Genomic DNA, 60,948 nt, shown 5'->3' with positions numbered 1-60,948 from the left:
CTTCATGTTTTCATAATATAGTAATTGTGGATTTGATTGGCCAATGTCTTGTCTGGTATTTTTAATAATGTTTCATTTTTTCTTTGGGCAGATTTGTATTTACAATGTGTTAAGTTAGTGTCCCGAATTGTTCCATCGACTGCGAAGTTTTGAAGTATAACTTGATTTCTTCCCTATTGCAAGTGCCATTCAAAGTATGGTTGGGACAAACTGGGGGCAATTTTGGGGCTTAATTTCATGAGTTGCAGTACTTTTATATGTAATTCAATTCAATGTTCTCTACTTATGTTGATAGAAGTACTTAGAAAGCATTCTATGCAACCAAGTATCTTGACATGTTTAATTCTATGCAACCAAGTATCTTGACAATGTAAACACTGATCATCTGGCTCCGACAGTGAAGAGTGGTTTCCTTTCTGAGAAAATTGTGTACAATGGAACTTCGGAAGAACCACTGTCAATCCCTGTTTCATTCCTACAAACTGTGAACAGTGGTGTGAAAGGAAGGTAGCCCACTGCCCACCTATATGAAATTCCACGCTGCAAGATGGACATCTGCCTCCAACTATTCCCTCAAATCAGTTTATCATTCTACTAACCTTGCTTTCACTCATTTAAGCGAACCCATATTCGCAGTTGTAGTAACCCAAAATAGGAGACTCGGGATAAGGGGCAGATTGATTAGCTATCATTGTTACTACCAATATTGTTGTTACTGTTTGTGGTGATGTTGCAGCGAAATTATGTTTTTCAACATCAGCTGTTCGGCGGCTTCAGCCATAGAAGGTAACTTTCCTGTCTTAATTTCAGGGTTCCAATACATTATCTTCACACGCCTTTTGGTTGGATGTTTTTACATTGCAACTTGAACAAGACATTAGAAAGTGGTGTAGGATTTGCACAAGGGATATCTATCTACTTAATTGTCACACAGGACCACTCATGTTTCAGTTGCTGAGCCAACCAACTGCAGTGGGTAAGCCCAAGAACGAGTCTACTTGCTGGGCTATTACCTCAGCCAGCTCGACTGACAATGTGGTTTTTGATTGAAAGTTTATTCACTAAAACCTTTGTCATTAGTCGATGCTATAGGTCATCATATTGGAAAGGCAGTTCGGTTTTTTAGTTTCCTTAGTTTTCTCTCTTTGTTATGAGTTTTGGAAAGAGAGTTCATTGTGTTAGTTTACTTATTTCCCTTTTCTTTATTTAGTAAGTTTTGGACTTGGAAGTCTTCTCCAGAGGGTGGTTGTCTATGTAATGCAAGAGCATTATATTATAGAGTAGCTGCCAATTGAATTAGCAACATCATGGGAGTGTTATGTCACTATTGAACTCTCAATACTCTCTTATGGCTTTTAATCCTCAACTGTCATCTAGTATCGGGGTTAAAGGGCGATGATCCCCCACTACGTCCCAAGGATTCTTTCTGAAAACACTAAGCTAGCTGAGGTGTTATCCAGTAGTGTAATTCTGCATTACTCAAGAGACTTTGCTTCTCCATAGAGGCATATGCTTGGAGTACTTCCATGTGCCATGAGACGTCAACTGACATGTTTGACACACATTGACAATGTACCCCGGCTCTTGTAGTAGCTATCTTTCTGTGAATATATATTGTTGTATGGGTTCTTTTGTAATATTATTTTATGTTAAGGGTAGTTTAGTCATTATAGTTTTAGGGCTTTTTCCTATGTATTTATCTAGGTTCTCTTTTATTGTAAAAACTAAAGCCGTTGTATTTGAAATGTTCAGTTTCAGTTTCATGGTATCAGAGCAGATTTTCTTGGTCCCATCGGCAGCCATCGCCAGTGTTGCACATTAGCATCTCTCCTTCTCTCATACACGATAGCAGCATCTCCCTCTCTCTTTCGCTCGTACATCACAGTAGACAGCCTTCATCTCTCCCCATCTCTGGTTCGATTTGATCAGCACCACCACCAACAGCGCTGACCACCGACGACCAGTCTCCGACCTCCGGCGACTCTTGTTGGCTCCCCGATTGCACTGGGTCAGTACTTTATGCATTTGAAATCAACTGGGCAGTCTTCGATTGTTCTCAAAATCTTCTCTTTGCACTCGAAAATTGACTGTTTGGGTCTCTTAAGGTATGTCGGTCACTACTCTTGCTCCTCTGCACTGTTCATTGCCTGGTATTGTTAGTTTCTGATGTAGTTGAAAACCCTATTCTGGAATCATCTGGCTGTTATTTTCATTTGGTATTAGCAATTTGTGTTTTCATTACTGGTTGTGACTTGCGAGATTTTAGTACTCACTATGTCAGAAGATAAAGTAATTAATGTTCGGCTGAATAGTGGTAATTATTCGTATTGGGCAAGTGTGATGAAAAATTTTCTTGTCGGCAAGGAAGTGTGGGGTCATGTGACGGGCCTTATTGTGAAACCTCCTCCTGTGAATGTGAAAGATGATGATCCTACATATGCGGCGAAACATGCAGAGTATGTCAAAAATTTTGGCAAATGGGAAGTTGCAAATGCACGAATTCTTACATGGTTTCATAATTCTTCCGAACCTAGCATCGGCATGAACTTTTCAAGATATGACACTGCCAAAGAAGTTTGGGATTACCTGAAAAGGATGTATCTTGAGTCCAACTTTGCAAAGCAATATGAACTTGAGGGCTCTATTCGACGGGCTACGCAGGGAGATAAAACCATTCAGGAATTCTACAATGAAATGACTCAATATTGGGATCAATTGATGCTAATGGAACCCGTAGAATTGCAATCTCTTGATTTCTATGTAGCATACCGTGAGAAACAACGTCTTGTACAGTTTCTCATGGCCCTCCGTGATCAATTTGAGCCTCTTCGGGGGGCCATCCTTCATCGTTCTCCCCAACCTACAGTTGATGAGGAAACTAGGTTCAAGGTTGCATCTGTTGCAGCTCCCTCTCAGTCTGTATTTGTTGCGCCATCGGTTCAGTCTACTTCGTATATGACACCTCTCTTGCCTACACCGTCCTCTCACTTGATTCAGGTTACTGGAAAACCTAAACCTCGTGTTGCTTTGGATGAGTGTAGCTTTTGTCGCCAAAAAGGGCATTGGAAGCATGCATGTCCGAAATTGTTACAGATGACAAGTAGCACTCCTCGTTCGAAGCCCACCTCCTCTAGGCCCGCACAGCAACATTCTCGGCCCCCACAGCAGTACGTTCGTCCTCCGGCTGCTTTCGTAGCTCCTGCAACTGATAGTATTCCACATTATCCCTCTTTTGAGCAGTATCAAGAGTATCGTGCATATTTGGCTGCCACCTAAGGAGGTCATTCTCAAGCTTCTGCTATGACCACTACTCCGTCAGGTTTGCATGGTTCCTATACCACAAGTATTCTACCTACCACATGGATTTTTGATTCGGGTTGCTCCCACCATATGACTCCTGCTTTGTCATTATTAAGCCATTGTATCTCTCCTGCTTTTCCCATTAGTATTTCCACTGCAAATGGCTCCCCTATGCATGTCGTCTCTATAGGTTCTATTATCCCATCTCCATCTTCCTCCTTGTCTATACCAAATGTGTTCTATGTTCCTCATTTATCTCTCAGTCTTATTTCTATTAGTCAATTGTCTGATTCCGGCTTTGATGTCTTGTTCTCTTCTTCTGGTTGTATTGTGCAGGATCAGATGTCGAAGAAGCAGATTGGGATCGGGCGTAGAGTTGGCGATCTATATGTTTTGGAGACTTTGCATGTTCCTATTGAGTCTACTACCACTGCTATGTCATCCTTTTGTTTAAATCAGAAGTCTTCTCCCTTTTATCTTTGGCACTCTCGCTTAGGGCATTTATCTAGTGAACGTTTGAAACTTTTACTTAAGTTTGGCTATTTGGGAAACATTTCTGCAAGCGATATCTCTGAATGCAGTGGTTGTAAGTTTGCCAAAATGTCTGCTCTACGTTTTAATAGAAGTACTTCTGTTTCTAATTCTCCGTTTCAGCTTGTTCATATGGATTTGTGGGGTCCCTCACCAATTGTTAGTAAAGGTGGTTCTCGATATTATGTCTCTTTTGTTGATGATTATAGTAGGTTTACGTGGGTATACTTGTTGACACGCAAATCAGATTTTTACCAAGTATATCGCAATTTTCACTCCATGGTTCAAACTCAGTTTTCAATAGAAATCAAAATTCTCCGCTCTGACTTAGGCGGAGAATACTCTCTTGGTGAGTTTACACAACTCTTAGCTTCTCTTGGCACCATTCATCAATCTTCTTGTACCGGCACTCCTGCTCAAAACGGGCGTGCTGAACGCAAGCATCGTCACCTTTTAAATACTGCACGGTCTCTTCTTCTTTCCTCTTCTGTGCCTGCTGCCTTTTGGGGTGAGGCTGTGCTCACTACAGCTTATCTTCTCAATCGGATGCCTACTCCGCTTCTCTCTGGTTCCTCTCCTTATGAACGACTCCTTGGTCAGGTTCCTAACTATTCTCTTCTTCGTGTGTTTGGATCCACTTGTTTTGTCCTTCTCCCTAAAAAGGACCGCACTAAGCTTAGTGCTCGTTGTGTCTTATGTGTCTTCTTGGGGTATGGAATCCAACAAAAGGGTTACCGTTGTTATGATCCCGTGACCCGAAAGTTGTATGTGTCTCGGCATGTTACCTTTCTCGAACGTCTCCCCTTCTTCTCTCTCCCATCCAAACCTGTTAGTGTTGTCAAAGAGGATCTTGTGCATATTGATCCATTTCCCACGGATGTTCCTACAGATGAGTATGTTCGTACCCTCGAAGAGCCTGATGTTCCCATTGCCCCTCCTACTTCTTCTAGTTCCAACCGCATTCCTCCTCTTCCCAAGCATTATGCCCGTCGCGATCGTACAACTCCTCGTCCTCCCTCTGCTTCGGAAAACTCTGATCCACCAAAACACCGTTGGTATCCCTCTCGTGATCGTCGTCCCTCGGTAAAACTTCTTGGCTTTACTAATACTTGTTTTTCCTCTTCTTATCGCAATTTCTTATCTCGCATACATACTCATTTTGAACCTTGTTCTTACAAAGAAGCTTGTAATGACCCTAACTGGGTGACTGCCATGAATGACGAGCTCACTGCTCTTGCTACTACTCAGACTTGGGACTTGGTTCCTCTCTCGGCTGGTAAGAATCTCATTGGATGCAAATGGGTTTACAAAGTAAAAACTCATTCTGATGGTTCTTTGGAGCGGTACAAAGCCCGCTTAGTTGCTAAGGGGTTCTCTCAGGAATATGGTATTGATTACGAGGAGACTTTTGCTCCTGTTGCCAAAATGACATCTATTCGTCTTTTGATTTCTGTGGCTGCTACGCACCAATGGCCTCTCTTTCAGCTGGATGTTAAAAATGCCTTCCTCAATGGTCATCTATCTGAGGAAGTTTATATGCGTCCTCCTCCAGGTCTCCCTCATGCCACCGGCCTTGTTTGTCGCCTCCGTCGTGCTCTGTATGGGCTCAAACAGTCCCCTCGTGCTTGGTATGCACGTTTTCATGATGTGGTTTTACAGATTGGTTTTCAGCCTAGCACCCATGAATCTGCTCTTTTTGTTCGTCGAACTTCTCGTGGTTTGGTTCTTATCTTGCTCTATGTTGATGACATGGTCATCACTGGGTCTGACTCTGCTGCTATTGATGAAGTGAAACATCACTTGTTTCACGAATTTGAGATGAAGGACTTGGGACTTCTTCGGTATTTTCTTGGCATTGAGGTTGCCTCCTCTCCAAAAGGTTATCTCTTGACCCAGACTAAGTATGTGACTGACATTCTTCATCGTGCTCAACTTACTGATGACAAAAACGTTGATACTCCCATTGAGTTACATGTCAAGTTCTCTGATTCTGATGGGGTTCCTCTTGCTGATCCTACCGAGTATCGTGAGCTTGTTGGTTGTCTTGTTTATCTCACCGTCACTCGGCCGGATATTGCCTATGCTGTGCATATTGTTAGTCAGTTTGTTTGTGCCCCTCGGTCTACTCATTGGGTTGCCTTGCTTCGTATCCTTCGTTATGTTCGTGGCACCATGTTTCAGTGTTTATTTCTCTCTTCCTCTTCTTCAGATTTGATTCTTCGGGCCTATGCCGATGCTGATTGGGCAGGAGATATCTCTGATCGAAAGTCTACTTCTGGCTTTTGTGTTTTCTTGGGTGATTCCCTTATTTCATGGAAAAGCAAGAAGCAATCCGTTATTGCTCGTTTCACTGCGGAAGCTGAGTATCGTGCCATGGCTCATGCCACCTCTGAAGTTGTTTGGCTCCGTTGGCTTTTATCGGATATGGGTGTCACTATCTCCTCTCCTACACCTCTCTTTTGTGACAATAAAAGTGCCATTCAGATTGCCCATAATTCAGTTTTTCATGAGCGCACAAAGCATATTGAAATTGATTGTCACTTTGTTCGCCATCATCTCCAATCTGGCACAATTGCTCTACCGTTTATCTCCTCCTCTCTTCAGTTAGCCGATTTCTTCACCAAGACGCACACCTCCGCTCGGTTTCGCTTCCTCCTTGGCAAACTTTCGATGCTCTCCGGGCTCGCATCATGAGTTTGAGGGGGGGGGGGGGGGGGGGGGGGGGGGGGGGGGGGGAATATATATTGTTGTATGGGTTCTTTTGTAATATTATTTTATGTTAAGGGTAGTTTAGTCATTATAGTTTTAGGGCTTTTTCCTATGTATTTATCTGGGTTCTCTTTTATTGTAAAAACTAAAGCCGTTGTATTTGAAATGTTCAGTTTCAGTTTCACTTTCTTCTAAGGCTCTCTCTCTTTTGAGTGTGAGTCAGAAAATCAGAAAACTTGTTAGCTTGGAAAGAAAAGAAAAGGAAGAAAAAGTTAATGAAACAGTATTCGTTTTACTACCAAATGCCTTTTTATTTTCTCCCATTTCTTTGCAAGCATTCTGTAACTGACGAGTTGGCTCGTCATTGTAACTTTACATGAATTACTGCGCGCTTGTATAATCTCTCTGTTTTTTGTTGTGAAAACTGCCTGTATATTTCCAACATAACGAAACAGGATTTCATGATTTTGAACTAGGCAACTCAAGCATCATTGCGAGCCCTATGGTGCTTCAGAGCTGCTTGTTCATATCGAATTGATTCGTTATATTCAAAGCAAAAATAATATAAAAGCTCGGGATTCATGGACATTTCCAAAAATCAGTTTTGTGATTGGAAGGACGTTAGCCTACTCAAGCTAAATGCTCCTCTTAGATTGTAAGCATATATTTGCTTCGCACTCCATGCAGGTTTCGTGCAAACAAAATAGTTGTCATTTCTTTTACTTGAACTTTTGTATACTTGTTTACTTATCAGAAAGTTTGCTAGCTGCAACCCCAAATCTTTAGCCCCTTGTAAAAAAACAACCCATGTTGTGATGCATTTCAGCTCCAAGAAATTGGCAGTTATCATCTGAGGCCGTTGAGATAATTCACCAACAGTGGAAGCAGAAAATTGGTAGAACAAGACCGAGTTGCTGTTCATGAAAAAAGAGAACAAGACCCAAGTTTCCAGATATTACATGTGATGCATTAATAGTGGAGTTTGATGAAGCACACTTCAGAAGACGATGGTGTGGCTATCGTTGGCTGAAAATTGTTTGTTAACTTCATTCTCAAACTACGTTAACTATCGAGTTTGGAAACCACACTTTTATGCAAACATGTTTAGGAATCACGAATTCTACATGATAGTAAGCATAAATCATATGTCGTTAACATTGATTATCTGATTTTCCCTTTTCATTGTTTGCACGCTATGAATCAATAGTTTCCTTGAACGCACATATTTTCCTATACACTTGCCTTACCAGGAATTATTTCTTGGATGAGCGAAGTCATGGTGGTATAATACATGATACTGTGAGCTCATCCCTTAGGAGACATACACAGTACCCGTACTTGACTTCTGTACATAAACAAGAAGTTATGTCAAGTTAAATACTCTTTTGGAAAAGTTCACATCGTGATGTTCAAGAACCCAGCTTCCAAAAAGGACAACTTATCTAACATATATAAATACTACTAGAAAATTAAAAATATCCAAGAATGTAGAAACTTTATATCCAACTCAAGACCAATGGGCAATAAGTGGAGAGGTCCAAGATGTTATTAAGTGATCACCTATTTCACTCCCAAGCAATGTGGGATTCATTTCCTTAACATCCTCCTCACGTGCAGCCACGTTTGAGGTCTGTCACGTGTGGCCACTTTTTGGATCCTATCATCGTGCAGCCTTTTTTGCACATCAAGTTTTTTGAGTACATCCCCTCTGACCTCAAGGTTTTAGAGTACGTTCTCTCGTGGCTGCCATTCCAACCAACTTAATAAAATTCAAGCTGGTGGTGAATTTCCACAAATCCCTCCATCTATGTGAAAGCAGTAAAGCACACTGCTTTTTCCTGCTTCTCTAAGTTTCAGTAGAGATAAAATGCTTCTTCTTTTTCTTTTTTTTTGTAGTTGTTATGGTAACATATGATTATAGGAATATTAGGAAATAATGAGATAGAATGATTTCGGAGAAGAGGGGCATCACTGACTTGGATTGGCATTCCAACTCTTAATATTGTTAGAAATATGCAATATATTGCCGTTCAAGGCATGTTGGTAATACGTAATAGTAGATAATAGAACTGCTTTGAGGGTAAGCCTAATCATATTGCCATTTGCCATTGAACTGGGTAGGGGTTGAGTCACATTGGATATCTTTGAACTTACAATTTTTTTGGGCAGTAGCTTGTAACTTATGCTTGGTTCAGTTGGGCGACTCAACTCATTCCTTCACAAAGGGGGAGAGTTGGTTGAACCAGAATTGTTTTGGTTACCGTGCAAATGGTAAGGAGAGAGAAAGTGGGTAGGAAAGAGGGTAAGGGAGCACAAATCTTACTTTATTTTGTCAATGAACTTTCTCTATTGGTTCTGCGTGATGATATCCTTGAGATCTTTTGTTTTTTTTGTTTGATCAGCATCCTTGAGATCTCATGCTGACAGATAGTTATTTATTTTCACTCTTGTTAGATTCCTTGCAGGGTTCCAACCTAAAACCAATTGGCTATAGGTGGAGTAGCCTCTGGATTTTATTAACCAAACTTGGGTGGCTTAGATGAGCAATGTGGGACAAGTCTAACACTCCCCCTCACGTACAGTTCGGATGCACGTGGAGGTACGAATTGAGGAAATCAAGAGCTTTGACTCGGGCGACCCCTCACATGCAGTCCGGATGCACGTGGAGGTATGAATTGATGAGTTGACTCGGGCGACGGAAACTTGACCACAAGATGTGAGGGTCACCCAAGACCTAGCTCTGATACCATGTTAAAATTAAAGAGGCAGATTTTGGTGTTCTCCTCATTGGAGAAAACGGAAGAACGTTTTTCATATATATAGAGATGTTACATAATTGATTGCCTAAACTAAAGGACAAGAATCATGGAAAAAATACAAGGAAAGCTAAAGACTAGGTAGCATTATCCCAGGATATTTTCTCCATTAACACTCCCCCTCAAGGTGGAGCGTGTATGTGAATAACGCCCAGCTTGCGAATTAGGACATGAAAATGATCCTTGCCAAGAGGTTTAGTGAAAATATCAGCCAGTTGAGCGGAAGAAGGTATGTAGCAAGGTGCGATGAGATTGGATTGCATTTTTTCGCGAACAAAATGGCAATCAATCTCAATGTGCTTGGTACACTCGTGGAACACTGGATTGTTGGCAATATGCAACGCAGCTTGATTGTCATAATACAGAGTAATAGGAGCAGGGTGTGGAACTTCAAGATCCAAAAATAAGCTTTTCAACCATTGTCATTCAGAAGTTAAATTCGCGATGGCTCTATATTCGGCTTCAGCGGAAGAGCGAGAAATAGTAGCTTGCTTCTTAGTTTTCCATGAGAGGATATTAGAGCCAAGAAAAGTGCAATAACCAGTGGTGGAGCGACGAGTTTCGGGACAACCAGCCCAGTCAGAATCATAGTAGCCCCATAAGTCAAGAGAACTAGAAGAGGAGAGAAAAATCCCTTTACCAATAGAACCTTTTAAATAACGGACTAATCGATAAGCAGCATCCATATGAGCACTACACGGAGAGTGCATGAATTGACTGAGGATATTTACCACATAGTTGATGTTGGGCCACGTTACAGTGAGGTAAATGAGGCGACCCATGAGACGGCGGTAAGACGTAGGATCTGGCAATAAAGTACCATCAGTAGCGGATAAGCGCAAATGTTGCTCCATGGGAAAAGGGGAAACTCGACCTCCAATTAAGCCAGTGTTTGAAAGAATATCAAGTATATATTTGCGCTGGGAAAGAAAAATCCCTTTGTGGAATCGAGCCACCTCAATACCAAGAAAATATTTCAATTTGCCTAGATCCTTGATGGAAAAACGGCGTTGGAGGAAATGCTTTATACGCTGAATGCCCAACTCATCATTGCCTGAAATAATTATATACCAAAACAAATAACTGAGAATCACCTCGTTTGAGAGTGAACAAAGAATAGTCGGCCTTAGATTGAGTGAAACCACTATCCAATAATTCGGATGAAAATTTAGCAAACCATTGTCTGGAGGCCTGTTTTAAATCATAAATGGATTCGTTTAAACGGCAAACCCTCGTCTCCCCCTTTCGAGCAAAACCAGGTGGTAGAGTCATATAAACTTCCTCGTCTAAATCACCCAACAGGAAGGCATTATTAACATCCATTTGATAGAGGGGCCACCCTTTAATGGCGGCAAGGGAAAGAAGAGCACGAACTGTGACGTGCTTAGCTACAAGAGCAAATGTATCATGGTAATCCAATCCTTCAAATTGAGTGACACCTTTTGCCACCAAACAGGCTTTGTAGCGTTCAGTGGTACCATTAGAACGATACTTGATCTTATAAACCATTTGCAGCCAATGGGTTTTTTGTGAAAAGGGAGAGAAACAAGATCCCATGTGTTGTTGGTCTCAAGAGCAATTATTTCTTTTTCCATAGTGTCTCTCCATTGAGGTAATTGAATAGCTTGAGAAATAGTACGGGGCTCATCGAGAGATGAAACGGTAGATAGAAAACTTCTATGCCCAACAGAAAAAATGAGAGGAAGAAAGAAAATGATGAAGAGGATAAGGAGTACCTGTGAACGAGAAGTCAGGCGGGAGAGGGGAGGAACCATGAGCGGCACTAGAGCAATGATTGGCCAAGTGGGAAGGTCGCCGACGGCTGCAAGATGGTCTAGCGGTGGCGGGCAGCGCTGGAATAATGGGTTCTGGAACTTCTGCTGGTGTTATTAGGTCAAATGCTATTGGTTCAATTGGAGTGGCGCTAGAAGTGGGAATGTCCTCTGGAGGGGTATGGGTAATGGGAATTGTGGTAGTAGGAGGAAAATCTAAGGGATCATGAACATAGATTGGCAAGGAAATACCTAGGTTGGAGGATACGGGACTTGGAGGGACGTCACGGAATGGAAATATACTTTCATGAAAAACGACGTCACGGGATGTATAAATGGAGTGTGACTGTATGTCATAAATTCAATAACCCTTTTGACCATAAGGGTAGCCAATGAATATGCCAGGTTTGGCACGTTGATCGAATGTATGCTTAACATTCGCATTGTGAGCATAACACAAACAGCCAAAGACTCGCAAATGAGAATAGTTGGGCTTAGATTGAAACAAAACCTCATGAGGTGACTTTCCAGACAACAAAGGAGAAGGCATTTTGTTAATAAGGTAAACAACCGTGAGAGCACATTCACCCCAAAATTTAAGAGATAAATTTGCCTGAAAACAAAGGGCACGCGCCACTTCAAGAATATGGCGATGTTTGCGATCAACTACCCCATTTTGTTGGGGCGTTCCAACACAACTTCGTTGGTGAATGATGCCGCGGGTTTGGAATTTTTTTTGCATATCCTTAGAAAGGAATTCTGTTCCATTATCAGATTAGATAGTTTGTATTGTGGAAAACAAAATGGTACCATGACCAGAGGAAATAATATCAACATGTGAATGGAATTGGGTGTGGACTAAAGCAAAAAAAGATTTCAAGAACGTTTTAGTTTTAGATTTCATGCCCATAAGGTATATCCAAGTGCATCTAGAAAAATCATCAACAATTGTCAAAAAATAACGACTTTTATGCAATGAAGGTTGCACAAAGGGCCCCCATATGTCACAATGTAGCATCTGAAAAACTCTAGTGGTTGCAATAGAACTAGAATAAAAAGGCAATCTACTCTGTTTGGCTTGAGGACAAACATCGCAGAAATGATTGTGAGAAGTTGACATAAAAGTAAAATCTTTAATTAAAGTGCTTAAGGAGCTAGAGGAAAGATGGCTTAGCCTCCAATGCCAAAGGTCGCAATGCCAAAGGTCGAAAGAGGAGGGCGTGACCACCGCCAAAGCCGTTTGTGATGCCTGATAGTAATAGAGCCCCTCATGGATATTCCCCCGTCCAATCGTCCTCCTCGTTGATAGGTCCTGAAAGGAACAAGAAAGGGAAGAAAAAATAGCAGTACAATTATTACTTCGTGCAAGTTGACTCACAGATAGCAAATTATATTTGAATGATGGGATGTGAAAAACATTCTCAAGTGTTAATGTGGGTGAAAGCTTAATGGTTCCAATATGAGTAATCTGAGTAGAAGAACCATCAGGTAATTGGACAAAAGACTGAGTAGGGCATGATTTATAGATAGTGAACAAGGTTAAAGATAAGCACATATGATTTGTAGCTCCTGTGTCTATGATCCAAACAGAGGTGGGTGGAATAGAAAGAGCAATACCTGCTAAGTTGGAATTGTGGTGGATATTACCTGAGGAGAGCATCGCTAATAACTTGTCATATTGCTCTTGAGTTACAACAGCAGGACTCGTTTTGTTCACAGATTTAGTGGAAAGATTAGAGAACTCTGAACGCTTTGGAGGATACCCAATGATTTTATAGCAACGCTCCGTGGAGTGACCATCCTTGTCACAATGGTCGCAATGATATTTAACCTTGCGGTTAGAATTATTTCCACCACTGGAATATGAGTTATATCCGCCGCCGGATGAATTGCTTCCACCACCAGTATATGTGCGATTTCCACCATCGGGATTTGAGCGATTTCCACCACCAGAATAGAAGTTATTTCCGTCACCAGAATATGGTCGATTTCCACTACTTAGATGTGGACGATTTCCTCCACCTGTATTATGGCTATTTCGACCATCCATCAGTCGATTAGAATTGTAGTTATTTGACCTGCTGTGATGTTAAGTGCTGCAACATCTGGAATAGGAGTCGATAAAGATTGAATCTCTTGTTGTTTCTCTTCTTGTCGAGCAAGAGAATATATCTTCGCTGCATTCGGTAAAGGCTCCATCAATAAGATTTGACTTCGAAGTGGACCAAAACGCTCATGAAGACCCTGTAAAAATTCCATTGCCCTATCTTGTTGGAGCCATTCAGAGAAAAACTTTCCACTTCCACACGTACATGGTTGGAAAGCTTGGAGTGAATTCAACTCATCCCAAAGCGATTTGAGTTTCGTAAAATAAGCCGAAACTAATAGTTCTTGTTTGAGTGCTGATATGGATTGCTTTAGTTGATAAATTTGAGGAGCATTGGACTGCAAAAATCGGTCAGACAAGTCAATCCATATGGCTCTTGCAGTGTGGGCATTGAGAATGCTACTCCGAATTTCATCAGAGACAGAATTGAGAATCCATGATGCAACTAGATCATTGCATCTTTCCCACCTGGATACTTCCTTTTCTTTGTCCTCCCTAGGTTTTTCTATGGTTCCATCCACAAACCCAACTTTGTTTTTGGCTCTTAAAGCCATGGTAATTGCGCGGAGCCATGACCCATAATTGTCTCCATTCAGAGGAGGCGATACCAATACAGCCGTTGGACTATCAAAAGGAGAGATGTAGAAGGGATCATCTACTCTTAATTCCTCCGATGTATTGGACTTGTTGCTGCTTTTCCTAGCTTCTGTCATGATGAATGATGGGAATCACTAGTAAGAAAGTGGTCGGGAAAAAAAAAATCAAGCAGGGATCAAAACCCGCTTTGATCATAGACGGACGAAGAAGTTTAAGTAGGGAGTGATAAATGTACATATGGCCTAGATAGTTGCCAACATAGATTGTCATGGGGTAATACCAGTTTTTTATAAAGGGTATTTCTATTGTTTGGGTTGTTGCTCATAGCTCCCGCCCCTTGGGATTGTTCCTGATTTTGAGTATTGATTTATTAATCTTGATATGCACAAGCACATGGAAGCTTGAAATGTGCAGATAGATGAGTGATGCGCATGTACAGATCTACGGTAATAAATGTTGGGCTCTTACTTGGTTTTCCTTTTTGAGAAACAATCTCGGAGCTATGGATGAAGAAACAACCAGATGTTATGAGGTTTTTGCTGAGTGTGAGGCTCAGGTGCTGCTGGGATATCGCTAGCTTCCTTCTATTGTGCATGTCAAGTACCCTACTCATCCTGCTCGTGCCTATGGACAGGTACAGTCCTCAGGTTTAGAATTCCTCATAAAACCCCGTCCAGAATACAAGGAGGTGGACAAATGACTGCACAAGACAACGTAACATTGTCGACTGGGGGACAATGGTTACCTGTTCCCGAAGCCGTGGAAGGTTTGCAGTGTGAACTCCCTTTTGAGTTTCAAGTTCTTCAGATTGCATTGGAGGTTGTTTGTACATATTTGGACTCAAGCGTGGCAGACCTTGAGAGAGATGCTAACCTTGTGTTGGATGATGTCACACCCCGCCTCGGAATAGCACCTCAACAGCCTATCCCAACACGACACACGACAACCAAACCAACAACGACTACTAACAGTATCAAAGTAACCCCCAAATGAGGTTAAACAACCACTTTTATTTATATCTCAAAACAACTGTCATTACAATCATCTACAATGGAAGTAATGCAGAAGTGATTGCACTTGATTATATGGACCGGTTTGAGTGTAACGGTCCAAGGAAGTACTGATGGAGGAGCGACCCATGATTGAGGCCCACATGACACGATTTGGTAGATTATTCTAGAACCTCAATATTCTAGGAGTCCTCCTAATCTTCACAATATGGGAAAAGATTTGATTTTATCATATTTTTATTTTTGGTAATTAGATCTTTTTCTTGATTGGCAAGTATTTCCTTTCGGTTATTTGTTTTCTAATTAGCTTGATCTTAGTAGCCTATAAATAGGCATGTGACTATTCTTTTTTTTTTTGCTTGGCGTTCTTGACATGTGACTATTCTTTTTTTTTTGCCTCAAACCCTACGGTGGCGAATGAGTCTTGTCACTCATTTTAAATTCTCCGAACATGGCATAGGGAAATGGATGCTGCAAATACAATTTACATGTGAAAGTCTTCTGCTGCATGAGTGCAGTTGCGTTTCCAGCTGATACAATATCATCACAAATACAGTCCCAGAGACGAGTTAATGACATGCCATTTACACTGAGAGACAAAATGTTGGAAAACACAAGTTGAGAGAGAGATGCAAACAGATTGCACAACAACCCATTACTCGCAATTTGCTTGGATTATAAGAAGACGAAAAAAGCACCTTGACAACTTTTCTCTTACAACAATTCATGTTCCGACCAATTTTGTAAGGTTTCTGTTAGACAACAAGTTTTGTCGATGCAAGGATATTGAATTTTCAAGACCGAGCACAGTTACTCACTTGCGTCTGCGTCGCTTGAAATAGTCCTCATTGTATTACTCCCATTCCTTATGATCAATGGAGCTGAGGTCAGCAATCGCAAGCAAGTATTGAGTGAGTTTCATAAATAAGCTCCTTATCACTGTCCTGATTTGCATGGTCTCCTCAATGGCTTTATGGTTAACCCATTCTGGGGATTCATCACGAAATTTCTTCTGAGATCATCAAACATGCATGATGGTGTTCTTGGAGCCTGGAAGCCTTCAGTACTGCACGCAAATGAATCTAGACACGCATAAATCAGAACACAAGACATAATTGGAAGCCTTCAGAAACTGCAATTCACGGCACAGCAATTTTGCTCCAAAAATAAAATAGAAATTAGAAAAGTTAGGATTTCAAAAAGCTGTGATAATTCGATTCACGGTACAACAATTTTGCAGTGAAAAAAAAAAAGCGTTTGAACTTCAAAGCCACTCACAAGAGTCAAGAGTCTTCACTCTTCAGACTAACATAACTCTTTGGCTTTTTTCTCTAGTTTTTTTCGGTCCTTAGTGAAGTTTTTCAGCTTCTGAACAATATTTGGGAGACTATTATTTCATATGGAACAAATTTGAAGTTTAGAAGAGGAAAAGAAGCCAAAACAAGAAGCTTAAAAAAAATTCAAGAGACGCAAAATAGTGAATATTTGTCAACTTTCGGCCAAAACTTCTATTTTTGGCACTCCTCTCACCAAGACAAATCTTTAATCCGAAACATCTCACTCGAACTCGAACGGAAGAAGAAAACATCAGGATAGACAGAAAAAAAAAGAAAGAAGGCACAACAAAAGTGAAGCGCAAATAGTTGTAGCTCCATTATAATGACCTAACTGCCTTTTTGGTGTTACTGCTCCTATTCGAGCTCCAAAGGTCTGATTGTTCTATTTAAACAAAAGAAATAAGCAAACATATCAAGACAAATAGCGAATAGTTAAAACCTCCGGATATTGAGCCCAAATTACAACCAGTGGCTTGCAATCAAAGGTTCCACGAGCATCTGAATGAACTGTGATCATTGCTGAATGATCCAGAAGAGCTGTAATTTTGTGGTTAGGATTGTCGAGGACCCCAAGCTGTCCCATTTTTAATTCAACCCACTTCATGCTGCAATAACAACACCAGGAAAATAACCAAAAGTTTCACACGTTAAGAAATACGACATTTGTGCAATTAAATTTTCAAAGTGAGAAAAGACTAAACCACACCCGGTAGCAGACCAGATAATGATATCATACTCAGCAGTCAGCATAAACAGCCGTAAGAAACTCATGCAAATCTACACAAAATATTATTTGATTTAGGGTGCAAGCAGAAACACTGGGACAAATACAAAACTGTATAGTATCCCATGGAGTAATACTTACAAGGCCACATGAGTTCTAGCGGGTTCTCTGCTGTGGAACGATGATCAAACAGGGTGTAATCAATATCCAAAACCAGCAAACTTTTTCCCATATGGCATGGATTCCACAGTTGAATCTACCATTAGAACCCCCAAAAAATCAAATACCAATGCGTATAGAAGAAATCTGACAATCAAAGTGACCAGCAACAGGAGAACAGTAATTTCGTTTCATTGCAGGTTTTGGTTGTTAGGAATAAGTTGTACGGTAAATGGATTCAGGGCCGAGAATAGAATAGGAAAGAAACGAATCACCTCCCCTGCTAGGGTTAGGCATCTACACAACAGAATCTACCTCCTACGGCAGCAAAAGTTTACATGGGTTCACAAAAAACTTGTGTATAATCCTACTCCAACCAAGATTAGTACTTCAAAATCTGGAGCCTTGACTTGAAACTAGTAGATTTAAATACGAAGCAATGAGGATGTCTGACCTTGCAAGAACAGAAAAGAGTACTAGAAAAAAGAGTATTTACTCATAGTTGAACCCACCACAAACAGATCATAAGTCTTATTCATGTGGGAAGTATTCTGAAACAACAGAACCATGGGCTAACGCCTAACACAGAATATATAGGCCTCAACTTTTGTATAATCAACAAATTATTAAGTTCTCCAAATCTCCGAACATAAAAAACTAAAGCCGCAAAATTTTAATTGATTCAAATGTTTCCAGAATGAGGTCCAAATACAGACCTTGTATTGAGCACTTTGTCTTCTCAATTTCTGCCTATTGGCATTATCTTTGATTTCAACTTCATCTTGTCCCAACTCAAAATCATCAATGACTCTACTTCATCCACAAGTATATCGTCTTCAACAGTGCTGCCCGTTTCTTTTTTATTTAGTTCGGTATAAAGTCAAACACACACACACACACACACACAGAGACAACACACTCTAATAGACACTGCGAATAAGTCAGACAATTGTATCACATGTCATCAGCAACTGCTTTTTTATGCAAAAGTAAAAAACTGGCTTGCTGGAAGCACATCTAATAGGCAATTCTAATAGACATTCTTAAACACAATCTCTAAACAAACATATCATCCATGTTTACACCACCAACGGCAACAACCACCAAGTATGTCCATTCAAAAGTTCTTAAAAGCTTGGAACTTACCTTTGGTCCTTTGGATATAAAAGAAAGTTGGACTTTATGTATGCATCCATTAGCTTTGTAACTATTAACCAAGTGAACCATACTGTTGCAAACTGTGGTTGAATAAGCTCAGACATGCAAGATACTAGAGCATAAAATGGTGCTTTTATGTAACAGATCATTATACACGGGTGACTGAATTTCAACTAACACGCAACGGGAGTAGAATAAACCAAAGCGTACAATTGTAGAGTAAATTAGACACGTCAAACACACACCATTATCTAAACATGAAGGCAAAATTTAACGAAACACTTTTTGGGCAAAATGTTGTCAGCCTAAAATCATCAAACTCTGTCCTAGTTTTCCCAACTTTCTGCAATTCAAAAATTTATAGCAAAGCAGCGAAGTGGCGAACCCACATTCCACCTTAGCAGACAAATACCTTCCCAAGCATGCCTTAAAAACGATTATCATATCTGTGAAACAAAGGACCAAGAGGATGCCAGTTATGCCACCACAGAAAACCATCACGCCCATTCCCAACCACATATTTAATCCAAGGTTGCACTCTTGGTCTTGGTCAAAAAATCCTTCTAACAGTCCAGGAGGCAGAGCTAGGGATTTTGGAACTAGTACACTTCAGTGTAGTGGTTAGAGAACGAATCTAACAAACATACATATGTGCATTACGTAAACTGAAACTACCACGTCTTGTTCGAACTCATCTGCTATTGTGCGGCTGAATGTGTTAAATCCGATAGATTATTCAGTGCCCCAAAGATTCCCACGCTGCCCACTTCCCATTAAATCCGGTGAGTTTTATGCAAACCATAAAACTCTGTCTCCTCACACGGTGCTAGTCTAGGTAGGCTAAGAACAAGCATTGGGTGTTGGATTCATCAAATTTGCATCTCAAGACTACAAGACATAGCAATATATTAGCTCTCGCTAGCACTCATTTACGGGGCACTGGACAATTTTCTTCTGACCTTAAACAAATTTTATTCATAGGTTTATACTGACACAACACTAACTAAAGTTACAAAATAATCAGATTTTCCCTTTTCATTATTTGCATGCTATGCATCAATAGTTTCCTTGAACGCAGATAGTTTCCTGTATACTTGCCTTACCAGCAATTATTTTTGGGATGAGCGAAGTCATGGAAGTTGTGAAAAGTTAAACACTCTTTTGGAAAAGTTCACATCGTGATGTTCAAGAACCCAGCTTCCAAAAAGAACAACTTATCTAACATATAAAAATACTACTAGAAAATTAAAAATATCCAAGAAGGAAGCGTCGCCATTACAATTGCCAATACAAAAGGAACCAAGAAGATTCTTGGTTCCAACCGATACGGGGAACCAAACTTCAAAATGAAGTTCTGGCATCTTAACAAACAAAGGTTTGCCAGATATCGAAATGATCTAGAATACCAGGTCAGCGTACAAGACAGAAACAACAGTAAAACCAATACGCTATAATCCAATTTTAGTAATTTGCCGTGCATTAAAGGAACTCGGCATATGAAGCATTTGAAACAGCTACACTACGAGCCGCTTTGCCAGCAGTCTCCTCCAACCAAATTTCGAACTTTTCCTGTGCTTTTTTTGCTTCCTCCGAAGCAATCGACTCCTTGAGCACCTTCAATTTCTCATCAGCTTCGGTCGCTTTACAGGCCAGACTATGAAGTTGCATACCAACTTTGGCATACTCATCCTTTGTAAACACCGAACCAACTACCTTGAAGGGTCCCCGGAACTGTGATAAAGCCATTTTTGCAGCGGAGCTTTTTTTCTCGGCGCCCGTGAGCTCCAACCTCAGGTTTTTGAGAGTAAGTTCCCTCGTGGCTAGCATTCCAACCAACTTGATAAAATTCAAACTAGTGGAGAATTTCCACAAATCTCTCCATCTATGTGAAAGCACACTGCTTCTTCCTGCTTCTCTAAGTTCCAGGAGAGAAAAAATGTGGGCAAGAATTCCATCCGGCAGCTGGCTTATTCAATCCTACAAATGCTCACCATCCCTCTACCGACAATCAACCACAAAAATAGGGTGAATTAGTTCCAACGAAATACATGAAATAATTCAACGTCCCGTATTTTCAGCAGGACCCCACCAAACAGACCTCAATGCATATCAAGCATTGTGTTATTCTCGTTAATATCTTATACCAGCGTGCCTGGGGATTGTTAAATGTGAAATGAAAGTCCACTAAACAGAGTTCACCTGGTGGTTAGGATAGGAAGAGGATTGCCTCACTCGTTTCCCCATGTGAGAGGGATGTGGCGCTGCAGCAAAGAGTGATAACCAACATACTTATTAAGAACCAGTTGATATGCAAAAAAGAGAGGGGTGCTTGCTACAAACAAGTGGAATCTCTCAAGCTTAAAGATAACATTTTTTATTTTACAGTAACTGAGAAGAGATTGTCTTAACCTCCGTGAACAAGCTCTTCACGAGAAATGTGCGATCCAATTCGGCAATCAGATATGTTTTTAATTTTTGACCGCTAATAAACATTTCTGACCATTAATCGTTGTCTTTAATCTGCAACGTTGTCTTTAATTTGCAACGTCCAAAACACTTTTGGACAGCCGAGATTGGCCTCCGTAAACTTTATTTACGGAACCTCCTTATATAAAGATTTTCCCAGCTGAGAATGCAACAACACATTCTGTTGCACTAACAAAATTTAGTCTCTGACATTTACTCTCTCAAGAAAAGAAAATAAAAAACTAAAATCCTTTTCCAGGTATATAAGTAACTAGGAATCATGAATGGGTTAATTCCCATCAAAAGGAGTATGTATGTCTTTTACTGTAAACATCAACAGAAGGAAAACATTTGGAAGAATTTTCAAGCTGCAGTCTTTCGTCAAAAATCCCAATCACAAAGAAGGAAGCCGAGGTTGTTCAGGGCCACACCGTTTTTAGGCCCCAAACCCAAAAAAAAAATGGTAAATGTGTGCAACGAACAGAGAGAGAGAGAGATCGAGCGATCGAGCGATCTCTAGAGAGAGAGAGAGATCGAGAGAGGAACCTGTTGGTTGTCTCGTCGCTCACAAGCTGCGATGAGGTTTGCTCGATTTGGGAAATTAGGGCTAAATTATAGTAGGAGTAATTAGGCTGAAACGCGGATCCGGACCAATTTTTTGCTACGGAAAGTCTATGAGTACATATGTTTATGTACATACATCATGTACATACGTTTTTTGGGCCTGTTTCGGATCTCAAATAAATGATCGGAGTCACTTATTTTATTTAAAATACTTTGCCAATGGTTCTTTCAAAAAACAAGCTCAATCCAGTATCGATAAGAATGTTTACTAAACTTCCAACTTTGCTTTAGAATTCAAGCTTGAATTCCTAGACAAAGTTGGACGTTTCGTACACATCCTAATTGATACCGGATTGAACTTATTTTTAATAGGATCCATAAATAAAATATTTTAAACAAAATGAACGGCTCCGATCATTTTTTGAAAATCCAAAACGGACTTAAAAGGGATATGCACTCACCGGTACAGATATGAAATCTGTACCGGTAGCACCTCTGGGTACCCACGGAGAGAACTCAACCGATTAATCTGACCAAGGAGATGGGGGACCCACTCTCTCTCACTCCCTCTTCTCGTTTCCCATTAGATGCATGGAGAAAAAATAATCACATTGGATGAGCAAACCCTAGTTGATAGGGGTAAAAATCCATTGGCGTTTTTGCGCTCATTCGAAACCCAAGTCCAAATGAAACATCAATGTGCGAAATATAGTTCGAAAGAAAATATCAATATTTAGCGTTGTTTGCATTCTAATGCACGCAAAGGTCTGTGTCTATTTATATGAATATTAAATTTAAAATGTAAATAAAATCGATTTACGATAGTGAAAAATATAAGGTAAACAAATGAAACAAAATATAAAACTAAAAAGTGTAATGTTAATTTGTTTCAACATAACCGGAGCAAGTTGAGGAAGTCAAACTTTTGTGCATTTTTCCAATTTCTCGAAAGATATAAATAAAATAGCATAAAAAGACAAACGGTTTCTCATATGCACAATGTTTGCCTGCAGCCCAATTTGAAGTGTGGCCCAAGTAATCGCAACGGTCGGATAAAGTTTGTATCGGTCCGAATTTGTTTTGCTTTCTTAAACAAGAAACTGAACCGAGCAAACTTGGAGTGAAATCTCAAGTTTTCTGGGCTTGCCATGGAGGTGGGGCACCTAAAAAACCAGAGGCAGACGGAAACCCCCCTTCCAAAACAGAAAAGTCCGGTGCTGAACCTATAAATAACTATACGGTATACCAATAGTTCTTTAGATGGTTGAATTTGACCAGGTGAGACCACATTTCTTTTCTCTTCTATTGCTTTTGGTTGTATCAAATGCAGCTGAGAATTGTTTTGGTTACCGTGCAAATGGTGGGGAGAGAGAAAGTGGGTAGGAAAGAGGGGAAGGAAGGGAGCACAAATCTTACTTCCGTCTCTTATTTAGAGTTTAATATTTCATTTGATGCTATCCTTTAATAAGTGTGCATTTTGTAAAGTTAGTAGGTAAAAGTCAGTGCATTATCTATTTTGTCCCTAAAAGTAGATTTTATTTTAAAAAGTTAGTGAGTAAAAGTGTAATGATGATGAATAAGTAAGGAAAATGAAGGAAAAAATCAATGTAAAAAATATAATAATGATGTCTTTTTAATAAGTTGGAGTTACGACGTAACACACTTAAAAAGGGACGGAGGGAGTATTATTTTGTCAATAACTTTCTCTATTGGTTCCTCGTGATGATCGATATCCTTGAGATCTCATGCTGACAGATAGCATCGTAGCGACTCCTTTCTTTCCTTATTACGTAAATTTATCTTCACTTTCATCAAGTCGGTTGTCTTTTTGTTTCTCATTTTTCCCCTGTTGGAACAAGAATTCGTTTATCTCTGGAAATAACAAATTCTAACACATCAAAAATAGATAAGATTAGAAATTTACTGAACTAATTTCAGGCAAGTCCGAAAATTGGCAATCGAGGCTAGTATTTTTATGAATAAATATTATATCCTTAATGCAAATACGTCCCCCACACTGGTGCTTACAGATCTCTTGAACATTTGCCTCCTAGGATTTACCCGATTTTCAAAGAAACAGAAGTAGCACTACAACCTGTTCAACAAGCGAACCAAGAAATTGTGCAGAACTCTCTTAGAATACGTATACTATGAATGCAAGAATTTTCGTAACTGAAATGAGAGGAGATGAGTCCTATTTATAGAGAAGCAGGGCCGGCTAATGGTATAGGCGGGAGAAGCACGGGCTTCGGGCCACCAAAAAATGTTAAAAATGAGGGCCCCAAAATTCTAGGATCCCTATATATATATGTGTATGTATGGCCCTTTTTTTTTTTTTTTGCATTAAACCTCTTTTACACAAATAGGCTCAATTAAAATTTAGGAGCAACAAAATAGGCCATTAGAAACACTAGGGCAATCAAAAAATAAGAAAAAAGAAACGCCAGTTTAAGGGACAGAAGAATACATGAGCCGATCCAAAAAGAAAGAAAGAAACGTTGCTTCTCTTGAACTTAATTTAAACTTAACTTAAATTTGAGAGTTTTGTGAGTAATTGATTCGTCTCGACAAGAGGAATAGAAAAACTAATTTTTTTTTTACTTTTACCTAAGTATTTTGATAAATAACCACTTTTTAGCGCAAAAATGTCATTTTTTGACTAAAAAGATTTTTGATTAAAAAGTGAGTATTTCTCAAAATACTTGGGTAAAAGTAAAAAAAAATCACTTTTTTGATTCCTCTCGTCGAAACAAATCAATAACCCACAAAAATTTTATGCAAAACTAACAAATATGAAAAAAATTCGAATAAGGACAAAACTCCTAGATTTAAGTTAAATTCAAGAGAATGGGGTAACGTTTGTAGCAAAAAATGCGAGAAGACTTTTCAAATGATGGATTTTGAGGTATTATTGTAATAGTTGCATTTTTTTTTGGGATAATTGTAGGAATATGTTTCTATTTTTAATGGTAAATCGTTTGTAATGATTTTTTTTATGAGATTTTTTGTAGACTACTTTTGTATGAAAAGGAAGCCTCATTCAAGAGTTTCGCTTCCGGCCTCCAACATTTATGAGCCGCCCCGTAGAGAAGTAGGCACCCCAACACAAAGAGGAATGGTGACTGTTCGAAATAGTGTTAGGAAAAAGACGCAATTATTCGAAGTGGTCTTGGCCTGAGAGACACCACTGTCCGGAATTATCAATGCCGAACTAACACACCACTTCATTTTCCAAGAGACACATTCATAAAGAAAGTTGCCACGGAAAATGAAGCATTGGCACTTCTAGGTAGTTTGCTACATGTTAGTTTATGAACCAACATTAAAATCAATTCAAAAAGCTTTTTGAAAAGTAATTAATTAATTTAATTACTGTAAGTTTCCTCCAAACTTTAAGCCTTAGAATTCTAGGAACCTGTTGTCACGCTCGGTCCGGTTCAGCGGCAAACTAAATAGTTTCAATCACTCCAAATATATTTATTTATCCTTACAACCAAATTTAATGACTTATTCTGGAGTCAATTTTCAATTCACTTATTTCCAACATCCCCTCCTCCCATGCTGTCAAAACCCTCTCCCTCCAAAGTCCTCCCGGCTATCCCTCCATGGTGGTGGATGGCGTAGAATTGAAGGAGAGGAGAAGAGGAAGGGATGGAAGGATGGAAAGCAATCAAAGCATATTGTAGCGGGTGTAGTGAGAAGGTGGTGACTAACTGCCATTGTAAAATTCAATATACGGGGCAACGTTTGACGAGTTAAAATTCTTTTCACCATGCATTTGTGGGTTTCACCATGCAATTTTTTTAGTAATCTGAATCATTCATCTTATAAGGTCCGCAAAGTAATACATTGACACAAAAAATCATATTTATCAGATATCGATAGGTATATCAAAAATAATATTTTAGTTTATAAAATAGACGGTTATGGATAGTTTAACTTTAAACTTATCTACCATCGATTTTTTAAACCAAACTTTGATTTTTTATACACCTATCCATGCCTGATAAAACTTATTTTTTGTGAACATATACTACTCTACGAGCCCTACAAAATGAACAGTTCATATTACTACAATATGGGGCCGATCGGATGCAACTTTGGGTGGGTGTATTGTGGAATACACCCGGTTTAGGGGTGATGGGACAGTTTTAGTTGGGTTTGGCAACCCAATTTTCACCTATTGTTCAGTCCCCCTTCTTCGAGAATACACCTCAATCCGGCGGGAGAGGTGTTAAATTATTGCCACCCCTTGAGCTCTCCATAATTTATCCGGCCTAATTCACCTACTTTTTGACCAAAACAACCCTCCTCATCCCCTCCCCAACGGCTCTCTCTCTCTCTGCTAACAAAGAGGAAGAAGAAGACGAGGAGATCACCACCACCAACTACACAGAAACACACACACAAACCATCAGAACCACCACAAACCGCCACCGCCACTGCAAGACTGAAACCACCAATTTCGAATTTGAAACCCCAAATTTCAAAAACCCCAAATTCAATAAGAGAGAGAAAGAGTTGGACACAGAGAAGAGAGACAGAGAGATGATCGGAGAGAGGGAGAGAACGAACCAGACCCATGGGAGATACGAGAGAGAGAGAGACTCTCTATAGACTGTATAGAGAAGGTCGGTGGGTGGTCCAATATATAGGTATATATACGTGTTGTCTTTTAAAAGGCCCAACATATGAAAAACAGCAAACACAAGCCCAATTAAAAACACATTATTTAGCCCAGATACAAAATTGAAACAAGTCATTAATTTTTTTAAAAAAAATGATATTTATATTTTAAATGTTTAAAATGTTTAATTCATGAGTGAAATAAATTATTATAGCTTGAAATTGTCAAAATGTATTTAAATACATTAGGTTTTGCAATTATATAAGTAAACAAAACATAAAATGAATTAGAAACAATTAAAAATGATATTTTTTATTTTTTATAAGTATTAAATTAATTATTTTATTTTTGAACTAAATTATTAATCCTTAAATTGTGAAAAAGTAATTAATTTTATTGAGATTTGTTATTATATAATCAATAATCTAATTTCATACTGCATAAGGGCAAATAAGTCATTTGATAACTTTTTACATCATACAACCTTCCTTATGCTCCGAATTTATCCTCCAGCCAAACCAAGTAATATTTTATCCCCCTTCTCTAATACATCATCCAAACCATCTACTTTTTAATACACCCTCTATAAATGTCACATCAATGTGAGCCCTCTTTTTTTAACTAATACTTTTTACTATCTTATCCCCTTCATAAATAATATACCCAAAACATATACAACATCCAATCGGGCCCTATATGTACTGTGAGGCACACAATTGGTGGTGGTGGAAAACTTGGGATTTTCCACCTAATATGGCCCGATATATTTTCCCTTTTGTATTTAGTCCAATCTTAGCACTCCTATTTAGAGCAAGTTTACCAGCTGAGGAAAACAATCGAAAAAGCTATTCTAGCTAACCAAAGAGAGAAATTTTCACCTGCAGTAGCATAGGTAAACCACACGGTAGAATTCCTTCGGCTACAGTTGTTCGCTTCTTCTACCGTACGACTGTTCACCCGGTTCCCATTTTTTTAATTCTCCCCCCCCCCCCCCCCCCCCGCTCTCTCTCCACCGAAGAAAGAAATGGTACTGGAACGAACGAAGAAAGGCTTCGATTTGGAACGATCAATTGACTTCAATTTTGTCGACCAAGACATCCTCCTTTAATCTCGCCCACCAAGAATTGCCCAATTTCGGCAAGACACCAGTCAACATGGGTAGCAAAAAAATGGCTGAGAAAATGAAAATAGGTTTGTTCATGTATATACGTATATAGACATGTATATATAGACATATATAAGCCTGTGGGCTTCAAGCCCAAAGGGGGAGGAAGAAGAACAATAAAAGAAAAAAGAAAAAGAAAAAGAATGATATTTTAATAAAGAATAGATAAAACAGATAGTATTAATGTGGTGTTAAAAGAGATGTGAGTAAGTAAAATGAAAAAATTGCACTATTCACTAGCATTTCTATATGATAACTGGTAAACTTACTCTTAAGACTGGACAAGGAGGGATTAAGGGTGGGACAGACCCCTGTCCGCTCGGACTGGGGATCTGGACTCGACAAACTAGGGGCAATTTTGGGGCTTTCAGGAGTTGCTGTACTTTTGTACATGTATAATTCAATTCAATGTTCTCTACTTAGGTTGAAGGTAATTTAAAATTTAAATATAATAAAAATAAAAAATAAATTTTTAATTTTTGTTGCACCGTTTATAAGATCTTAATAAAATTTATCAAATAAGATCCATATTAATAAAAAAATTATTTACGTAAACACATAATTTTTAAACTTAACATTACTTACATTTTTTAAAGTTCATTTTTTAGGTGCGGTGTTCTTTGCATAGAAAGGATTCTATGTAAAGTATCTTGACAATGTAAATACTGATCGGCAATTCTTGATCCCGTTCGGCTAAATAAGTCAATTGACTTTTTTTTTTGTCAATTTTTTGGGGATTATTGTATCATCATGACAAAAGGTATCTAAGAAGTAAAAATTTTGATCGAAACCTAATTTTTTTAAATAAAGACAAAAAAAAGCCAATAAATCAATTCTTTCGTCTTTATTTAAAAAAAATTAAGATTTCTATCATAATTTTTTATTTTTTAGATTCCTCTCGTCATGAAGATGCAATAATTCTCAAATAAATTAATGAAAAGTTAATAAATACAAAAAAAAATTGAATAAGGACAAAAAAATAAGACACTTGGCTTATTTAGCCGAACAAGTCAGATTAGTTACGTGGCAGAATATTATTGGTTATAAACCTTTCACGCGGATTGCTAAACTTAACATCTATACCGTCCATTTAGTTAATCCAACGGAGGAGGATCGGCTATAGAGTACTATATATACTCCACCTAAAGCCCTCGAAACGTGTGCACATCTTCTCCCTTCCCTCTCAGATCTCTCCTCCCTCAGAAAATGTCGACCGTCCCCATTCCCACTCCTCAGAAGTTGAAACAGTTGGTCGGAAGTGAAGCCACGAGGGAACTTAACCTCAAAACCCTGAGGACGGCGCTCAAGAACGCGAAGAAAAAAACCTCCGCTGCAAAAACGGATGTATCTCGGCTCCATGAACGCTTCAAGGTCGTTGGTGCGGTGTTTACACGAGATGAGTACGTCGATATTGGTGAGGAATTCGAAACCCTGATCGTTAAGCAGATGAAAGCCGATGAGGAATTGAAGGCGGCCAACGAGCGGGTTTTTGTCGAGGAAGGATTGAAAAAACAGGATCAGTTGGCCATATTGGAGGAGGTGGCTGCTCTCCGACGGGCTCCTGCTGTAGCTGTTGCAAATGTCTCAGATGCTGCCTTCCTGTGGATAAAGCATGTTGTTGTTGCAAGGCTGGTGATGGCGCCCGGGAGTGACCCCGACGAAGTTGAAGCCGTGAGGGATTTCTGCAGGATTAAAAATTGGAATGCCATGGGAGATGTTCAGTGATTGTAGGTAAAGTTGTGTGGCCAACATGTCAGACTCCTTTGTGAATCATGTATTTTGTGCATAAGTCTAATAAAAATGCTATTTTGATTCTGGTCAAGCGGCTGTACATTGGCCTTGAGATATTTTGCCTGGTGTCTGTTAGTCGTCGTGGTTTCATTGATCGTGGTCTAGGTGAATAAGTTATATTGCATCAATCCTGCTACTCGAGGTTTATTTCAATACAATATGCATCAAGTATTTGAAAATAGTTATGAAAAAGAGGGGAAAAAAGTGTTCGTTATCACAATAAAACCCATCATCACTCAACTAGCTCAACATCCATCACCTTCCCAATATTCCAAGCCCACTAACTTCCCCTTTTTAGACTTTAGATCTCCGGTACTAAATTCTTGTCGGTTGTCACATTGTTGCTTTCTTAAACAAGAAATGACTGAACCGAGCAACTTGGTGGGAATGAATTCTCACGTTTTCTGGGCTTGCCATGTAGGTGGAGCACCTAAAAAACTAGAGGCAGACGGAAATCCCCCTTCTAAAACTGAAAAGTCTGGTGCTGAACCTATAACTATTATTATACCAATAGTTCTTTAGATGGCTGAATTTGACCATAAGATGAGACCATATTTCATTTTTCTCTGTTATTGTTTTTGGTTGTATCAAATGCAACTGAGAAGGTGACCTCTGTTGCTTTCATTTGCATTTTGTTAGTGTGATCATCCTTCGTTTTTAGGTCACCCTGTAATTTTTTTCGTAGTTGTTATGGTAGCATACCAGCATATGATAATAGGAATAGTAGGAAAGAATTAGACGGAATGATTTCAGAGAAGAGGGGCATCACTGACTTGGATTGGCATTCCAACTCTTAATATGGTTAGAAATATGCAATAATATCATTTTCTATTGCCGTTCAGGGCATGTTGGTAATACGTAATAGATAATAGAACTGCTTTGAAGGTGAGCCTAATCATATTGGCATTTGCCAATGAACTGGGTAGGGGTTGAGTCACATTGGATATCTTTGTACTTACAATTTTTTTGGGCAGTAGCTTGTAACTTATGCTTGATTCGGTTGGGTGACTCACCTCTTATTCCTTCACAAAGGGGGAGAAATGGTTGAACCAGAATTGTTTTGGTTGCTGTGCAAATGGTAGGGAGTGAGAAAGTGGGTAGGAAAGAGGGAAGTGAGCACAAATCTTACTTATTTTGTCAATGAACTTTCTCTATTGTTTCCGCGTGATGATATCCTTGAGATCTCATGTTTGCAAATGCGACTCCATTATTTCCTTATTATTTATCTTCACTCTCATCAAATATATCCCATCAAAAAAATTGTCATATTGGCTCTGATCATAGTCGCACGAAGAAGTTTAAGTAGGGGGTGATAAATGTACATATGGCCTATATAGTTGCCAACATAGATTGTCACGGGGCATGTAGGTGAACCTAAATGATATGAACATTATCATGGGTAATACCAGTTTTTTATAAAGGGTATTTCTATTGTTTGGGTTGTTGCTCATAACCGCCGCTCCTTGGGATTGTCCCTGATTTCGAGTATTGAATTGTTCATCTTGATATGCACAAGCACATGGAAGCTTGAAATATGCAGATAGATGAGTGATGCGCATATACAGATATACAGTAATAGATGTTGGGCTCTTACTTGGTCTTCCTTTTTGTGAAACAATCTCAGGGCTCTACACTTGCGTGTCGGAGCTATAGAGTAAGAAACAACCAGATGTGACGAGGCTTTTGCTGAGTGTGAGGTGCTGGGATATTGCTAGCTTCCTTCTACTGTGTGTGTCAAGTACCCTACTCGTCCTGCTAACGCTAGCTTCCTTCGTTGGTTTTTTAGTTTGTGATTTTGTTGTTCATTGCTGGTGCCTATGGACAGGTACAGTCCTGTTTAGAATTGGTGTTTGATTATGACCAACAGATGTGAAAAGGGGTAAATTTTCGTTGGTGTCTTATACACTATATAGTTTTCTGATGGATTCTTGATTTCTTCACCTTTAGTGATTGTGGACCTGATTGACCAATGTCTTGATTTATTTACCTTCAGAAATATTGAAGTCTAATTTGTTTGCTCATTTTCCTCCGCAAAAAGTTTTGTGTGGCCAACATGGCAACATCTATGACTTCTTTGCGAATCATGTATTTTGTGCATAAGTCTAATACCGACATTCTATTTTGATTCATTACATTTGGTCAAGCGGATGTACATTGGCCTAGAGATATTTTGCCTGGTGTCTGTTCGTCGTCGTGGTTTCATTGATTGTGGTCTAGGTGAATCAAGTTATATTGCATCAATCCTGCTACTCGAGGTTTATTTGGATTCAATATGCATCAAGTATTTGTAAATAGTTATGAAATAGAGGGGAAAAAGTGTCTGTAAATGCTCTCTATTATCACAATAGACGACGGCCCGAGGTAGATTTTCCTAGTACCGATTAAAAGGATTGTATGTGTCATTTGTCAATAATGTTTCATTTTTTCTAAGCTGGTATTTTTAATAATGTTTCATTTTTTCTTTGGGCAGACTTGTCTTTATTTTTGTTTGTTTGTTGTTGACCTTTTTTGTACCAGTAAAATGTGGTAAGTAAGTGTTTCAAATTGTTCCATTGACTGCGAAGTTTTGAAGTATAACTTGATTTCTTCCCTATTGCAAGTACCATTCAAGTATGCTTGGGACAACCTGGGGGCATTTTTGGGGCTTTCATGAGTTGCAGTACTTTCATATGTAATTCAATTCAATGTTCTCTACTTATGTTGATAGAAGTACTTAGTACTTAGAAAAGATTCTATGCAACTAAGAATCTTGATACATGTCTCTGCAATGCAAACACTGATCATTTGGCTCCAACAGTGAAGAGTGGTTTCCTTTCCTTTCTGAGAAAATTGTGTAGAATGGAAGAACCCACCACTGCCCCCCTATATGAAATTCCACGCTACAACATGGACATCTGCCTCCAACTCTTCCCTCAAATCAGTTTCACATTCTACTAGCTTTCAGCTTTCACTCATTTATGCTAACCCATATTCACAGTATAAGTAACCACAAAATAGGAGACTCGGGATAAGGGGCAGATTGAAGAGCTATCATTGTTGCTACCAATACTATTGTTATTGTTTGTGGTGATGTTGCAGCGAAATTATGTTATTTTTTGGTTGGATGTTTTTACATTGTAACTTGAACAAGACATTAGGAAGTGTTGTAGGATTTGCACAAGGAATATCTATCTAATTAATTGACACACAGGGCCACTCATGTTTCAGTTCTGAGCCAAACAGCTGCAGTGGTTAAGCCCAAGACGAGTTTACTTGCTGAGCTATTACCTCAGCCAGTTCGACCGACAATGGGGTTTTTGGTTGAAAGGTTATTCAGTATTCACTAAAACCTTTCTCATCAGTCGATGCTATATGTCATCATATTGGGAAGGCAGTTCGTTGTTTTAGTTTCCTTAATTTTCTCTCTTTGTTATGAGTTTTGGAAAGAGAGTTCATTATGTTAGTTTACTGAATTACCTTTCGGATCATCTGTACGGGCCTGGGATGGGCCTCGTGTGCCGTCGGTCTCCCTCCCCGTCAGTTTCTTTAGTTTTTCTGATCGAGAATCTTTAGTTTTTCCGATCGAGAAAACACCAAGGCGTTAGAGAGGGGAGAGAGGGAGGATATGGGGAAGGGGCCTTTCTCCTTCCGCTGGACGAATAGCCACTGCCGTCCAAAGAAGTCGGCAGAGCCACTGACGATCGAGGTCATGGCCCTTGCTGCGATGGTGTCTGTGAACAACCCGATTGCGGTGGCGATGGTGTCGGCTGTGGGGGGTGGGGGGGGGGGGGTGTTGGAACCGTAGAAGAAGGCCGGCGGGCCGAGGCTGTGGATGCGGTTCGACCGGTTGGGGAAGTCAGAACTGATCAAGTGCAACAAGAGTATGATCATCAAGAGCGTGTCGATTCCCGCTAGGGATTTGAGGATTCTTGGCCCCGTCTTCTCTCACTACTCCAATATCCCTACTGCGTATTGCAAAGTGCAAAGTGCGTACCTGTCCAGTTCTACCCTAATTATCGTAGGAAACTCGTATAATGCAAAGTGCTGTGTATTGCGTACTTTTTACCTCTAGGTTTATCTCGTATTTATAGATTCATAGATGTTTACTGCCCAAGCATCTCTGCTGTCCTAGGATTCCTATCTCGTATAGAAAACTCATGATATCTTGGATTCTCGTTTCCTTATCAGTTTAGCTCTTTTAGGACTCTTTTTCATAACTGGCGGAACATCCTATTCTCGTTGGGTATATTTCCTAGACCCTATATTCTCGAGATCTCATTCCTTTACGGAACACCACTGTCCTGGAACCTCCTAGAGTATTCTCACTGCTCCAACACTCAATTGGAGTTCTCTCCTTATTCGGCTATTTTATTGCCGAACTGACTGCCTGGACCAGTGACATCACATGTCACTGTTCCTTTATCAACTACTTGGACTAATGTCTTCTTAGGAGCTCTTCTCCTGTTCGGCTCTTTTGCCGAACAAACTACATGGACTTGTGACTTCACATTTCACTGGTTCATCCTTTTGGACCATAAACTTCGCAGGTTTACTGGTCCAACATCTTCTCATGTTTACTGGGCCTAGAGCCCACACAGTCTCCCTAGACCAGTGAACCCCATGTCTCTAGTCCATACCACCGACCATCATCTTGCACAGCGACTGTCATTATCATATCTATACCATGGTCCCTCGTACCATGGGTTCTTTTCCCTGTTCGGCACCCTTATTGCCGAGCAGTCCATTTGGTCCAATGACTTTACATGTCACTGGTCCTTTCCAATCATTTGGACCAATGACTTCACATGTCACTGGTCCTATATCGCTTATCGCTGCCTTCTACGGTGGTTTATCTTATCTCCCTTGTGGTCATTCAAGGATTCATGAAACAACTGTGCTATAGCATCCCCCCTCAATTCCTCGCATTGTGAGGGATCCAACATACCTTTGAAGATGAGCTTTTGCGTCGGTCGTGCCATCAAACTTTGCGAAGTCGATACCTTTGAATTTTTCGGGTAGCTTGGCATTTGGGAATAAGCACAGCCTGCTCATGTCTATTTCCCCTTTTCCTAGTTTTTCAATTTTCTGAATGGACTCCTCCAATTTACCAATCTTAGCCATGAAGGCAACCAAGTTAGGATCTGCAGCTGGTACTTCTTCTTTGAGTTGTTCAGGTTGTGGGGGAGTCTTGGCCTGTATCTTATCGTTGATCTCTTGCATACTCTCCATCATCATAAGCATGTCTTTCGACATGGCAGTGGCGGAAGCTTTGAGTTGGGCATCCACATTGGTGATAGATTGCTTGAGTTGAGCGTTTAAGGCAGTCATATTGTGCCTAAGTTCCTCCACCCTATTTCCTTGGTCAGCCATTGGTAAAGGATTTTCAAGTAGTATCTCTGCTAGCGGTTCTTGTAGTGGTTCGGTTGACAGTTGTCCTTTTGGTACTTTCTGGACTTTGAACAATTGAGCTCCTTCCAGGGTGTCAGTGCGAACCAATCTCCAGAGCGGACAAAACCAATTGGGTACAACCGCTTCTCGTAGACGTCCAATGTTTCGGCACTGGCAATAAAGCAAAAAGGAGCAATTCACAACTAATCACGGGTACTCGCCCTACCTTCTACATGCCTCCTAGAAACTAAGCCTAAGATCTACCATGACCCGCCTAAGATCTACCATGACCCGGATCTCACTTAAGGCGTCTGTATAGTAGATTTCCGATTATCCGGGTAGGTACTGTCAGGCAGATTAAATTCCGCTAATTGGCGGAACTAGAGCCAATCTCCTTACCTTGACCATTCGAGATAGAGCAACATGATTACCGGAATCCAGATACATACGTGTTCAAGGTTAGATTCAGGTCAAGGGAGTCGTTCGGGTACGGCAAACACCGGAGGTATCTTATACTTCGTGGATTTACAATCTCCTGGACCGACTGGTGGAAGACGAAGAGTCCTAAGGGAATCCTATCCTCTAGCCTGCTGGATGCAATGATGTATGGATGATATATACAGAAAAGAAATGCACATAAACATGATATATCACATAAGTCCTAACCATGAGTTCCTGTCTTATTTAGGAAGGTTCTATGGCTATATACAAGTGCAAAGTCCGGTTTTGGGTCTCAACAGAGTTCCTTGGACTAGAGCCATGATGTACCTCCCATTGTCAATTGTATTGCGAGACAATGGTCGAATGGTACGATAACTCATCATGGTCGGAGGTTGCTAGGCATCCCGGGAGAGCTTGTCACCGGCGAACTGGGCAAGGTTGCCAGAACACACTAGCGAGGCTTGTGTGGTGCAGAGTGTACAGGATAAAAGAGTTTTATTTCCCAAACGATATTCGAAATCCCCCTTTAAAAATGCCTTTCAAGCTTGGCTCTCGCAATTATTCGATTCTTTGAAAAATAAAAGTAAATTCCTAAGTTTCGAATAATAGTTCGTCCCCAGCGGAGTCGCCACTGTGGGCTCCCCGACCGGCGCGCCCTCGACAGTTGCCACCTGAATTTTGGAGATAGATGATCCGAGAAACTGAGAACTCGTTGAAAAAGGCTTTTGGTCGAGCAAAAACGTTGAGATTTTGGGTTCGCGAGCCACGTTACAAACATGAAGGTTTTTTCGAAAAGCACCCCATTTAACCAGTGAAATCGGTCTCTATTAAGCATTTTCAAAAGTGGGAAATTTTGAATATCTTTTGGAAAATGAAACCTTTTAAGAAACAAGTAAAGGGGATAAGGACATGGGAAAATATATCACATTGGCGTGCACGTGGTGTTGTTTGTACAGAAATGATAACAGTATGATGCTGTGAAATAACATGACTAATCAACAAACTGTCCATATCAAATCAATCACTGCATGGCTTACCATAATGCCGTGCATGGCCTTATGGTATGTCGTGCGATTTACTTGCCCAGCTATCAGACTGTCATCAATGCCCAGAATAACCCCCCGTGTATTGTATATCCCGTGCGACGTTCTTTAAAGATATCAGAAGATACACATCTGCTGGTCCATCTCAGAACAGTACCATTTCTTCAGGCCATGAATGAAAGAACGAATTTTGGGGTATTTGATCACTTGAAAGGATCAAGAAAATCTTGTTTAGGAAATAAGACATGGCTTGTAAATATGGTCTTATTCTGAAAGAACTGATGACAGTATCTCAGCAACGTAAATGAGCCTGACGAAGAATAGCCATGATCCAGACGGCTTAAACAAATAAATAGTAACTAATGAAAGACCGTGTGCCTGAACATACTATGTCGTGCGACGCATTATAACGCCGCGCGGTGTGGTATGTCCAGTGCAGTAGTTGTTTTATTTTATAAAAATGGTTTTTAAGTCAGTTTTTGACCCAAAATGGATTAAGTCTAACTAAAGTAAATGTACTCTCAGGGCCAGGACAGGGCCTAGCCTAAAAAAACTTGGTTTTTACCTTTGATCTTAAGCTTTGAATGAGGACGGATGATAATGGATGAGTGTGGACAAGATCGGGTGAGAAAGGATGAGTTTATGTGTGAATGGTTGTTGGGTGGTTTGGTAGGTGAGATCTCAAAGTGAGTAAAATACCAACTTTGATGGTGAGGAGAAATATGGAGTGTTTTGAGAAAAGAAATGCCTAGAGAATATTTTTAGAGCAACTTTCCTGAGACTTGGGAGTGAGGAATGAGTGTAAAAGCATGATGATGGAGAAAGAAAATTAGGAACCCCTTCCACTTGAGTGGAGGAGTGTATTTATAGGTAAGAGTCAATGATTTTGAATTCAAATGAAGGAGGTATTTTCTGGGTGGGTTAGAAGTCCCTTTTCAATTGAGCCATTTTGTAGCTGTGGCTCAAGTGAGCGTGGTCGACAGCTTTTTGAACCAGTCAGAACTTTACCTAAAATGTCGTGCAGTTGACTTCATGACGGCGTACAGTGTAACAAATTTTATTACATCGCACGGTGTGGAAGTATTCTGTGCGGCCCTCCAGGTTCAGTGTAAGGTTTTTGGGCTTTTGGTTTGTCTGGGCTTTTGAGTTAAGGAAGTCTTTTATTCAAGCTCTCAAAGATACGGTTTCTTTTATTTCATCATCGAGGTGTTTAAAGAATCTCCGAGGTCTGGATTGAGGTGTCTGCAATGATTATATGTACAAATAAAATTAACATATATTTATACACGAAAACTAATAAATTATTAAATTTACGTTATTGCATTGATCGCGCAGCTGCTTATAGACCTGAATATATAACTATATATATTAACAGAACAAAATGACAACCGAATAAAATGATAAAATACCATACATCTTCACAGAACAAAATGACTTATATAAACAACCAACATGATAATATATAACGTTACGCAATAACATATAATATTACAATACAATGTTACATGTTTACATTAGGGGGTGTAGGGGCGGAGCACTCCGAACTGTAGCGAAAACAATATTTTCAAGAACTTGGGGTGTAAAGGCCATAGAACCTGACCTAATTATATTGTAGTCGGTATGTAATTAAGGTTATATGTTAAACAGTCAGATGTAAACATATAGCATCATATGTTCTTCCACTGTAATGAAAATGATTTCAAAAGCTCATATATAATATTATATGATCCCATAAGTTTATCCAAAACTCTAACCAAACCAGATGTGCACAAATAGTAACAAATAACCATATATGTTCAACCCTATACGAAACTCGACTTACCTATTTGTGTTAAAAACGAAGCCGAAGGTGGGAAAGAACGGCGATCTCGTGGAGATTTGTGCAGATCTTGTTTGGTGACACGTTGGCGACCTATGCCACTTGTCGAACACGACAGTGACGCGGAGGTGAGATGCAATGGCGAGGCTAGGACAGGGAGGCAAGACGGGTTGCGATGGCGACAGAAGGTGGGTGACGATGGTGATGGCGACGGGAGGCTGGGACGGGATGTGACGGCGATGGGAGGTGGGTCACGATGGTGACGACGATAGGAGGCTAGGAGGAGATGCTTGCCCCGGCCCCCCCCCCCCCCCCCCCCCTCCTCTGACGAAAATGGAAAAGAAACTACATATAGTGGGGTTTATATAGGACTGCATTTAGTGATTAGGGCTACATATCGTGGGTTATATTGATATTTTTTAGGCTAGTGGACTTAGTGAGTTATGAAGTTTAAAAGTGGATCAGATGAGTTTTGAACTGCTATAGTGGACCTATTAAAAATTCTCTCCGTAAAATAGCATAAAAAGACAAACGGTTTCTCAATATAACGGCAAATGCAATAATTAAGCCATTAAACTTCATACACTTTTTGACAGAAGACAATGCAATAATCAAGCCATGAAAAAGGGGGAAATAAAATCTATTACCTCTCACGCAGCCTTAGAGCATCCCATTGTAATAAACAATTGAGTGTGAATAAACAAATTTAACAACAATGTTCAAAAAATCTCACATTGTAATAAGCAAAATTACAAGTCTTTTAGTAAATAACTAAATTTCACTCATTCTATAACCAAATTTAACAACTTTTATTAACAACCAAATTCAATAACTTAAAAACATTCCACATTGGAATCGATTTAGTGTGGTCGGATGCGTGATTAGAACTCTTTTGCGATTGGACATATATGTATTGTGTATTGTGGGTTTTTTTTTTTGTTAGAGATGCAAAAATAACCAATGTGGAGGTAGATGCTATTAAGCTTGATTATAAATTAAATAAATAATTAAATGCTGACGTGACATTTTAATTATTCCCATTGCGGATCCTGTTACCATTTTCACGATTCATAACAGTTGAAAATCGCATTGTCCGATTCTTCAGAAACCTTGACGGATTCCTCTGGCAACAAACTACTCTCCTTGAAAATCATACGCACGGGGCACAAATCCACACGAGTAAATATGATATCTTCGGCAATTGTCATAAAATGTTGACGGATTCCTTTGGCAACAAACTACAGTACTCTCCTTGACAATCATACACACACGGCACAAATCCACACTAATAAATATGATCTATTCAGCAATTGTTGTAAATGTTAATTTTCTCAAATAAATGAAACATCACTCTATGGCTCATCGAAAACCATAATCGATTCATTTGACAACAGACTACTCTCGTTGAAAATTGTGCAAGCGGCGCAAGAATCTGAACGAAAATGGGAGTTTTGGTTTTAGGGTGTTTTGGGTTCTATTTGGTCTTGGACCAAATACACTTTTCCATAAAATTTTTCTCAAACTGAACTTCTTCTTTTTTCTTTCTTCCTTTTCTTTTTTCCCGATAGGTATTAAAACACGGCATAAGGTAGTGTTTGGTAAATTGGTACTCGAGTCTTGAGATTGAAAGTGAAAAATATTTTGATAAAAAAAAAACGAGAAATATATTACTTGTAGAATGTAAATACTCCATTTTACCCCACTTTATTTGTCCATTTTGCGAATTTCAATTAATTAAAGGGATGTTATCATCACAAATTTCACACTTCATTTTTCATAATTTACCCCTACCATTTTGTGTTTCCAAAAGGATTTTAAACACTTCAATAGAAAATGAGAGGGCCTGAGAGGAAAATAAAAAAATTATTACTTTGACTTTTGAAATGAACTAAACATTGTGAGAAAACAAAAAGGGGAATATTAGAAGAACAAAGTGGAATAGAAGGGGTAAATTCTTATCTTGTTTCTTAATAGTAAGAAACAAATCAAATATGCAAAAAAAATCAAGATAAGCACGAGAGAAAAGTGAAAAAATAAAGAAAAATAAAAAACATCAATTTTTTTTTGATTTTTAGGTTAAAAAGCTGTTGGGAAATACATTTTCGTATATAACATTCTATATATGCATAATGATGATAAGAATATTGATTTTAGCACTCCACATTTAGCCATTGACACTTTATTTATTTTTTTGTCTTTTCTCAATTTGAAATTACAATACTCTTTAAGGTAAATGAACACTAATAAGATAAAGGTAAATGAACACTAATAAGATAAAAAAGTAATTCTGTAATTTCACATAAGATGAATACAAAAAGTGAAGTGACAAAGACTAAATTTGGAGTGCTAAAATCACTTCTCAAATGATAAATGCCTGTTAGTATATTGAATAACTGATTGGACCTTAACAATTACTATATGCATGACGATAGATGCATCATAGGAATTCCTTAGCTTATGGTAATTAATTAAGCCCAATAGTCCACTCGAATTAATCTAGTTCTACAAGATTAGTGACGAGTCAGATTACTGACGTGGCAGAATCTTATTGGTTATAAACTTTTCACGCGGATTGCTGAAGTTAACATCTATACCGTCCATCGAGGCACTCAATCCAACGGAGGAGGATCTGGCAATTCTAAGTGAGTCAGATTACTCACGTGGCAGAATATTATTGGGTATAAACTTTTCACCCAGATTGCTAAAGTCGACATCTAACGTCCATTTAGGCACACTCAATCCAACGGAGGGGGATCGGCTATAGAATACGCTATATAACTCACCAAAACAACTCGAAACGCGCGCTCATTTCCTCTCTCTCTGGAAAAATCCCTCCAAACGCGCCTCTCTCAGATCTCTCTTCTCTCAGAGAAAATGGCGACCATCATTCCCACTCCACAGAAGTTAAAACAACTGATCGGAAATGAAGCCATGAGGTCACAAATCCTCAAAGAACTGAAGTCGGTCCTCAAGCTCGCCAAGAAGAAGAGCTCCGCTGCAAAAGCGGCCTTATCCCGGCATAAAGAACTCTTCAGGGATGCTACTAGGGTGTTTACCCGTGAGGAGTTTGCTGACATTGGTGAGGAATACCGAACCCTGACCCTTAAGGAGATGAAAGCCGATGAGGAATTGGATGCGGCCACCGAGCGGGTTATGGTCGAGGAAGCATTGAAAGACCAAGATAAGTTGGCCGTTGTGGAGGAGATGGCTGTTCTCCGACGGGCTGGTGCTGTAGCTGTTGCTACTGTCTCGGATGCTGTCTTCCTGTGGTCAAAGAATGTTCAAGTTCCACAGCTGGTGATGGCCCCTGGAAGTGATCCTGAAGAAGCTGAAGCTGTGAGGAATTACTGCAGGAGCAACAATTGGAATGCGATGGGAAATGTTCTGTGAATGTTAGGTTGTTAATGAAGTGAATGTTAGGTTGTTAATGAAGTACAATGATAGGTTGTTAATGAAGTACAATGATAGATAATGAAGTACAATGATAGGTTAATGAAGTGCAATGTCTAGTTTCTGCATTTCTACATTTAATAGGTAAATGACGCTAATGTTTAGCAATTTTAAAATTTTGCTCTGTTGTCTTATATATAATATAGTTTTCTGGTGGATTCTGGATTCCTGATGTTTTCATAATATAGTAATTGTGGTTTGATTGGCCAATGTCTTGTCTGGTATTTTTAATAATGTTTCATTTTTTCTTTGGACAGATTTGTATTTGTTTGCCATTGACCTTTTTATACCAGTACAATGTGTTAAGTTAGTGTCCTGAATTGTTCCATCGACTGCGAAGTTTTGAAGCATAACTTGATTTCTTCCCTATTGCAAGTACCATTCAAAGTATGGTTGGGACAAACTGGGGGCAATTTTGGGGCTTAATTTCATGAGTTGCAGTACTTTTATATGTAATTCAATTCATTGTTCTCTACTTATGTTGATAGAAGTACTTAGAAAGCATTCTATGCAACCAAGTATCTTGACAATGTAAACACTGATCATCTGGCTCTGACAGTGAAGAGTGGTTTCCTTTCTGAGAAAATTGTGTACAATGGAGCTTCGGAAGAACCATTGTCAATCCCTGTTTCATTCCTACAAACTGTGAACAGTGGTGTGAAAGAAAGGTAGCCCACTGCCCACCTATATGAAATTCCACGCTGCAAGATGGACATCTACCTCCAACTATTCCCTCAAATCAGTTTATCATTCTACTAACCTTCCTTTCACTCATTTAAGCGAACCCATATTCGCAGTTGTAGTAACCACAAAATAGGAGACTCGGGATAAGGGGCAGATTGATTAGCTATCATTGTTACTACCAATATTGTTGTTATTGTGTGTGGTGATGTTGCAGCGAAATTATGTTTTTCAACATCAGCTGTTCGGCAGCTTCGGCCATAGAAGGTAACTTTCCTATGTCTTAATTTCAGGGTTCCAATACATTATCTTCACACGCCTTTTGGTTGGATGTTTTTACATTGCAACTTGAACAAGACATTAGAAAGTGGTGTAGGATTTGCACAAGGGATATCTATCTACTTAATTGTCACACAGGACCACTCATGTTTCAGTTGCTGAGCCAACCAACTGCAGTGGGTAAGCCCAAGAACGAGTCTACTTGCTGGGCTATTACCTCAGCCAGCTCGACTGACAACGTGGTTTTTGATTGAAAGGTTATTCACTAAAACCTTTGTCATTAGTCAATGCTATAGGTCATCATATTGGAAAGGCAGTTCGGTTTTTTAGTTTCCTTAGTTTTCTCTCTTTGTAATGAGTTTTGGAAAGAGAGTTCATTGTGTTAGTTTACTTATTTCCCTTTTCTTTGTTTAGTAAGTTTTGGACTTGGAAGTCTTCTCCAGAGGGTGGTTGTCTATGTAATGCAAGAGCATTATATTATAGAGTAGCTGCCAACTGAATTAGCAACATCATGGGAGTGTTATGTCACTATTGAACTCTCAATACTCTCTTATGGCTTTTAATCCTCAACTGTCATCTAGTATCGGGGTTAAAGGGCAATGATCCCCCACTACGTCCTAAGGATTCTTTCTGAAAACACTAAGCTAGCTGAGGTGTTATCCAGTTGTGTATGCTGTCACACCATGCTGCGGTATTTGAGCAATTCTGCATTTCTCAAGAGACTTTGCTTCTCCATAGAGGCATATGCTTGGAGTACTTCCATGTGCCATGAGATGTCAACTGACATGTATGACACACACATTGACAATTTTCCCCGGCTCTTGTAGTAGCCATCTTTCTTCTAAGGCTCTATCTCTTTTGAGTGTGAGTCAGAAAATCAGAAAATTTGTTAGCTTGGAAAGAAAAGAAAAGGAAGAAAAAGTTAAAGAAACGGTATTCGTTTTACTACCAAATGCCTTTTTATTTTCTCCCATTTCTTTGCAAGCATTTTGTAACTGACGTGTTGGCTCGTCATTGTAGCTTTACGTGAATTACTGCCTGTATAATCTTTCTGTTTTTTGTTGTGAAAACTGCCTGTATATTTCCAACCAAACGAAACAGGGTTTCATGATTTTGAACTAGGCAACTCAAGCATCCTTGCAAGCCCGATGGTGCTTCAGAGCTGCTTGTTCATATCGAATTGATTCGTTATATTCAAAGTAAAAATAATATAAAAGCTCGGGAATCATGGGCATTTCCAAAAATCAGTTTTGTGATTGGAAGGACGTTAGCCTACTCAAGCTCAATGCTCCTCTTAGATTGTAAGCATATATTTGCTTCGCACTCCATGCAGGTTTCGTGCAAACAAATAGTTTTCATTTCTTTTACTTGAACTTTTGTATACTTGTTTACTTATCAGAAAGTTTGCTAGCAGCTGCAACCCCTAATCTTTAGCCCCTTGTAAAAAAAACAACCCATGTTGTGATGCATTTCAGCTCAAAGAAATTGGCAGTTATCATCTGAGGCCTTTGAGATAATTCACAAATAGTGGAAGCAGAAAATTGGTAGAACAAGACCCAGTTGATGTTCATGAAAAAAGAGAACAAGACCCACCCAAGTTTCCAGATATTACATGTGATGCATTAATAGTGGAGTTTGATGAAGCACACTTCAGAAGACGATGGTGTGGCTATCGTTGGCTGAAAATTGTTTGTTAACTTCATTCTCAAACTACGTTAACTATCGAGTTTGGAAACCACACTTTTATGCAAACGTGTTTAGGAATCACGAATTCTACATGATATTAAGCATAAATCATATGTCGTTAACATTGATTATCTGATTTTCCCTTTTCATTGTTTGCACGCTATGAATCAATAGTTTCCTTGAACGCAGATATTTTCCTATACACTTGCCTTACCAGGAATTATTTCTTGGATGAGCGAAGTCATGGTGGTATGATACATGATACTGTGAGCTCATCCCTTAGGAGACATACACTGTACCCGTACTTGACTTCTGTACGTAAACAAGAAGTTATGCCAAGTTAAACACTCTTTTGGAAAAGTTCACATCGTGATGTTCAAGAACTTAGCTTCCAAAAAGGACAACTTATCTCAAGAACTCAGCTTCCAAAAAGGACAACTTAAAATGTGAATTGTGAATTTTTAAAATGTGGGGTAGGACTGGTCCCACTCTGATTTCATGTAGAAACTTTATATCCAACTCAAGACCAATTGACAATGAGTAAAGAGGTCCTAGATGTTATTAAGTGATCACTCATTTCACTCTCAAGCAATGTGGGATTCATTTCCTTAACATCCTCTCACGTGCAGCCGTGTTTGAGATCTGCCACGTGTGGCCACTTTTTGGGTCCTATCATCGTTCAGCCTTTTTTGTTGGTCTGTCATCTAGGGTGTGGATTGTGAATTTTTTAAAATGTGGGGTGGAACGGGTCCTGTTTTGATACCATGTAGAAATTTTATATCCATCTCAAAGACAATTAATTGGTTTGAGTTGGATGTATTATATTGCCAATACAAAAGGAACCAAGAAGATTCTTGGTCCAACCAATAATGGGAACCAAACTTCAAAATGAAGTCCTGGCATCTTAACAAACAAAGGTTTGCCAGATATCGAAATAAGCTAGAATACCAGGACAATGTACAAGACAAAAACTACAATAAAACCAATACGTTATAATCCAATACACTATGAGGCAAGAGAGCCGTAACTGTTTCAGATTTAGGCCAATCAAAAAAAAAAATCTGTTCCAAATTTGGACAAATGGACAGAAACATTAACCAAACGGAAAATTAACTACTAACAACCGACGACTCTAGCCTTGCCTTGAAAATCCACTCAACTCAAATCAAAGATCTGCTCCTGTGAGAGACCATCCGTGTCCACCACAAAAATCCCTTACAGTAGCAATTTCAAGTGGATCTCTCAGCCACCAACTCAAGCCTTGCACAAGTAATTTGTCGTGCATTAAAGGAACTCGGCATCCAAATCATTTGAAACAGCTACACTACGAGCCGCTTCGCCAGCAGTCTCCTGTGAAATTTTCAACTCATGCAGAACTTTTTCTACTTCCTCCGACTCAATCTGATCCTGGAGAGCCTTCAATTTGTCATTGGCTTCGGTCTCCTTACGGACCAGACTATGAATTCGCTTACAAGCTGCGGCATACTCCTCATCTGTAAACTTCACATTGCTTCCGAAGATGTGATCCATGAACTGTGAAAGAGGAGGCACTTTCGCAGCAGAGCATTTTTTCTGAGCGTCCTTGAGCTCTGACCTCAAGTTTTTTAGAGTACGTTCTCTCATGGCTGCCATTCCAACCAACTTGATAAAATTCAAGCTGGTGGTGAATTTCCACAAATCCCTCCAACTTGCTTTTTCCTGCTTCTCTAAGTTTTAGGAGAGATAGAATGCTTTTTTTTTTTTTTGTAGTTGTTATGGTAACATATGATTATAGGAATATTAGGAAAGAATGAGATAGAATGATTTCAGAGAAGAGGGGCATCACTGACTTGGATTGGCATTCCAACTCTTAATATCGTTAGAAATATGCAATATATTGCCGTTCAAGGCATGTTGGTAATACGTAATAGATAATAGAACTGCTTTGAGGGTAAGCCTAATCATATTGCCATTTGCCAATGAACTGGGAAGGGGTTGAGTCACATTGCATATCTTTGAACTTACAATTTTTTTGGGCAGTAGCTTGTAACTTATGCTTGATTCAGTTGGGTGACTCACCTCTTATTCCTTCACAAAGGGGGAGAGTTGGTTGAACCAGAATTGTTTTGCTTACCGTGCAAATGGTAGGGAGAGAGAAAGTGGGTAGGAAAGAGGGGAAGGGAGCACAAATCTTACTTATTTTGTCAATGAACTTTCTCTATTGGTTCTGCGTGATGATATCCTTGAGATCTCATGCTGACAGATAGCGACTCCATTATTTCCTTATTATTTATCTTCACTCTCATCAAATATATCCCATCAAAAAAATTGTCATATTGGTTCTGATCATAGACGGACGAAGAAGTTTAAGTAGGGAGTGATAAATGTACATATGGCCTATATAGTTGCCAACATAGATTGTCACGGGGCATGCAGGGGAACCTATATGATTTGAACATTATCATGGGGTAATACCAGTTTTTTATAAAGGGCGGTATTTCTATTGTTTGGGTTGTTGCTCATAGCCCCCGCCCCTTGGGATTGTTCCTGATTTCGAGTATTGATTTATTCATCTTAGTATGCACAAGCACATGGAAGCTTGAAATATGCAGATAGATGAGTGATGCGCATGCACGGATCTACAGTAATAGATGTTGGGCTCTTACTTGGTCTTCCTTTTTGTGAAACAATCTCAGGGGTCAACACTTCTGTGTCGGAGCTATGGACGAAGAAACAACATGATGTTATGAGGTTTTTGCTGAGTGTGAGGCTCAGGTGCTGGGATATCGCTAGCTTCCTTCTATTGTGCATGTCAAGTACCCTACTCATCCTGCTCGTGCCTATGGACAGGTACAGTCCTCAGGTTTAGAATTCCTCATAAGACCCCGTCCAGAATACAAGGAGGTGGACAAATGACTGCACAAGACAACGTAACGCATTTGTCGACTGGGGGACAATTGGTACCCGTTCCCGAAGCCGTGGAAGGTTTGCAGTGTGAACTCCCTTTTGAGTTTCAAGTTCTTCAGATTGCATTCAAGGATGGGATCAGGGAGGGTCTAGTAGCGGCGACCGCCACGACAAGAATTTTAAAAAATGCAATTATTATATGTAAAAAAAAAATTATGCCCAACTTATATAGTTTCGCCACCACTAAATTTTTTTAGTATACATTTCGCCACTGCTAGGGTAAAATCCTGGTTCCGTCCTTGATTGCATTGGAGGTTGTTTGTACATATTTGGACTCAAGCGTGGCAGACTTGAGAGAGATGCTAACCCTGTGTTGGATGATGTCACGCCTCGGAATAGCACCTCAACAGCCTATCCCAACACGACACACGACAACCAACCAACAACGACTACTAACAGTATCAAAGGTAACCCCCAAATGAGGTTAAACAGCCACTTTTATTTATATCTCAAAACAACTGTCATTACAATCTACATCAGAAGTAATGCAGAAGTGATTGCACTTGAGGCCCACATGACACGATTTGATAGATTATTCTAGAACCTCAATATTTTAGGAGTCCTCCAAATCTTCACAATATGGGAAAAGATTTGATTTTATCATATTTTTATTTTTGGTAATTAGATCTTTTTCTTGATTGGCAAGTATTGCCTTCGGGTTATTTGTTTCCTAATTAGCTTGATCTTAGTAGCCTATAAATAGGCATTGTAAGCCTTGGGGCAATTCGGTTGAGTTTGAATAAGAAGAAAAAACAGAGAGCTTTCTCTAAATTGTGAGTTTGTGAGTTTTGTTCTTGTTTTCATACGCTTCCCTGCATCAGGAAGTTTGAAAAGAAATAAATTATACATATCAAAATATTGTCCAAAACTAAACTAAATAAACATCTAATACGGGCCGGAAGACAAGACTCTCGCAGGCCTCAACCACGTACTCCTCGAGTGAGTCGCAAACGCAAAACGCGACCTGTAGTGGACACCGACCTATACCTGCAAAATTGGAACCTAGAACAAGTTCCTGGAGTGTATATGAGACATGGATGTTGTTCAATGAAAACATTAAATCCAACACCACCAATAGTTAATAATCGACACGAAGTCATTAAATAGACACGGAGTCAGTATCTCGACTTTGCTTTTATCACTTTGTATTATGTTTGATCTGGATGAAGTGTTTGGGTGATGTTAGGTGCGTGATGAAATTGAAAATCTTTTAGATGACAATGAGGATATGGCACATTTGTACTTAACAAGGAGATGGATTCAAAGTCAGCAATCTGAGGCTTTGTTAGGAACTGCAGCTTCAAATAGCATTGTCAGCGGTGGACCACATCTTCGGCATATTAACTCTAACAGGAGCACAAGTTTAATGTCGAGCAACTACGTAGACAATCATGACATGGAAGACCTGGAGATGTTGCTTTAGGCTTATTTCATGCAATTGGATGGGACTTGCAACAAGATATTATCTGTAAGTAGTATTCTTCTTGACTATGGCATTAGCAGAACGAAAAGTCTAGAGACCAGGAATCCCACCCACGACCCAACCCATGACGCTGACGTGGCGGGTGGGTCCCATGCCACGTCAGCAACAGCCCAAACTTTAAAAAAAAAAAAAAAAAATTTGAATTTCTTTCGTCCCCTGATTTGGTTCTGTTTTGCAGAGAGACTTCCCTGGCACCGGAGATAGAAGAAGGTCGACCCACCAGGGCCACCGCCACCGGCGACTCCCACTATTGCCGGCGTCTACCACCGAAAACCCAAAATTAAAAAAAAATGAAAAATCAATTTCTCCCAACCCCCATCTCTGGTTCATGGAGAAAGGGAGGGAGGGAGGAAGAGAAGTCAACACCCATCGCCACCGGCAACTCCCACCACCACCACCGGATTCACCTCCGGCGACCAGCCCTCCGGGCCTCCGCCCACCACAACGTCCTCGCCGCCCATCACCTGTGTCGGTCCACCCCGTCCTCTCCTCCTACCTCTACTGCTGCCGCCGCGCCTCCACTCCCACCAGCCGCCGCCGCCGCCGATTCCACCCAAACTCAAATTCCGGCCTCCCAATTCCAGTCCCCTCCCCATATCATGCAATTTATATTTCTGAAATTGTTTGGTGGGTGTTCCAAACTCAAATTTTCTGCAACTTTTATGAAATTTGTTTTTCTTTTGCAGGAGATCGTTTGGGTGGAATCGGCGGCAGCGGCAGGGGCGGGTGGGAGTGGGACCAGTGGGTTATCGGTGGGCGAGTGGAGGGGGCGTCCATGGGAGTTGGTGAAGAGGGAGGAAAGAGAACCAGATTTGGGTTTTTTTTTTTTTTCAACTGTCGATGTGGATCCATCCCACCACGTCAGCGTCATGAATAGAATCCTGGGTTGATTTCATGGTTTGTAGACTCACTCTTCCGGGTTGGGAAGGTGAACCAGATCACATTTCCTGTCTTAGACACAACCAAAAATGGATGAGAAACTGAGAATGAGATTCATGATTCCCATTCCTCCTCTTCATTCTCAACATAGGCCTTAGTGTACGTAATTCCTTAGTCTAACATGGGAGAACGCAGTCTATACTGTTTCGAGTTTGTGGTATTAAGTGTGCCAAACGCTAGGTTTTTTTTTTATTTCTGGCAGCTGCCCAGGGTGGGAGGCATCCGGGTTGGTTTGGCTAGATTGGCATCTTTTGATCTTTATGACTCTGTGGTGTTTGTTTAGATTGGTAGAAAAATTTTCAAGTCACAACCCAAAAGCATCAAAATTATCACTTCTCAGAATCAGCTTTTAATAAAAAATTTAAGCTGCTTTTGCCCCCCAAGTAGAAAGTTATGGCAAAACTGGTGGCAAACTTTCCGCGGCGCCATAATCCTAAATCTGCGCCCCCAAAGCTACCGGAATTTGCTGGTGGTTTTTGGTACTATGCGTTGCTGATCTCTTTCTCGCTAACAGATAGAAAGGGCATGTGTGAATAGTACACTGAACATTTATTTTCTCTACATTCGTATGCGAAATGATTTATTTTGACTTTTATATTTCCAGGTTCGCGAGTATATTATATTGATGACACTGAGGATTATGTATATATCCAACTTGACAACCAATGAAACGAACTCATTCAACTCCAATTGACATTGACCATTACATCGTTTGCTATTGCTGTTGAGACAATGATTGCTGGGGCGTTGGGTATGAGCATCCCGTATCAACTGTACGATATTGATGGGGGTATTCAACACCGTCGTTGGAGTTCTTACTGCTGCCTGTGTCTTACTTTTCCTGCTTGTTCTTGGATATGCCAGATGGAAGAAGCTGCTTGGATCATGATTTCCCTCATTATCTATTATTACTCCCGTCTTGTATAAATTACAGATTTAATTTGTTCCTCCTTCCTTGGAAATTCTTCTAGTTATAAACTGCAGTTCAGGTCCATATCAAAGTGCCTTTTGTCTGGTATGTTTATTTTATTAACCATTTTTTGTTGGGTATTAGTCAACGTTCGTTGATTATGTTAGCGAGGGATGTGTCGCAATCTGCTTCGATCATTCGTCCCCTCCCAAGTTGTTATATAGCTGCTGTCATTGGCACTTGAAATAAATCCATTCTATAAGTACATGGCCTAGTTTCAGGATTATATTTGGCCCTAAAACGGCTCCAAGTCCAACTAGAGTTGTCAACTTTAAAGTGGCAGGATGCGCCAAGCCAGCTGACAAATGAAGAGCCCAATCCTACGTGGATTTCAACACGACCATTTTTGAAGGCAAGAAAAGGAGGAGCCGTCAAATCTCCTTTTATTTGAAAATGTGATTGTTTGAGAACAAATTTTGATTGTTTTGAATTTTTCAGCGAGTTTAACGCTATGGCTGGAGAGAGAGGATTTTGCGAATATCAAATTTGAAAATATGAATCTGCCACAAACTTTCAAAACAAATTGCCGCTCTAAGTTCGAATCCAAGAATGAATATGATGTAAGAGTATCAAACACTTTAGGAATGAACTCATGGTACAGTCATGCAGTCATAAAGGAAGAAAGATTTGCCTGGCGTTCTCGACATTTGACTATTCTTTTTTTGCCTCAAACCCTACGGTGGCGAATGAGTCTTGTCACTCATTTTAAATTCTCCGAACATGGCATAGGGAAATGGATGCTGAAAATACAATTTATATGTGAAAGTCTTCAGCATGAGTGCAGTTGCGTTTCCAGCTGATACAATATCATCACAAATACGGCCCGGAGATGAGTTAATGACATGCCATTTACACTGAGAGACAAAATGCAGGAAAACACAAGTTGAGAGAGAGAGATGCAAATAGATTGCACAACCCATTACTCGCAATTTGCTTGGATTATAAGAAGAAGAAAAAAACACCTTGCCAACTTTTCTCTTACAACAATTCATGTTCTGACCAATTTTGGAAAGTTTCTGTTAGACTACAAGTTTTGTCGATGCAAGGTAAAAGAGGTACACGAGCAAGGCTATTGAATTTTCAAGACCGAGCACAGTTACTCACGTGCTTCTGCGTCGCTTGAAATAGTCCTCATTGTATTACTCCCATTCCTTATGATCAATGGTGCTGAGGTCCGCAATCACAAGCAAGTATTGAGTGAGTTTCCATATGTAAGCTCCTGATCACTGTCCTGATTTGCATGGTCTCCTCAATGGCTTTATGGTTAAAACCCATTCTGGGGATTCATCACGAAATTTCTTCTGAGATCATCAAACATGCATGATGGTGTTCTTGGAGCCTGGAAGCCTTCAGTACTGCAAATGAATCTAGACACGCATAAATCAGAACTCAAGACATAATTGGAAGCCTTCAGAAACTGCAATTCACGGCACAACAATTTTGCTCCAAAAATAAAATAGAAAGAAAAGTTAGTATTTCAAAAAGCTGTGATAATTCTATTCACGGCACCACAATTTTGCAGTAAAAAAAAAAAAAAGCGTTTGAACTTCAAAGCCACTCACAAGAGTCAAGAGTCTTCACTCTTCAGACTAACATAACTCTTTGGCTTTTTTCTCTAGTTTTTTTTGTCCTTAGTGAAGTTTTTCAGCTTCTGAACAATATTTGTGAGACTATTATTTCATATGGAAACAAATTTGAAGTTTAGAAGAGGCAAAGAAGCCAAAACAAGAAGCTTAAAAAAAATTCAAGAGACGCAATATAGTGAATATTTGTCAACTTTCGGCCAAAACTTCTATTTTTGGCACTCCTCTCACCAAGACAAATCTTTAATCCAAAACATCTCACTCGAACTTGAACGGAAGAAGAAAACATCAGAAAAGACAGAATAAAAAAGAAAAGAAAAAAGAAGGCACAACGAAAGTGAAGCGTAAATAGTTGTAGCTCCATTATAATGACCTAACTGCCTTTTTGGTGTTACTGCTCCTATTCGAGCTCAAAAGGTCTGATTGTTCTATTTAAACAAAAGAAATAAGCAAACATAAGTGAATAGTTAAAACCTCCGGATATTGAGCCCAAATTACGACCAGTGGCTTGCAATCAAAGGTTCCACGAGCGTCTGAATGAACTGTGATCATTGCTGAATGATCCTGAATGATCCAGAAGCGCTGTAATTTTGTGGTTAGGATTGTCAAGGACCCCAAGCTGTCTCATTTTTAATTCAACCCACTTCATGCTGCAATAACAACACCAGGAAAATAACCAAAAGTTTCACACGTTAAGAAATACGACATTTGTGCAATTAAAATTTCAAAGTGAGAAAAGACTAAAGCACACCGGGTAGCAGACCAGATAATGATATCATACTCAGCAGTCAGCATAAACAGCCGTAAGAAACTCATGCAAATCTACACAAGATATTATTTGATTTAGGGTGCAAGCAGAAACACTGGGACAAATACAAAACTGTATGGTATCCCATGGAGTAATACTTACAAGGCCACATGAGTTCTAGCGGGTTCTCTGCTGTGGAACGATGATCAAACAGGGTATAATCAATATCCAAAACCAGCAACTTTTTCCCATATGGCATGGATTCCACAGTTGAATCTACCATTAGAACCCCCAAAAAATCAAATACCAATGCGTGTAGAAGAAATCTGACAATGAAAGTGACCAGCAACATGAGAACAGTAATTTCTTTTCATCGCAGGTTTTGGTTGTTAGGAATAAGTTGTACGGTAAATGGATTCAGGGCCGAGAATAGAATAGGAAAGAAACGAATCACCTCCCCTGCTAGGGCTAGGCATCTACACAACAGAATCTACCTCCTACGGCAGCAAAAGATTACATGGGTTCACAAAAAACTTGTGTATAATCCTACTCCAACCGTGATTAGTACTTCAAAATCTGGAGCCTTGACTTGAAACTAGTAGATTTAAATAAGAAGCAATGAGGATGTCAGACCTTGCAAAAACAGAAAAGAGTACTAGAAAAAAGAGTATTTACTCATATTTGGGTGTTGAACCCACCACAAACAGATCATAAGTCTTATTCACGTGGGAAGTATTCTGAAACAACAGAACCATGGGCTAACGCCTAACACTGAATATATAGGCCTCAACTTTTGTATAATCAACAAATTATTAAGTTCTTCAAATCTCCAAACATAAAAAACTAAAGCTGCGAAATTTTAATTGATTCGAATGTTTCCAGAATGAGGTCTAAATACAGACCTTGTATTGAGAACTTTGTCTTCTCAATTTCTGCCTATTGGCATTATCTTTGATTTCAACTTCATCTTGTCCCAACTCAAAATCATCAATGACTCTACTTCATCCACAAGTATATCGTCTTCAACAGTGCTGCCCGTTTCTTTTTTATTTAGTTCGGTATAAAGTCAAACACACACACACACAGACCACACACTCTAATAGACACTTCGAATAAGTCAGACAATTGTATCACATGTCATCAGCAACTGCTTTTTTATGCAAAAGTAAAAAACTGACTTGCTGGAAGCACATCTAATAGGCAATTCTAATAGACATTCTTAAACACAATCTCTGAACAAACATATCATCCATGTTTACACCACCAACGGCAACAACCACCAAATATGTCCATTCAAAAGTTCTTAAAAGCTTGGAACTTCCCTTTGGTCCTTTGGATGTAAAAGAAAGTTGGACTTTATGTATGCATCCATTAGCTTTGTAACTATTAACCAAGTGAACCATACTGTTGCAAACTGTGGTTGAATAAGCTCAGACATGCAAGATACTAGAGCATAAAATGGTGCTTTTATGTAACATAGATCATTATACACGGGTGACTGAATTTCAACTAACACGCAACGGGAGTAGAATAAGCCAAAGCGTACAATTGTAGAGTAAATTAGACACGTCAAACACACACCATTATCTAAACATGAAGTCAAAATTTAACGAAACACTTCTTGGGTAAAATGTTGTTAGCCTAAAATCATCAAACTCTGTCCTAGTTCTCCCAACTTTCTGCATTTAAAAATTTATAGCGAAGTGGCAACCCACATTCCACCTTAGCAGACAAATACCTTCCCAAGCATGCCTTAAACGATTATCATATTTGTGATGCAAAGGACCAAGAGGATGCAAGTTATGCCGCCACAGAAAACCATCACGCCCATTCCCAACCACATATTTAATCCAAGGTTGCACTCTTGGTCTTGGTCAAAAAATCCTTCTAACAGTCCAGGAGGCAGAGCTAGGGATTTTGGAACTAGTACTCTTCAGTGTGGTGGTTAGAGAAACGAATGGAACAAACATACATATGTGCATTGCGTAAACTGAAACTACCATGTCTTGTTCAAACTCATCTGCTATTGTGCGGCTGAATGTGTTAAATCCAATAGATTATTCAGTGCCCCAAAGATTCCCACGCTGCCCACTTCCCATTAAATCCGGTGAGTTTTATGCTAACCATAAAACCCTGTCTCCTCACACAGTGCTAGTCTAGGTAGGCTAAGAACAAGCATTGGGTGTTGGATTCATCTAATTCGCATCTCAAGACTACAAGACATAGCAATATATTAGCTCTCGCTAGCACTCATTTACGGGGCACTGGACAAATTTCTTCTGACCTTAAAAAAATTTTATGCATAGGTTTATACTGACACAACACTAAGTAAAGTTACAAAATAATCAGATTTTCCCTTTTCATTATTTGCATGCTATGCATCAATAGTTTCCTTGAACGCAGATATTTTCCTGTACACTTACCTTACCAGCAATTATTTTTGGGATGAGCGAAGTCATGGAGGTATGATACACGATACTGTGAGCTCATCCCTTAGGAGACATACACAGTACCCGTACTTGACTTCTGTACATAAACAAGAAGTTATGAAAAGTTAAACTTTTGGAAAAGTTCACATCATGATGTTCAAGAACCCAGCTTCCAAAAAGGACAACTTATCTAACATATATAAATACTACTAGAAAATTAAAAATATCCAAGAAGGAAGCGTCGCCATTACAATTGCCAATACAAAAGGAACCAAGAAGATTCTTGGTCCAACCGATACAGGGAACCAAACTTCAAAATGAAGTCTGGCATCTTAACTAACAAAGGTTTGCCAGATATCGAAATGAGCTAGAATACCAGGTCAGCGTACAAGACAGAAACAACAGCAAAACCAATAACGCTATAATCCAATTTTAGTAATTTGCCGTGCATTAAAGGAACTTGGCATACGAAGCATTTGAAACAGCTACACTACGAGCCGCTTTGCGAGCAGTCTCCTCCTTCCAAATTTCAAACTTTTCCTTAGTTTGTTTTGCTTCCTCCGAAGCAATCGACTCCTTGAGCACCTTCAATTTCTCATCAGCTTCAGTCGCTTTACAGACCAGACTATGAAGTTGCATACCAACTTTGGCGTACTCATCCTTTGTAAACACCGAACCAACTACCTTGAAGGGTCCCCGGAACTGTGATAAAGCAATTTTTGCAGCGGAGCTTTTTTTCTCAGCGCCCTTGAGCTCCAACCTCAGGTTTTTGAGAGTAAGTTCCCTCGTGGCTAGCATTCCAACCAACTTGATAAAATTCAAACTGGTGGTGAATTTCCACAAATCCCTCCATCTATGTGAAAGCACACTGCTTCTTCCTGCTTCTCTAAGTTCCAGGAGAGATAAAATGTGGGCAAGAATTCCATCCGGCAGCTGGCTTATTCGATCCTCCAAATGCTCACCATCCCTCTACCAACAATCAACCACAAAAATAGGGTGAATTAGTCCAACGAAATAAATGAAATAATTCAAAGTCCCCTATTTTCAGCATGACCCCACCAAACAGACCTCAATGCATATCAAGCATTGTGTTATTCTCATAATTTAATATCTTATACCAGTGTGCCTAGGGATTGTTAAATGTGAAATGAAAGTCCGCTAAACAGGGTTCACCTGGTGGTTAGGGTCGGAGGAGGATTGCCGCACTCGTTTCCCCATGTGAGAGGGATGTGGTGCTGCAGCAAAGAGTGATAACCAACATACTTATTAAGAACCAGTTGATATGCAAAAAAGAGAGGGGTGCTTGCTACAAACAAGTGGAATCTTTCAAGCTTAAAGACAACATTTTTTTTTTACAGTAACTGAGAAGAGATTGTCTTATTCACGGAGGTTCCGTGAACAAGCCCTTCACGAGAGATGCGCGATCTCAGCCATCCAATTCGGCAATCAACGGTTGAGATATGTTTTTAATTTTTGACTGCTAATAAACATTTCTGACCGTTAATAGTTGTCTTTAATCTTCCAAAATACTTTTGGAAGGCCGAGATTGGCCTCCGTAAACTTTATTTATGGAACCTCCGTATATAAAGATTTTCCCAACTGGGAATGCAAAAACACATTCTGTTGCACTAACAAAATTTAGTCTTTGACATTTACTCTCTCAAGAAAAGAAAATAAAAAACTAAAATCCTTTTCCAGGTATACAAGTAACTAGGATTCATGAATGGGTTAATTCCCATCAAAAGGAGTATGTATGTCTTTTACTGGAAACATCAACAGCAGGAAAACATTTGGAAGAATTTTCAAGCTGCAGTCTTTCGTCAAAAATCCCAATCACTAAGAAGGAAGCCGGGGTTGTTCAGGGCCACACCGTTTTTAGGCCCCACACCCAAAAAAAAAAATGGTAAATGTGTGCGACGAACAGAGAGAGAGCGATGAGGTTTGATCGATCGATCGATCGAGCGATCGAGAGAGTAAGAGAGAGAGAGAGAGAGAGAGAGAGAGGAACCTGTTGGTTGTCTCGTCGCTCAGAAGCTGCGATGAGGTTTGCTCGATTTGGAAAATTAGGGCTAAATTATACTGTAGTAAGAGTAAATTAGGGCGCTGCTATTCGCAGCCCTCTATTTACTCCCATAGCCCGTTAAAAATTTCCAATTATACTCGACAGTTAGTTACCGAAATTGAGATATATTTTCAGCGTCCAATTACCGAAATATAATATTTTTTTCAACAGATGTTTACCGAAAGTGCATGTTCGGCAGTTGTTTACCAAAAGTTGAACATATTTTCGACATGTAGTTACCGAAATATAATCTTGTTTTCAACAGCAATTTACCGAAATGTTATTTATGATTTTCAACAATCATTTACCGAAATTTAGTGGGCTACGGGAGTAAATAGAGGGCTGCGAATAGCGGCGCCCGTAAATTAACTGAAACGCGGATCCGGGGCAAGCTAATTACTGTTCAGTGGGGGTTGGGGTAAATATTCCCCAACTCATGGACTATTTTTTGAAAATTGTAAAGTCATGAAAAGGAAAACATTAATTGTCAAAGACACAATGGTGTTGAAGACAAAAATGCCCCACCTTTAAAATCATTTCACTTTCATACCCCTTGTTCATAGCACCGGATCCCCACCACAACTACCACCAGGAGCAGCAGCACCACCACGAGTAGTGTGGCGAAGGGCGGAGTGAGGGTAGCGGTGGGGGGTTTCGAGTCGGACGGGATAGTTCTCTTGCGGGTGAGTTTGCGGAAGAAGATGGTTAGGAGGATGAGGAGGGAGAGGGCAGCGGCGACAGCGCCAGTGAGTTTGCCTTTCCTTTTTCTGATTATTTTCTTCGGTTTGTCGTTGGAATTGGTAGACTTAGAGCTCTTATTGAAGTCTACCGGTTTGGATTTTGAGGGAGATTTTTTAGAGTAATGAGTGGAAAAAAATAAATAGAGTAAATTTATTAGAGACCCCAAGAGTTTTAAGATTCCAAAACGAACAAGACCTCTGACCCAGACACGGAAATGCTGGTGTAGGGCAACCGAAACTACGTTGTTTTGTCTCTTCTTTTTTTTTCTTGGTTAAATTTTGTAAACATCCAACATCCTAACAACTCATGAAGCATGTGTCAACTCATGAAACATGTATCAATTTTCTGGTTAAATTTTGTAAGCATCCAACATCCAAAACTGCGTTGTTTTGTCTCTTTTTTTTCTTGCTTCGGATCTAACACTTTGTCTCATGTATCAACATCATGAAGCATGTGTTTTTTCTTTCCCTCCTTTTATTTCCGTCAATGTACCATTGTCGAGTTATCAATAAATTATAGGGAGAATTTTGCATAAGTCCATTATAGCAGTTTCCAAACCAATCTAGTTCACTTCTAAGTTTCATAACCTACTAAGTCCACTAATAATTTTAATGACAAAAATACCCACCTAAGAAACTAGGGCCTTGTTTGGCTAAAAAAAATGTATTTTTCCCCATGTTTTTCGTTTTTGTTGCAATCAAGCCATCACCGCGGCCGCCACCATTGCCTTCACGCCACATATAACATTATATGTGTAACAAAAAACATATTTTTTCATTTTTCTCGATTTTTTTATTGAACCCGCTACACTTAACATTTAATGTTATATATGTGACAAATTTCTCTCTTTGGTTTTTCCTATTTTTCTTGTATTGATTTTTTAACGTTATATGAGTGATAAAAATTTCCTAACATCCAACATTATATGTGGCAAAAAAATTTTAACATGCAACATTTCTTTTTGACTTTTCTTATTTTTAGTCTTTAACGTTATATGCTGGTCCATACAAAATATATAACATTATATGTGAGTTTTTAAATATCTAAATATTGAAAAAAAAAAAAACCAAAACATATAATATTATATCTGAGTTTCTACAGCTTTGAATCTCACAAAAAAATAGAACAGAACATATAACATTATATGTGAGCTTCTGTAGTTCTAAATCTCACAAAAAAGAAAAGAAAATATATAACATTATATCTGAACTTTTGTAGCTCTAAATCTCACAAAACATGACATAAAATTATATGTTTTCAAAACAATATCATATCTTTCCAACAATATTATCTATCTCAAAAAATAACATTATATATTCACATATTATGCCACCATTATCCTTGTTTTCAATCGCGCCTTGAATTCCAAGTTGAATGTTGATGAGGTCACAGGGAATCGAGCTTCATTTTTTCACCGTTTCTTCATCAAAACCTTCGTCGGATCCTTCAAAATTTTGATTTTCTGTCTCTGAATAGCATTCTCACAACCTCTATATCTACATTTATACATATTCAAAACAACATAAACAACATTAATATATCTCAAAAACAAGATATAATCTTATATGTCTAACCCTAGGAAAAACACATATTACACATGACAGAAGTTCACATGTAACGTTATATATTCTGTTATCCATCACTTATTGAATTGGTCCGCGCAGTGGTCTCTTCAACTTGCTTCTGATAATATATGGATATATCCATATGTGCTTTTGAGAGGCCGCTGCGCGGACCTATTCAATAAGAGAACATAAAACGTTATTAGTTCCTTTTTTTTTTTACAGGACAAATTCTCATTCTCTATGCCAATTGAAATATTTTTTTTATGTCAATACAAGCTCATATATATAACGTTATAACCATATATATGTATATATGGTCACAAATATTCTAAATTAACCATATATAATCATATATGGATTTATCCATATGTGTTTTTGAGAGGCCGTTGTATAGACCAATTCAATAAGAGAACATATAACATTATTAGTTCATTTGTTTTGGAGTTTTACAAGACAAAATTAGGTACCAAGTGCAAATTGTCACATATAACATATATGTCTCAGTAGAGAAGATTATCTATAACCGAACTACATCGCTAACCGAATTTCAAATCACATATTTTCACTTGTAAGTCGGAGAGGCCGCTACGTGAACCAATTCAATTAGTGATCGACAACGGAGCATATACCGTTATATATGACAGAAGCTCATATATAACGTTACATGGTATAAAAGGTCATATATAACGTTATATGCTCTCTTTATTAAATAACATAAAATATTTCTAATCTAGAATGTTATATATAACAATATAACGTTATATATTATTATATCTCTCTCTAATTGAGAATGTTCTAAAAAAATGATACAGTATTAAATAACAACAAAAACACACAAAAATATATTTTTTCAAAAAACACAACATGTTCCAACCTTATATGTCTAATTCTAGAAAATACACACATATAACCTTATATATTTATTCAAAAAATTCCAAATATATCAGAAGCAAGTCGGAGAGGCCACTGCGCGGACCAAATCAATAAGTGATTGATAAAAACACAAATATAACCTTATATATTTATTCAAAAAAATTCAGATCTCTAACCCTAGGAAAAGCACACATATAACCTTATGTATTTATTCAAAAACCTCCAAATCTGATGATAATCGGACGTGTGACAAACAAAAGACCGGATCAACCTTCTTATAATATTATATTTTTTGTTTTTACTACTCTAGATTTCTCTCCAGTAAAACAAATAAAAGACCGGATCAACCTTCTTAATACGATAGATAAACCAACTTTAAAGCACGTTTATGAAAAAGCAGAATAACGTTATATAATTGATTGAAACTACAAATTCCACACACATAACAAGTCGAAAATCCAAATTCGTTCAAGATTAGTGCAAGAAATAGACTATAACCTTACATATCAAAGAGATCAAGATACAAAGCAACAAGTACAACTATGAGGAACAAGTATTATATGTATAAGATGAGATTACCGATTCCGAGGTCTGGGTGAATGACTCTTCTCCATGACTTTGCATATGTTCTCCCTTCGATGCCTGGTGAATCGATTCACGGTGATTTACGGGCCGATCCATCTCTGGCCATGGCAGCGGCATCCATCGAGGGCCATGTCGACGGCGTCTGGAGGAATCTAAATCATGATAGCAGACTTTCAACACGCTAACAAAAGTTTTAATTTCAATCATGCGTTTCCTTTCACTACCCTTATAATAGTACGTTTCTAGTATATGATAGAGTAAATGAAGGCGATTGAAGCCACGCGAAGAAACGAAAGGGGAAAAGATCAAACCTTTTATCCATTGGCCACTTGAAATCGAGGGCGGTGGCATCCATCGAGGGCCATGTCGACAACAGCCGACTGTTGATAAGCATTACCGTTATGGGCAGTGCGGGCTCGATCCAG

The 60,948-nt window shown here is 39.3% G+C and overlaps 4 protein-coding genes and 1 long non-coding RNA gene across 10 annotated transcripts; 2 read left to right on the top strand and 3 right to left on the bottom strand.

Annotated features, from left to right (window-relative positions):
• Positions 1-12,321: 12,321 nt before the first annotated feature.
• LOC131306420 (uncharacterized) lies at positions 12,322-13,967 on the bottom strand. 4 transcript variants are annotated; one of them, XM_058332644.1, is made up of 2 exons: positions 12,746-13,967; positions 12,322-12,440 (listed from the first exon to the last, which is right to left on the bottom strand). In XM_058332644.1, the coding sequence occupies exons 1-2, from the start codon at positions 13,176-13,178 to the stop codon at positions 12,397-12,399; spliced, it is 477 nt and encodes a 158-aa protein (XP_058188627.1). In that variant the 5' UTR covers positions 13,179-13,967; the 3' UTR covers positions 12,322-12,396. The 4 variants fall into 2 exon arrangements, 2 of the variants coding, with proteins under 2 accessions (XP_058188627.1, XP_058188628.1); XR_009193859.1 differs by having other exon boundaries at positions 12,776-13,967.
• Positions 13,968-15,487: 1,520 nt separating this feature from the next.
• Positions 15,488-56,778, bottom strand: LOC131306415 (uncharacterized). Of its 2 annotated transcripts, XM_058332636.1 has the most exons (5): positions 56,706-56,778; positions 55,871-55,932; positions 55,167-55,666; positions 16,619-16,784; positions 15,488-15,924 (listed from the first exon to the last, which is right to left on the bottom strand). In XM_058332636.1, exons 2-5 carry the CDS (start codon positions 55,913-55,915, stop codon positions 15,841-15,843), a joined length of 795 nt encoding a protein of 264 aa, XP_058188619.1. In that variant the 5' UTR covers positions 55,916-55,932; positions 56,706-56,778; the 3' UTR covers positions 15,488-15,840. The 2 variants fall into 2 exon arrangements, with proteins under 2 accessions (XP_058188619.1, XP_058188620.1); XM_058332637.1 differs by lacking the exon at positions 56,706-56,778 and having other exon boundaries at positions 15,488-15,908; positions 55,871-56,147.
• LOC131306418 (uncharacterized) lies at positions 19,419-21,344 on the bottom strand. Its single transcript, XM_058332642.1, has 2 exons — positions 21,233-21,344; positions 19,419-20,481 (listed from the first exon to the last, which is right to left on the bottom strand). The coding sequence occupies exon 2, from the start codon at positions 20,045-20,047 to the stop codon at positions 19,700-19,702; it is 348 nt and encodes a 115-aa protein (XP_058188625.1). The 5' UTR covers positions 20,048-20,481; positions 21,233-21,344; the 3' UTR covers positions 19,419-19,699.
• LOC131306417 (uncharacterized) lies at positions 27,695-30,803 on the top strand. 2 transcript variants are annotated; one of them, XM_058332641.1, is made up of 3 exons: positions 27,695-27,729; positions 28,057-28,773; positions 30,458-30,803. In XM_058332641.1, the coding sequence occupies exon 2, from the start codon at positions 28,249-28,251 to the stop codon at positions 28,765-28,767; it is 519 nt and encodes a 172-aa protein (XP_058188624.1). In that variant the 5' UTR covers positions 27,695-27,729; positions 28,057-28,248; the 3' UTR covers positions 28,768-28,773; positions 30,458-30,803. The 2 variants fall into 2 exon arrangements, with proteins under 2 accessions (XP_058188624.1, XP_058188623.1); XM_058332640.1 differs by lacking the exon at positions 30,458-30,803 and having other exon boundaries at positions 27,697-27,729; positions 28,057-28,864.
• On the top strand, positions 47,422-49,961 carry LOC131306419 (uncharacterized). Its single transcript, XR_009193857.1, has 2 exons — positions 47,422-48,013; positions 49,572-49,961. It is a non-coding gene; the product is annotated as an uncharacterized LOC131306419 (long non-coding RNA).
• Positions 56,779-60,948: the final 4,170 nt, after the last annotated feature.

The sequence above is a fragment of the Rhododendron vialii genome, chromosome 11a, assembly GCF_030253575.1.
Source record: "Rhododendron vialii isolate Sample 1 chromosome 11a, ASM3025357v1".
Taxonomy (NCBI): Eukaryota; Viridiplantae; Streptophyta; class Magnoliopsida; order Ericales; family Ericaceae; genus Rhododendron; species Rhododendron vialii.
The sequence above is the reverse complement of the archived record's forward strand: the minus strand, read 5'-3'. Positions and strand labels throughout refer to the sequence as shown.

Bases quoted from the DNA above. Each gene is read 5' to 3' on its own strand.
- LOC131306420 (XM_058332644.1), bottom strand. From the start codon at position 13,178: ATGGATGGTCGAAATAGCCATAATACAGGTGGAGGAAATCGTCCACAT. The intron at 12,441-12,745 runs GTATTGCTCTTT...TGTTCCTTTCAG, and splicing joins CCACAATTCCAACTTAGCAG to GACCTATCAACGAGGAGGAC.
- LOC131306418 (XM_058332642.1), bottom strand. From the start codon at position 20,047: ATGCTAGCCACGAGGGAACTTACTCTCAAAAACCTGAGGTTGGAGCTC.
- LOC131306417 (XM_058332641.1), top strand. From the start codon at position 28,249: ATGTCGACCGTCCCCATTCCCACTCCTCAGAAGTTGAAACAGTTGGTC.
- LOC131306415 (XM_058332636.1), bottom strand. From the start codon at position 55,915: ATGGGGAAACGAGTGCGGCAATCCTCCTCCGACCCTAACCACCAG. The intron at 16,785-55,166 runs GTATGCCAAGTT...TTGTTATTGCAG, and splicing joins GTAGCTGTTTCAAATGCTTC to CATGAAGTGGGTTGAATTAA. The intron at 15,925-16,618 runs GTTTTAACTATT...ATGCGTGTCTAG, and splicing joins TTTGGGCTCAATATCCGGAG to ATTCATTTGCGTGCAGTACT.